Raw genomic sequence first — 67,016 nt, 5'->3', positions numbered from 1 at the left:
CTTCCTGGCTGATGTTTTGGTCACTTTTTGAATGCATGGCGGTGCTTTCACTCTAGTGGCAGCAAACGAGACGGAGTCTAACAACCCACAAAAGTGGGGCTTCAGTAGTGCAGCCCCATCCAGGATGGCACATCAATGCGAGCTGTGGGAAGAATTGCACCCAGCGTAGCGTCCAGAGCATGGAGGCGCTACCACAGGAGACAGGCCAGCACATCAGGAGACGTGGAGGAGGCCGGAGGAGGGCAACAACCCAGCAGCCGGGACCGCCCACCCCCCGTTGTGCAAGGAGGAGGCAGGACGAGCACTGCCGCAGAGCCCTGCAAAATGACCTCCAGCAGGCCGACAAAATGTGCATGTGTCTGCTCAAACGAGCCAGAAACAGACCCCATGAGGGTGGGTATGAGGTCCCGACGTCCACAGGTGGGGGTTGTGCTTACAGCCCAACACCGCGTGCAGGACGCTTTGGCATTTAAGCCAGAGAACACCAAGATTGGCAAATTGGCACTGGCGCTCTGTGCTCTTCACAGATGAAAGCAGGTTCACACTCGAGCACATGCGACAGACGTGACAGAGTCTGAGACGCCTGGGAGAACGTTCTGCTGCCTGCAACATCCTCCAGCATGACCCGGTTTGGCGGTGGGTCAGTCATGGTGTGGGTGGTGGCATTTCTTGGGGGGGCCGCACAGCCCTCCAATGTGCTCTGCCAGGAGGTAGCCTGACTGCCATTAGGCATCCCGAGATGAGATCCCAGACCCCTAGTGAGACCATATGCTGGGTGCGGCTGGCTCTGGGTTCCTCCTAATGCAAGACAGTGCTAGACCTCATGTGGCTGGAGTGTGTCAGCAGTTCCCACAAGAGGAAGGCATTGATGCTGAGGGACTGCTCCGCCTCAACCCCAGACCTGAATCCAATTGGAGCACATCTGGGACATCATGTCTGGTCTCCATCCACACCAACGCCACGTTTGCACCACAGACTGTCCAGGAGTTGGGCTGGGATGCTTTAGTCCAGGTCTGGGAGGAGATCCTCAGGAGACCATCCGCCACCTCATCAGGAGCATGCCCAGGCGCAATGTAGGAGGCTCACACAGGTCTAGGCCAGCACACACTACCGAGCCTCATTTTGACTTGTTTTAAGAGACATTACATCAAAAGTTGGATCAGTCCTGTAGTGTGGTTTTCTACTTTAATTTTGGAGTGTGACTCCAAATCCAGACCTCTCAAGTGGGTTGATAAGTTGGATTCCATTGATTATTTTTGTGTGATTGTGTTGTCAGCACATCAACTATGTAAAGAAAAATAAAGCTTTAAGAAGATTATTTATTCATTCAGATCTATGATGTGTTTTTTAGGCTTTATTTTTTTGAGCAGTATATATCCACATAATTTTCCTCCTCATAGATGCCATCTTTTTGTGAAGTGCACCAGTCCCTCCTGCAGCCAAAGCACCCCACAACACGATGCTACACACCCTGTGCTTCAACGGTTGGGATGGTGTTCTTCGGGCTAGTAAGCATCCTGCTTCTCTCCAAACATAACGATGGTCTATTATGGCCAAACAGTTCTATTTTTGTTTCAGACCAGAGACATTTCTCCGCAAAAGTACGATCTTTGTGCCCATGCAAAGGTCAAACTCAGTCTGGTCTTTTTATGGCTTGCTTTGGAGCAGAAGTTTTTCCTAATGAGCGTCTCTTTCAGGTTATGTCGTATATAGGACTCTGTTTTACTGTGGATATAGATATTTTTGCATTCTGTTTCCTCCAGCATCTTCACAAGGTCCTTTGCTGTTGTTCTGGGATTGATTTGCAATTTTTGGTACCTCAAAGTACGCTCATCTCAGGAGACAGAACGCCTTCCTGAGCGGTATGATTTGCCAAGTGTGGTTCCCATGTAGGTTATACTTGCTTTACTATTGTTTGTACAGATGAACGTGGTACCTTCAGGCATTTTGGAAATTGCTTCCCCAAGGATAAAACCAGACTTGTGGAGGTCTACAATTAATTTTTCTGAGGTCTTGGCTGACTTTCAGATTTTCCCGATGTTCAAACAACGAGGCAATTGAGTCCAGTTAGTTTTGAATACAAACACACAGGTACAATCCCAATTGACTCATATGAAGCCAATTAGCCTAACGCCAGCAATTGACATCATTTTTCGGAATTTTCCAGTGTACAAAACTTCGGACCCACTGGAATTATGTATACAGTGAATTATAAGTGAAATAATCTGTCTGTAAACAATTAAGGAAAACGAAGTCATGCACAAAGTAGATGTTCAAACCACTTACCAAATAAATAGTTTGTTAACAACAAATTTGTGAAGTGGTTAAAAAACAAGTTTTAATGACTCTAACCCAAGTGTATGCAAACATCCGACTCAACCGTACTCTCCACAATAACAAGTGTTTTACGCTTGTACTTTGGATAAAGGAACACCATCGCTTTAGGGATGTCTCCTGGTGAAAAACACATCCTTAGGTTACTACTTCCACCGCAGATCCGGAAGGCTGACATAAGCGGATACGGTGGATTCCATGCAAGAAAAGTGATACCTCTAGCTTCAACCTTTTGAAAGTGTATTGGTTTCAGCACCAACTGCATTTTGAGGCCTCGAAATTCACTATCATATATTTTTCATCATGAATAAAAATCCTATGCCGGGTACATCCATGATGATTAGTTCACTTACATTAGAGTCATTGACAACACCTCTGACTGATGTCTTGAAATGTCTATATAACAAGTCTAAGTTATAAAAATGTTTACACCAAAATAATACTGTTACCAGTCTCATCAAGCAAGATACCGCACAATAACATCCCATGCCGACAATAATCCATTATGTTTAGTTTATTTCTTCTTTTTGATAACTACTCAAAGTTAACTACATTTGAAGGGTACTTCATTACCTGTGGTGAGGTTTGTTCACACCAGTTGAGCTTTGCTTTCTATTTTTCAGCACTAGTGCAGACAGAGACAGAGTACTGAGTACCACATTGCAGGTCAGAGAGAGTGATGCTGGTGAAGATGTGGTAGTGATGAGTGGTTCTGTCCCTGGACAGTGGCAGGAGACTGTAATGATGTTGGGTTTGGTCGAATCCTGGTGGCTGGTTCCAGCTAACAGCAGCTGATGTGTTGTCTACGAGTTAACAGTCAGCTGGTCAGGAGCAGGGATTACTGAGAGAAAATACATTATTGTTAAGAGCCATTTTGATAACTAGTCAACTTCTGTCTGTAGCGTCCAAACAGTTTGGGGCACATACATGTCGTTTGTTTGTTTCTACGATTACCACAAGCTTCACAAGAATTGTCTGAAGGTATCCGGTACAGTAAAATATTTATTACATTTACATTTACATTTTAGTCATTTGGCAGACGCTCTATCCAGAGCGAAACTTACAAAATGGTGCATTCACCTATAATATCCAGTGGAACAACCACTTTACAATAGTGCATCTAAATCTTTTAAGGGGGTTAGAAGGATTACTTTATCCTATCCTAGGTATTTCCTTAAAGAGGTGGGGTTTCAGTGTGTCTCCGGAAGGTGGTGATTGACCCCGATGTCCTAAGGCTCGTGAGGGAGCTTGTTCCACCATTGGGGTGCCAGAGCAGCGAACAGTTTTGACTGGGCTGAGCGGGAACTGTGCTTCCTCAGAGGTAGGGGGCCAGCAGGCCAGTGGTGGATGAACGCAGTGCCCTTGTTTGGGTGTAGGGCCTGATCAGAGCCTGAAGGTGTGGAGGTGCTGTTTCCCTTCACAGCTCCGTGAGCAATCACCATGGTCTTGTAGCGGATGCGAGCTTCAACTGGAAGCCAGTGGAGAGAGCGGAAAGCGGGTGACGTGAGAGAACTTGGGGAAGGTTGAACACCAGATGGGCTGCGGCGTTCTGGATGAGTTGTGGGGTTTAATGGCACAGGCAGGGGAGCCCAGCCAACAGCGATTTGCAGTAATCCAGACTGGAGATGACAAGTGCCTGGATTAGGACCTGCGCCGCTTCCTGTGTGAGGCAGGGTCGTACTCTACGAATGTTGTAGAGCATGAACCTACAGGATTGGGTCACCGCTTGATGTTAGTGGAGAACGACAGGGTGTTGTCCAGGATCACGCCAAGGTTCTTAGCACTCTGGGAGGAGGACTTAAGGGAGTTGTCAACCGTGATGGCGAGATCATGGAACGGGCAGTCCTTCCCCGGGAGGAAGAGCAGCTCCGTCTTGCCGAGGTTCAGCTTGAGCTGGTGATCCGATCATCCACACTGATATGTCTGATAGACATGCAGAGATGCGATTCGCCGCCTGGTTATCAGAAGGGGGAAAGGAGAAGATTAATTGTGTGTCGTCTGCATAGCAATGATAGGAGAGACCAGAGGGTGGGTGGAGAGGAGGATCTGATGGTTCACAGTATCAAAGGCAGCAGATAGGTCTAGAAGGATGAGAGCAGAGGAGAGAGAGTTAGCTTTAGCAGTGCGGAGAGCCTCCGTGACACAGAGAAGAGCAGTCTCAGTTGAATGCCCAGTCTTGAAACCTGACTGATTAGGATCAAGAAGGTCATTCTGAGAGAGATAGCAGGAGAGCTGGCCAAGGACTGCACGTTCAAGAGTTTTGGAGAGAAAAGAAAGAAGGGATACTGGTCTGTAGTTGTTGACATCGGAGGGATCGAGTGTGGGTTTTTTCAGAAGGGGTGCAACTCTCGCTCTCTTGAAGACGGAAGGGACGTAGCCAGCGGTCAAGGATGAGTTGATGAGCGAGGTGAGGAAGGGGAGAAGGTCTCCGGAAATGGTCTGGAGAAGAGAGGAGGGGATAGGTCAATGGGCAGGTTGTTGGCGGCACGGCCGTCACAAGACGCGGATTTCATCTGGAGAGAGAGGGGAGAAAGAGGTCAAAGCACAGGGTAGGGCAGTGTGTGCAGGACCAGCGGTGTCGTTTGACTTAGCAACGAGGAGTCGGATATCGTCAACCTTCTTTTCAAAATGGTTGACGAAGTCATCCGTAGAGAGGAGGAGGGGGGGGGAGGAGGATTCAGGAGGGAGGAGAAGGTAGCAAAGAGCTTCCTAGGGTTAGAGGCAGATGCTTGAATTTAGAGTGGTAGAAAGTGGCTTTAGCAGCAGAGACAGAAGAGGAGAATGTAGAGAGGAGTGAGTGAAAGGGATGCCAGGTCCGCAGGGAGGCGAGTTTTCCTCCATTTCCGTCGGCTGCCCGGAGCCTTGTTCTGTGAGCTCGTAGTGAGTCGCCGAGCCACGGAGCAGGAGGGGAGGACCGAGCCGGCCTGGAGGATAGGGGACAGAGAAAATCAAAGGATGCAGAAAGGGAGGAGAGGAGGGTTGAGAGGCAGAATCAGGAGATAGGTTGGAGAAGGTTTGAGCAGAGGGAAGAGATGATAGGATGGAAGAGGAGAGAGAAGCGGAGAGAGAGAGCGAAGGTTGGGACGGCGCAACACCATCCAGGGGCAGAGTGAGAAGTGTTGGATGAGAGCAAGAGGAAAAAGGATACAAGGTAGTGGTCGGAGATTTGGAGGGGAGTTGCAATGAGATTAGTGGAAGAACAGCATCTAGTAAAGATGAGGTCAAGCGTATTGCCTGCCTTGTGAGTAGGGGGGAAGGTGAGAGGGTGAGGTCAAAAGAGGAGAGGAGTGGAAAGAAGGAGGCAGAGAGGAATGAGTCAAAGGTAGACGTGGGGAGGTTAAAGTCACCCAGAACTGTGAGAGGTGAGCCATCCTCAGGAAAGGAACTTATCAAGGCGTCAAGCTCATTGATGAACTCTCCAAGGGAACCTGGAGGGCGATAAATGATAAGGATGTTAGCTTGAAAGGGCTGGTAACTGTGACAGCATGGAATTCAAATGAGGAGATAGACAGATGGGTCAGGGGAGAAAGAGAGAATGTCCACTTGGGAGAGATGAGGATTCCAGTGCCACCACCCCGCTGGCTCATGCTCTAGGGGTATGCGAGAACACGTAGTCAGACGAGGAGAGAGCAGTTATTAATAGAAGTATGGAAGTAGTTTGATGGGGATTTTTTTGTAACCATTTTTTGTTCTTAACTGACTTACCTAGTTAAATAAAGATCAAAATAAAATAAAAAAAGTAAACAGAGTGTTGAACTCTACCAAATAAGAGGACATTTTTGCATAAAAACTGGTTGCCTGGTTACTAGGAGGATGACACTTCCTGCAAATGGATCTTCCACAAGACAAATGACCCCAAGCACACATCAAAATCTAAATGGTAATTGACCACAAAATTAACATTTGCCATAGCCATCTCTTTATCCGAACTTGAACCACATTGAAAACCTGTCGTTTGAATTGAAGAGGGCAGTCCATAATCGCAGAATGAATGATGTCAAGGACCTGGAAAAATCTACATGGAGGAATGGTCTAAGATCCCTCACAATGTGTTCTTCTATCTCATTAAACATTAATGAAAAAGGCTAAGTGCTGTTATCCTCGCAAGGGAGAATGTACACAAAGTATTGAAAACAGGCGTGCCGATAATTTTAGCACTTATCTTTTAAAAAAATCTAATAGTTGTTAAACAATCTGAACAATAGTATAAAATCATATAATTTTCCAATTTTATGATCATAAAATATAGCTCAGTATTTGGATTATATATTTTATAGTATTTTTTGATCATCTTTAACAAGGGTGCCACATGTTGGAGGTGAATGTATTTCTCATCAGGAAGATACTGTACCTTTACATCCCATGTTGACACATCCATTATGATTAGTTCATTTACATTTGAGTCATTTTGATAACTAGTCAAAGTTAGACAACAAACCTGATAATTTACTAGAGTACTTCCTTACTTGTTGTGGTGAGGGTTGTTAACACAAGTTGACTTTGCTCCCCATTTTCCAGCACAGTGCAGACAGTGACTGAGTATTCAGTAGACGGTTTCAGGTCAGAGAGAGTGATGCTGGGTGAAGACGCTGGTAGTGATGTGTGGTTCTGTCCCTGGACAGCGGTAGGAGATCTGGTAATGATGTTGGGTTTGATCCAATTCTGGTGGCTGGCTCCAGCTAACAGCAGCTGATGTGGTGTCCACTGAGTCAACAGTCAGCTGGTCTGGAGCAGGAAGTACTAAGGAAAAATACATTATTGTCAGGGCTACAGTCCATAAATATATTACAGGAGGAAAAAGTAGAATAGTAGATGAAAAATTAGAAAAGGCCGGTTTGCAATTCCTTTTGATATGGGAAGAAATAAGTTAAAAACAAATGTCACAACAAAAGTAGTATTTGTAATGTAACAAATATTAAGTGTTTCCTCTATATTCATTTAGCAACATCGCTTTGCCATTGCCTTCAATTGTTTCCACCACGCCTACAAAATATATCAATTAAATGTTTTTGGGGTTATAAATACTCCACAATAATAAGCGATTTACACTGTACTTTGGATAAAGTTAAAGCAAGCAGAGGCAGTTCAAATCCTTTAAATACTGTAATGCTGGACCACATTATGATTTAAAAAAAATGATTGCGACCTGACGTGATGTCTCTTATCTTACCACCACTAATGAGATGGGTGTGGCTTGATGCATGTCGCGTTGGAGATTCTCAAAGTCAGGGGCGCGGTTGACAGTGTGCACCTCATCTCTGCTGTAACATCCAACCTGGACGAATATTTGGTTTTAATGCAGAGGAGAGCACTGAATCCAGCTTCACACAGATACCATGAGTTTTAATGCTCGGAGGGAGAAGGCAGCGTATTCCGTTTGAGTCAGGAACCAAAATTCCTCCATAGTGACCCATGAATGCGTTGTCTGCAGCATTCGGTCACATGACAGCTCAATCAGCTGTTCGATTTCACTTACCGACATGTCAACCGAGCCAGGATCACAGTCCAACGGATTTCTCTTCAATAAGAAATCTTTCCTCTGAATCCACTGATTCAGTCACTCATCTGTAGAATGTTTATGTATTCCCCCTGCATGCTTGCGTTCAGTTCGTTCAGTGTCCCAAATATGTCTGTTACATTACAAGGATACACATTTCATTACAATGAAAGTAAACCAAAAGTTCCTCACAGAATTAGAAAAATCTTTCCAGCATGTCCCCTCGATAACCATCAAGCCTTGGTGTGAAATAGAAATCGTCACGCTCTGATGCCATATCTCCACATAGTTTTGTGAACAGGCGTGAACGCAGTGGATGTGGTTTGATGATGTAGTTTACAATGGAAGTTATCTGCTGCAGTATGGCTCAAAGTTCTGCACTCAGATCTTTTGCCGCCGGTTGCTCTCAATGTATCAGAGACCTGCCCGCTGTCCCGCTAGAGATGGAGCCCCATCTTTGCAAAAGCCCACCATTTGATCCCATGGTTTCTTTGTTGGCAATATAGCCACGCAGCATTCTGAACATCCCCTGTGCTATTTCATGCTTGGGAATCGTGTGTTACGCTCGTCGTTTGAATGAGGAGACCAAGGCGCAGCGTGGTAAGTGTACATCTTTCTTTATTCGATGAACACCAACAAAATACAAAACCGAACATAACGTTCTGCAGGGCTAGACAGCACAATGCAAAAACAAGATCCCACAATCTCAGGTGGGAAAAAGGGCTGCCTAAGTATATTCCCCAATCAGAGACAACGATAAACAGCTGCCTCGGATTGGGAACCATACTAGGCCAACAAAGAAATATAAACATAGATTTGCCCACCCAAGTCACACCCTGACCTAACCAAATAGAGAATAAAACAGACTCTCTAAGGTCAGGGCGTGACATTGTGAGACGGAACAATATGTCCTCGTGAATAGCATCCCCCAATACGTAGCGAACAAAAGTCAGAACTAACATCCATTTGGAGAGCATAAATTGGGGAGTTTTTGAGTCGTTCAGTCAGTTTCCTCATGATTGCTAGATATAGAAAATTAATGATTTGTTTCACAATGTTATCTGACAATGGTATTGATGTGAGTTTCTGTGCCTCTGCCTCCCCTCACCATACAGTGTGTTTTCACCATATCAATTGCGCGCCGGTAATATCAAAGTCTGAAGTAGTGTTTGGTGTCATAGCTTAGTGGGCCTAGCCATTCAACGTGGGAAAGATTCATGTGCAATGGTCAAGTGTTGCCTTTTCCCACAAAGGGCCCTCTCTGGTTGAATTTGATCTTTTAGATTTGAAACATTTTATTTCAATTTTTAAGCTTAACCACATTACAATGTTTGAGATACAAAAACGGCATTGTAAAATATATATATATATATAGTACCAGTCAAAAGATTGGAAAACCTACTCATTCATAGGATTTTCTATATTTGTACTACAGTATTTTCTACATTGTAGAATAATACTGAAGACATCAAAACTATGAGATAACACATATGGAATCATGTAGTAACCAGCGTAAAACAAATCAAAACACATTTTAAATTTGAGATTCTTCAAAGTAACCACTCTTTGCCTAGATGACAGCTTTGCACACTCTTGGCATTCTCTCAACTAGCTTCATGAGGTAGTCACCTGGAATGAATTTCAATTAACAGGTGTGCCTTGTTAAAAGTTAATTTGTGAAATTTCTTTCCTTCTTAATGTGTTTGAGCCAATCAGTTGTGTGGTGAGGTATGGGTGGTATACAGAAGATAGACCTATTTGGTAAAAGACCAAGTCCATATTATGGCAAGAACAGCTCAAATTAGCAAAAAGAAATGACAGCCCATCATTACTTTAAGACATGAAGGTCAGTCAATCCGGAAAATGTCAATAACTTAGAAAGTTTCTTAAAGTGCAGACGCAAAAACCATCAAGAACTATGATGAAACTGGCTCTCATGAGGACCGCCTCAGGAAAGAAAGACCCAGAGTTACCTCTGCTGCAGAGGATATGTTCATTAGAGTTAACTGCACCTCAGATTGCAGTCCAAGTAAATGCTTCACAGAGTTCAAGTAACTGACACATCACAACATCAACTGTTCAGAGAAGACTGCATGAATCAGGCCTTCATGGTCGAATTGCTGCAAAGAAACCACTACTAAAGGACACCAATAAGAAGAAGAGACTTGCTTGTGCTAAGAAACACAAGCAATGGACATTAGACCGGTGGAAATCTGATGAGTCCAAAATTGAGATTTTTGGTTCCGACCGCTGTGTCTTTGTGAGACGCAGAGTAGGTGAACGGATGATCTCCGCATGTGTGGTTCCCACCATGAAGCATGCATGTGGTGTCCACTTACCCAGCATGGCTACCACAGCATTCTGCAGCTATACGCCATCCAAATCTGGTTTATCATTAGTTTTTCAACAAGACAATGACCCAAAACACACCTCCAGGCTGTGTAAGGGCTATTTGACCTAGGAAGGTGATGGAGTGCTATATCAGATGACCTGGCCTCCACAATCACCCGACCTCAACCCAATTGAGATGGTTTGGGATGAGTTGGACTGCAGAGTGAAAAAAAAGCAGCCAAGTACTCAGCATATGTGGGAATTCCTTCAAGACTGTTTGAAAAGCATTCCTCATTAAGCTGGTTGAGAGAATGCCAAGAGTGTGCAAAGCTGTCATCAAGGCAAAGGGTGGCTACTTTTTTCTGAGTTCCCAGTTGTCTTGAAAGCATCATAAATCCAGACTTTGATGACAAAGTTTGATGACAAAATTTGCCCACAAGGACCGCCGCGCCACATTCCTTTTCATGTGAGCACAGCACAACAAGGTAAGTCCAAAAATGTCTTGTATACTGTTGTATAAATGATGTAATATGCCAGGGATATGTATACTTTAGCTAAGAAAGTAATACTAAGTGTATATTGTGTAGTAAGCTGTTAGTAGACCATGTGCCTAACCCTAATAATTTGGTCCCTTTCCCCCTCATAACTTAGCATACTGTTCTGACTTGGTGGTGCACATGTAGCCTGTAGCCTGTAGCCTGTTTTAGAGAAATGATCTTATCGATTAGTGTAAGAGCTTTCATTTTCTGCTTATATGCCCTCTTTATTTATCCTTCAGTTCTGACTTGGTGTACAGGGAGAATACTGTAAGAACAGCCCATGTTCTGAATTCTGTCACTGTACATTTCAAAAGTGCTGAACAAATAGTTATTATATTGACTACGTCTGTCTTAGCTCGCTCATTAATGTCTTAATCGAAATTATGGATTGCCTTTTATCCGCTCATCATTCCCTTATGCCATAGTTTGTACAACTCAAATGTCAGTAGAAATCACATTTGTTTAAGCAAGTCAGCCATATGAGCTATCTTTTTTAAAAAGGCAGTAAATGAGACTGAATGAACTGTTTCACTGCCAGACAAGCCTCCGCTGATAGCCAGTTGTAGCAGTGGTAAGGAGGGGCTTTATGGTTCTGGAAAAAATCTCTGCTGTTGGGACAGCTTTATGTAGGCCCTAGCAGTTTGTGGGCACTGTTTGTTATAGTGCAATTCATGTATTGTTTAGTGTTGAGTTGTGTAGTGGCTTTGCTGGCATGCATCTAAAAAAAATATTTTGATTACGCCCCACAAAGATTTGCATGCTAAAATCACCACTGTACAGGAGGAAAAGTAGAATAGTAATTTAAAAGTAGTAACACTGCTGCACTACTGCAAAATTGTTGCCGTTACGCTAAAAAAATATATATAAATTAAAAGAATGCTGTGATTATAAATACTCTCCACAATAACAAGTGTTTTACACTGTACTTTGGATGAAGTTAAAGCAAACAGAGGCAGGAATGGAATAAAGCATAAATTCAGATATTACAGTACGGTGCATTCGGAGAGTATTCAGACCCCTTGACTTTTTCCACATTTTGTTACATTTACATTTACATTTAAGTCATTTAGCAGACGCTCTTATCCAGAGCGACTTACAAATTGGTGCATTCACCTTATGATATCCAGTGGAACAACCACTTTACAATAGTGCATCTAAATATTTTAAGGGGGGGGGTTAGAAGGATTACTTTATCCTATCCCAGGTATTCCTTAAAGAGGTGGGGTTTCAGGTGTCTCCGGAAGGTGGTGATTGACTCCGCTGTCCTGGCGTCGTGAGGGAGCTTGTTCCACCATTGGGGTGCCAGAGCAGCGAACAGTTTTGACTGGGCTGAGCGGGAACTGTGCTTCCTCAGAGGTAGGGGGGCCAGCAGGCCAGAGGTGGATGAACGCAGTGCCCTTGTTTGGGTGTAGGGCCTGATCAGAGCCTGAAGGTATGGAGGTGCCGTTCCCTTCACAGCTCCGTAGGCAATCACCATGGTCTTGTAGCGGATGCGAGCTTCAACTGGAAGCCAGTGGAGAGAGCGGAGGAGCGGGGTGACGTGAGAGAACTTGGGAAGGTTGAACACCAGACGGGCTGCGGCGTTCTGGTTGTTACGTAACAGCCTTATTCTAAAATGGATTAAATTTATTTTTCCATTCATCAATATACACATAATACCCTATAACAACAAATTGAAAACAGTTTTTTTCAAATAAATTTGAATCTTTATTTACATAACTATTTAGACCGTAAAAGTCTGTTTTTGCTTTGTCATTATGGGGTATTGTGGGTAGATTGATGAGGGGAAAAAACGACTTAATACCTTTTAGAATAAGGAAAGGATGTAATGTAACGAAATGTGGAAAAAGTCAAGTGGTCTGAATACTTTCCGAATGTACTGTCTGTCCTGGGATTTCCAATGATCTTAAGTGTAGGTAGAAGAACCATTTCCCTTCTAACAACTATTGTGTAGCTTGTGAGCAACATAGAGCGAAACATTACATATGCGTGTTCATGAAAGTCATAGATGGCGTTTCATAGTTTGTAGCTCAAACCATTCGGACTTAAAATACATTTCTGTAAAAAGACAGGCCCCTTCATGATCCACCATTGTCTCACAAACATTGCTCTAACTCAGCCTTTGATAATCACACAGATACCAATGGATGCAGAAGAAATAGACAAATCCAATAGTACAACCCAGAAGTCTGTACACAATGGTTAAAAGGGTTTAAAAGTACAAAATCACGGTGGCGTGACGTAGGGTTACAGCAAGCAGAGGCACACCAAGTCATTAAACATAATGACTAACAGGAGTGGAAGAAACCATGAACTCAGATATGATCGGGGTTTTTTGCATTGTTTTTGCATTGTGAGAACTGGAGAATTTACCATCATATATTTCTCATCAGGGAAGATACTGTACCTTTACATCCCATACTGACACATCTACTATGATTCATTTATAGAGTCATTTTGATAACTAGTTAATAGATAGATTAATAACCTTTGACCCCAGAGATAATACTTAAGTAATGTAATCCCTTACTTGTGGTCAGAGTTGTTGTTGACAGTTGACTTTGCTTTCCATTTTCCAGCACAGTGCAGACAGTAACAGAGTACTGAGTACCACAATGCAGGTCAGAGAGAGTGATGCTGTGTGAAGATGTGGTAGTGATGTGTGGTTCTGTCCCTGGACAGCGGTAGGAGATCTGGTAATGATGTTGGGTTTGGTCCAATCCTGGTGGCTGGTTCCAGCTAACAACAGCTGATGTGGTCTCCACTGGGTCCACATTCAGCCCTACCGGGACAGGGATAACTAGGGGAGGGGTTTAATATAGTTAATAATAGCTGATCATTTGTAGCCCTGTTGACTTCCATTCTACTGTTACTATTCCTTTATAGGATAATATCCCACTACTACTTAGTCACTACTCACTACTACACTAGCCTACATGTTATAACACTAGGCTCCTATCAATTACAATTATAAACACTACTTCTATTACACTAGCCTACATGTTATAACACTAGGCTCCTATCAATTACAATTATAAACACTACTTCTATCACACTAGCCTACATGTTATAACACTAGGCTCCTATCAATTACAATTATAAACCATACTTTATCACACTAGCCTACATGTTATAACACTAGGCTCTATCAATTACAATTATAAACACTACTTCTATTACACTAGCCTACATGTTATGACACTAGGCTCTATCAATTACAATTATAAACACTACTTCTATCACACTAGCCTACATGTTATAACACTAGGCTCCTATCAATTACAATTATAAACACTACTTCTATCACACTAGCCTACATGTTATAACACTAGGCTCCTATCAATTACAATTATAAACACTACTTCTATTACACTAGCCTACATGTTATGACACTAGGCTCTATCAATTACAATTATAAACACTACTTCTATTACACTAGCCTATATGTTATAACACTAGGCTCTATCAAATACAATTATAAACACTACTTCTATTACACTAGCCTACATGTTATAACACTAGGGTCTACCAATTACAATTATAAACACTACTTCTATCACACTAGCCTACATGTTATAACACTAGGCTCTATCAGTTACAATTATAAACACTACTACTATCACACTAGCCTACATGTTATAACACTAGGCTCTATCAATTACAATTATAAACACTACTACTATCACACTAGCCTACATGTTATAACACTAGGGTCTACCAATTACAATTATAAACACTACTTCTACAACACTAGGCTCTATCAGTTACAATTATAAACACTACTTCTACAACACTAGGCTCTATCAGTTACAATTATAAACACTACTTCTATTACACTAGGCTACATGTTATAACACTAGGCTCTATCAGTTACAATTATAAACACTACTTCTATTACACTAGCCTACATGTTATAACACTAGGCTCTAACAATTACAATTATAAACACTACTACTATTACACTAGCCTACATGTTATAACACTAGGGTCTAATAATTACAATTATAAACACTACTTCTATTACACTAGCCTACATGTTATAACACTAGGCTCTATCAATTACAATTATAAACACTACTACTATTACACTAGCCTACATGTTATAACACTAGGGTCTAATAATTACAATTATAAACACTACTTCTATTACACTAGCCTACATGTTATAACACTAGGCTCTATCAGTTACAATTATAAACTTCTTAGACTATCGTAAAAATACTTTTAGACAGCTGAAACAAGCACACAATTTCTCTTCAGGAAAAAGGTTCAGTCTAGTTCAGATTTGTCCAATTCCACCCCAGAAGTGAAGTGAGTCGTTGTACAGTACTTACTTGTACAGACGGTTGTAGAGAGAGGTTTGCTCTGTTTCCCATTGTTCAACACAGTTGAGACACTGATGGTGTACTGAGTACCAGGTAGCAGGCCAGAGAGAGTTCTGTAGGAGTCCTCAGTATTGGCTGAGCGGGTCTCTGATCCCGGGTTGCAGTAGGATATGAGAAAGCGTTGTGGGACTTTCTCCAATTCTTCAGCCTTGGACCAACTGAAAGTGAAGGAGGTCGCTCCCTGACTGGTTTATTTGTAAGTCCCTGGGTGCTGGGACCACTAGGAAGAAATATAATATGTTTGATGAAACAAAATATAGGATAGGCCTATAGCTAATGTCTTGTTTGGACATCACATGAAAAAACAACATCCTTAGAAGCAAATAACCAAAGACAAACTCAAGTTACTGTACCAGTTAATACAGATGCTGAGACCCATCTTCTTTGTCTGCCATCTTCTCCCTCTGTAGCCACACTGAACTGGTACTTTTTACCAGGCTGGAGTCCATCTATTTCAACATTATACCCATCTTCCACCCTCAGGCTCCCCTGTTCCCCGTCACATCCCCAGGTCACTCTGAACTTCTGTGCTCCTGTCAGTCCCTCAGGAAAACCCCAGCTCAGAGACACAGAGTCTGACGTCACTGACCAGAACTGGATCTCACCAGGAAGGGGGAGCACTTATAAAGAAATAATGGAAGATCAAAAATAATTACTTTAATTGCACTAACATACACTAAAAAGAAAACTACATATTAATCATACAATCATTATGGAATAAGCATCTTTAATCTAAACAAATTCATCTTCCTCTTTTAATGGTCTTAAAATTGTTTGTATGTTGTTGAATACAATGTAAAGGTCTCAAAATATATTGTTTGGGTAATGCATTTCTTGATTGTACACCTACCGTCAACTGAGGCCAGCTTTAGTAAGAATATTTTGATGAAACACTTGTTGTTTTCCAGAACATATGATGAAGAAGCTTGTATGACTATGAACATCATCATTATCAAATGTAATATCTTCTTTATATAGCATCTACCTACCTGTCTTCCAGCTTGTTTTATCTCATCATAGACTATATCATGTCCTTCATGTTCTGTTACTACACACAGACTGCAGATCAGCTTCTGGTCTGTCCTGCAGAACACCTCCAGAGCTCTGTGGTGTTCCTGACAGAGTCTCTCCTCCAGGTCTCCAGTCACCTCCACCAGGGTGTGTCTCTGTAGTTTAGGTACTGTGTAGTGCTTCTTAACGTGGGTCCCACAGTAGGACTGAGTGCAGGTCAGACAGAACTTCACAGCTTTGACCTCACAGACCATCTCTTCTGGCCTGATGATGCTAAGTCAATTACACACATTAAAACTTAAACATTAAAACATAGCAAAATACATGACCTTATTAGATTTACCAAGCAACTTTAAATTTCACAAGAAAAATGTACTTTATATACCTGTCAAACATGTACACTGTATATACAAAAGTATATGGACACCCCTTCAAATGAGTGGATTTAGCTATTTCAGCCACACCAGTTGCTGACAGGTAAATAAAATCGAGCACACAGCAATGCAATCTCCATAGACAAACATTGGCATTAGAATGGCCTTACTGAAGAGCTCAGTGACTTTCAACATGGCACCGTCATAGGATGCCACCTTTCCAAAAAGTCAGTTAGTTAAATTTCTGCCCTGCTAGAGGTGCCCCGGTCAACTGTAGGTGCTGTTATTGTGAAGTGGAAACATCTAAGAGCAACAAGAGCTAATACGCAAAGTGGTCGGCCACACAAGCTCACAGAACGGGAATGCCAAGTGCTGAAGCGCGTAGCGTGTAAAAACATCTGTCCTCGGTTGCAACACTCACTACCGAGTTCTAAACTGCCTCTGGAAGTGTCACGGTTGTCATAGTGATGAGACCAAAATGCAGCAGGTATGTTTATGTTCATCTTGACGTTTAATAAATTCAAAATGAACACCAAAATAACGAACGATCAACAAAACAGTCTGGCAAGGCACAAGGCTAAACACAGAACAATCTCCCACAAATGACAAACAAACACACCTAATATATGGGACTCTCAATCAAAGGCAAATAGACAACACCTGCCTTCAACTGAGAGTCCCAACCCCAATTAACCAAACATAGAAACAGACACACTAGACTAAACATAGAATACATGAAAATCAAACAGTGCCCAAAAACCCCGGAATACTTAAATCAAATGCCCTTCTAGAAAAACACCACCCCGAACCACATAAAACAAATACCCTCTGCCACGTCCTGACCAAACTACAATGACAATTAACCCTTATACTGGCCAGGACGTGACAGGAAGCAACGTCAGCACAAGAACAGTTCGTCAGAAGCTTCATGAAATGGGTTTCCATGACCGAGCAGCCGCACAAAACCTGATCACCATGCACAATGCCAAGCATAATGCTGGAGGGCTGTGAAGCTTGCCGCCATTGGACTCTGGAGCATAGGAAATGTGTTCTCTGGAGTGATGAATCACCCTTCACGATCTGGCAGTCCGACGGACGAATCTGGGTTTGGCGGATGCCAGGAGAATGCTACTTGCCTCAATGCATAGTGCCAATTGTAAAGTTTGGTTGAGGAGGAATAATGGTTTAGGGCTGTTTTTCATGGTTCTGAATAGGCCGCTTAGTTCCAGTAGAGGAAAATCTTAATGTTACAGCATACAATGACATTCTAGACCAGGGGTGGGCAAACTTTTTGGCTCAAGGGCCACATTCAGCTTTTGAAACCAAGTGAAGGGCCACATACTATATGCGTGACAAAACATATGAAGCCTTTGTTCACATTGACACACAACTAGTAGTGTACTGTAGGTGTACATATGCTGCTAAGATTGCAGAACAATTCTGTCACTGTACTACCCACAATCAGACTCACAGACACAAAAAGTAAGTGAAAACTTTTGAAATATGAAAAAACATGTTTATATGACTGGAAACAACACAACAAAATTTGGATTCATGTTGATATATAGATGGTCTATAACTCTTTATATTAAAACAGATTACTGAATAGTTCTCAAATCATCTCAGCCCAAATAAAGTACAATCTGAGCCGTTGTAGTAAGGATTCAATATCAAATGAATGGGGTAATGGCCAGTATCCAAGTGCATTACTGGATAATTCTCACTGCAATAACCATCACCATAAGAATTTTAAAAAGACTGTTGAAAACAGGGAAAGAAAACATACGCCAGGCCTACACCACTCTTGGTGATTTCAGTCATAATGTGAGCAATGGTCACCTCTCTTGTAAAGGGCATCAAAGTCTGGTGTTACTTCTGAAGTAGAGATCCTCAGAACAGCTGACAAGTGGTTTGTTAAATTTGACCTGTGATGGGATTTGTTGTAGTTCATGACTGAGAAAGTCTGTTCACACACATATGTGGATCTGAATAAAACCAGCATCCTCTGGGCGTGATTTTTCATGTTTGGAAACAGTGTTTCATTCAGTGAGCCATTAAACTGGTATTTTGTGGCTGTGTTGTACTTCTCCTTCAAAGCACTGTCACACTGGATGTCAATGAGCTCCAGTTGTGTCTGGTGGTGCTTTCTCACTGTTGAAAGACAGGGGGCATGATACAACCTCCAGCTCAGTCTCAATCTTGCCAAAGTCTACTGTATGTCAGTGCGGCACTGCTGTGTGGGGGCGTATTCAGTGCGGCCAGTGACGGAAAATGAGCGAGAGACCGCGGCTCATTTGTCTGGAGAACATACCTATCTCCACTCTCAGTTCCCACACACGGCGAAATACTTTTCCCAGGCTTAGCCAGCGCACATTTGAATGGTACAACAAGTCCTGGTGCTCTGCCTCTGTCTCATTGAGCAGCTGAATGAACTGATGATGGTAAAGCCCCCTTACCTGTATAAAGTTGACAAGTTGTACAACCACTTTGACAACATTTTCCAGCTTTAAAACACTTTCACACAGGGCTTCCTGATTAATAATACAGTGAAGAAATATACATTCCTCAGAGTTAGTGCTTGCTTCTTTTATATTGTCTTGTAATCTTTTTATCAGGCCAATGTTTTTACCGGTTAGTTTTGGTGATCCATCTGTTGTGACGTTTGCTCCACGGTACATTCATTTTTTCCAAGCATGCAGACATGCTGTTAGTATGCTTGCTTGAAAAATGACAATTGAGATTATATTCCTTAAAAACGTCAACACTTTCTTGGCATATCATACCGCCTTATGTCCAATATTATTAAAAAGTATTTTGCTGTCCATTCTTCTTTAAACATGACATTCAGAGTCCACTTTTCTCAATTTCGCAGCACTCATTTTTCACGTCAAAAGTCGTCAAGCAATGAAGTGGCTATGATTGGGCTGGACACATGACATTTTTAACAACGCTTTTTTCGGATAAAAACTAGTTCATTGCATCCGCATTGGAGCCCAGTTTAATAATATTACCATCTGTCCCAACTGCTTGCCTTGGGTTCAAGTAATCGCGAAAAACGGGCCTTTTTTAGGGCATTTTTCACCCTGCCAACTCCTATTAGTTCTATTGAGCACCGTTGAGTACTCTCTGGCAAATGATTACACGGGCTGCTTTATATAATTAACATTTATTTATTTATTTAATCCATATTTTCCTCATTGTTTCTGTGATCGAAAAAAATACAATTAACATTTCAATGAAATTCTTTAAGAGTGCTGTGTAGTATTTTAAGCATTAAAAACTTTGTGGCTGGAACCTTCGAGTGGGGCAGTGGTTTAAGACATTGCATCGCAGTGCAAACTGCGTTTCTATAGACGCTGGTTCAAGACCCGTGCCGACCGCGACCGGGAGACCCGAGGCGACGCACAATTGGCCCATTGTCGTCCGAGTTAGGGGAGGGTTTGGCCGGCTGGGAAGTCCTTGTCCTATTACGCTGTAGCAACTCCTGTGGCGGGCTAGAAGCTGACAAGGTCACCAGGTGTATGGTGTTTCCTCTGACACAAATAGTTTTTTTGTGGATGGGTATAATTTGTATGTATAAAATGTATAATAGTGGCACGCCCTGACCTTAGAGAGTCTGTTTTATTCTCTATTTGGTTAGGTCAGGGTGTGACTTGGGTGGGCAAATCTATGTTTCTATTTCTTTGTTGGCCTAGTATGGTTCCCAATCAGAGGCAGCTGTTTGTCGTTGTCTCTGATTGGGGATCATACTTAGGCAGCCCTTTTCCCACCTTAGATTGTGGGATCTTGTTTGTGTGTAGTTGCTTTCTGCACTGCATATAGCTTTACGTTCATTTTTGGATTTTGTTGTTTTTTCCGGTGTCATTTTTAGTAAAAGTCAAATGTACGCCTACCACGCTGCACCTTGGTCTCATTCCAACAACGAGCGTAACAAATTGTCATATTTAAAATGACTAAATCGGGTAATTTTGTATACCTTTATTTAAATTTGCATCGGGCTGCTTCTGGTAAGATGCTGGCAAAGTCGACTGAATTCCGGTAGACGGAAACGACCCAATGTATTTGGGCCGATTCTGGGCAGTCATTCATTTTGATTCCGGGCTGAATACAACACCCGATTCCGGGCCGATTCCTCATTGCTAGCTGGGATCACTCCAGTCAGACGAGGCTCTGCAAAGGTTAGTTTCAATTAATTTGCTATGCCCTCACGCTAGCGTTCCAGCTCAGCCTACATTATTTTGACGTTTTTCAGCCTTGGGTGAATTTTGACTTGTTCTATTGTCCAGCCTACTATGATGACTGAGTACATTCTAAATCTGACTGGAGGCCCAAATACTGAGCGTGCTGCCAGGCTACAGAGCCATCTATTGGAGTTTTTTTGTATATCATGGAATGAGTACTTTTAGGCCAAAAATCGTAGCTCAAATATAATAATATTTAATACATTTAAAAAATGTCTCGCGTGGAGGTTTGAAGTGCACGGCGGGCCGGATGCGGGCCGTACTTTGCCCCCCCCCCCCCTTGTTCTAGACGATTCTGTGCTTCGGAGAAGGCCCTTTCCTGTTTCAGCATGACAATGCCCCCATGCACAAAGCGAGGTCCATACAGAAATGGTTTGTCGAGATTGGTGTGGAAGAACTTGACTGGCCTGCACAGAGCCCTGATCTCAACCCCATCGAACACCTTTGGGATGAATTGGAGCTCTGACTGCGAGCCAGGCCTAATCGCCCAACATCAGCGCCCGACCTCACTAATGCTCTTGTGGCTGAATGGAAGCAAGTCCCCACCGCAATGTTCAAACATCTAGTAGAAAGCCTTCCCAGAAGAGTGGAGGCTGTTATAGCAGCAAAGGGGGACCAACTCCATATTAATGCCCAAGATTTTGGATTGAGATGTTCGACAAGCAGGTGTCCATGTACTTTTGGTGATGTAGTGTATGCCATACAACTCCATGTAGTAATGCATGTGTTGTTGATTTACCTTCCATCCCTGGTTTGGTCTCCATCATCACTTGGGTATTTGCTTGAATTCACTGACTGGTCACAATGACTAGCTGCACGTAGCTGGAGATGCTTCAAATTGTTCCTGTAAACAAAGAAAGATGCAATGAAAGTTTTCACAGTTGATCTGGCTGCTGTTGATTCCTACTATCTCCTACTGTTGTGCCCTTGCTCAAGCACAACTTCTCCGTGGTCACTGCACAGCGGCTTGACCCTGTGCTCCTCTCAGTGTGTGTGTGTGTGTGTGTGTGTGTGATGCAGTGGCATGTATTTATGGATGTTTCCCCCAAAAATGTACCAAAAATAAATTTCAATATATCAAATAATGTATCTTTCGTCTCTCTGTGATTCATAATTTTCCTTTAATTTGCAAGAGGCTGAATGTATCTTACAGGAGAAAGCATCTGAGTGAGCGAAACAGCGCCCCTCTGTCTCTATGTGTAGCCAATCTATCTGACTCTGTCTGGTCAAAAAGAGTGACATTGTTGCCACCCGTAGCCAGCAAGCATTTGGCCTCCCTTGATATATATTTTTTTACAATAATAGACCATCAGTGTTGAGCTAAACTGAGTGAGCTCAGCTGTGAATGGTCCTGGCGCACCCAAAAAACAGTGAAGGGAAACCAGTTTGGATTTGGCTTTACACCAATCACATCACATTAACCCAAACGTAATTTGACAGAAATTTTTGGGGAATTGTTGCATCTCGTTCTGTTGTCCACCGGTGGCTTGCTAGCTAACATTGCCATTGAAAAGAAGTTAGGCTTAGAGAGCAAGTATTTTAGCCAGGTAGCCTAGGACAACAAAAACTGAAAGTGTGTACTGTATGACATACTCAGAGAGGAGGATGGCATTTGGTTTTTCTCTATAAGTAGGATTAGACATATTTTTTTCTACTTACGCACGCAAACAGACAGAAATCAGTACTATGGACAGCCACGTGATATTTAGTTTACGTTGATTGACTAAATCGTTTTTTTAATCTTTTAGTTGTCACTGTAGTAAACTAAGCATAGGTGATTTGATGTTGAAATGGTGCTGGAGTAGTGTAGGCAGCTCCTGTTTTCTTTGCGACTTAAAGTAACTTAATATATTTTAAGGCTGTAACATAACAAAATGTGGAAAAAGTCAAGGGGTTTGAATACTTTCCGAATGCACTCTATCATGGTGGCAAGGCATATGAACAAACAGGAAATAGAGCAAACCATGCAATTATTACATCACACAGATTGTAATTGTAACTTATCTTTTTTTTCCTGGCTCGTTTTCCCCTAGTGTTTTTACCCACACCGCTACTGCTCGAACAGTTCAAGAATTGCCTTCAAGCAGTTCAAGCAGAAGTCACATTTTCTTGTCTTATGTGGAGTGGGGAACAAATATGGACTACTTAAAACCTGTTGGGGCTACAGGTTAGCAATGAACCCCGAGCCGGGATTGCTAACAAGGCTGGAAATTCAAAACATCAAAAATCTAATAATTTCAATTTCTCAAACAATCAACTATTTTACACAATTTAAATGATAAACATCTCCTTAATCTAACCACATTGTTCGATTTTCAAAGAGGCTTTACGGCAAAAGCATAAAGTTAGATTATGTTAGGACAGTACATAGCCACAAAAGTACAAACATCCATTTTCAATTCAAGGTCAGGCGTCACCAAAAGCAGAAACCAGCTTGAATTATGCACTAACTTTTGTCAATCTCCATCAGATGACACTCCTAGGACATTATGTTATACAATACATGCATTTTTTGTTCCATCAAGTTCATATTTATATCCAAAAACAGCATTTTACAGTAGCGTCAAATTCAGATTTTTTTCTTCTCTGAAATGCTTCCGGTGAACATAACAAAATTACTATTCGAAAACATTGGTAAATTATAATATTGTCATTCAAAGAATAATATATTATCATCTCGTAATTGCTACCGAATGGCCAGATCTCAAAATAACTTTACTGGGAAATCACATTTTGCAATAAACGGGGTGCTATGCTAAGAACAACAGGCTATGCTATACAGTTAGCATCATCTAAAATCGATAATAACATTGTAAATACCCCCTTACCTTTGATTATCTCCATCAGAAGGCAGGATCCCAGGTCGGGAAGGCATTCCAGGTCCGGAACAAATGTGGTTTCTTTTGACAAAGTTCATAATTTATGTCCAAATAACACCAAGTACGTTCATTATGCTCCCACAAAACGTGGTGTGGGGCTGGTAAAATCACGCCGAAAAGCTAAAAAAAACTAGTAAATAATCTATTTATGTTCGTTCAAACATGTCAAATGTTGTTTAGCATTAATCTTTTGCTCCATTTTTAACGTTAAACATCAGTAATAATTTCACACAACCTATCCTATGTCTAGATAAAAAATGATGACAAACTCACGTTTCTCAGATTTATGCGCAGGCGCAAAAAAATGAAGTGATGACATGTCAACTTCCTTGGATTCTAATTTGCTCTCTGTTTATCATAGACGCTTCAAACAACTTTATAAAGATCGTTGACATCTAGTGGAAGCCGTAGGTGTTGCGAAATGAATCCTTTCTCACTATGGTATCTATAAAACAATGACACTAAATAGTACAGTCACAAAATTCACATTTCTTTGGATCTATTTTTCACAGGTTTTTGCCTGCAATATGAGTTTTGTTATACTTACAGACACCATTCAAACTGTTTTAGAAAATTCAGAGTGTTTTCTATCCGAATGTGTTAATAATATGCATATTCTAGCTTCTGAGTTGGTGTAGGAGGCAGTTAAAAATGGGCACATATTTTTTCAAAATGTCTCAATACTGCCCCTGAGCCCCAACAGGTTAAAGCTACAATATGTAACTTTTTGGGTGACCCGACCAAAATTCACATAGAAATGTGAGTTAGCTATTTTATTCCCGTTGAAAGCAAATCTAAGAAGCGGTAGATCTGTTCTATGTGTGACATTTCTACGCGTTCTGAAGTTTTGTATATTTTACTTTCAGTTTTGTACACCAGCTTCAAACAGCTGAATATACAATATTTTTGGTTATGGGAAAGTTATTTCACAGCGGTTCAGATGGTACAATGATTCTCTACACAATGAGTGCTTGTTTTGTCACAAACTGAAATCAGGCAATTTTAGAATTTTAGCAACCAGGAAATGGCGGCGCGATTTCTGCATAGTTCATCTTTAATGTGGTGATGCCATTTTGCACCCCGTGCGTTGTTACTTTATTAAGAGACACTTGCTGATCAATTGACAATTTTCTCAACCAATGAGTAGGAAGGAATGATTTTTAAATGGACCACCCTTGGCCGGAAATTCGTCACTCGTTCATCCCGCGATGATTGTATTTTCATCCACCGGTAGCTTGTGGGTGCTTTATATGCGCTACAGTCAATTATGAGTGCATGTCTACTTATATTAAATATATAAGAATTAATATACACCTACTGTATGATAGCTAGCAAATTAATTAGCTAACTAACGTTAGTCTGCCTAGCTGGAACTTCTGAAGAAGGAAAATGTTTTATTTCTACAATTTCCAAAATATAACCAAACAAACATTCACTTTACGTAGTAGCAAAATGTCTAACTTATTTGCATTCGTTTTTACTTACACTTGTATGTTGACTTCTCCATTGTTTTATTTCTTTCATCACATTCCCAGTGGGTCAGAAGTGTACATACACTCAACTAGTATGTGGTAGCATTGCCTTTAAATTGTTTAACTTGGGTCAAACGTTTCGGGTAGCCTTCCACAAGCTTCCCACAATAAGTTGGGTGAATTTTGTCCCATTCCTCCTGACAGAGCTGGTGTAACTGAGTCAGGTTTGTAGGCCTCCTTGCTCGCTCATACTTTTTCATTTCTGCCCACACATTTTCTATAGGATTGAGGTCAGGGCTTTGTGATGGCCACTCCAATACATTGACTTTGTTGTCCTTAAGCCATTTTGCCACAACTTTGGAAGTATGCTTGGGGTCAGTGTCCATTTGGAAGACCCATTTGTGACCAAGCTTTAACTTCCTGATTGATGTCCTGATGTTGCTTCAATATATACACATAATTTTCCTTCCTTGTGATGCCATCTATTTTGTGAAGTGCACCAGTCCCTCCTGCAGCAAAGCAACCCCACAATATGATGGTGCCACCCATGTTTCATGGTTGGGATGGTGTTCTTCGGCTTGCAAGCCTCTCCCTTTAGTTCCTACAAACATAACAATGTTTGTAGGAAACTGGCCAAACAGTTCTATTTTTGTTTCATCAGACCAGAGGAAATTTCTCCAAAAAGTACGATCTTTGTCCCCATGTGCAGTTGCAAACCGTAGTCTGGCTTTTTTATGGCGGTTTTGGAGCAGTGGCTTCTTCCTTGCTGAGTGGCTTTTCAGGTTATGTCAATATAGGACTCGTTTTACTGTGGATATGGGTATTGTTGTACCTGTTTCCTCCAGCATCTTCACAAGGTCCTTTGCTGTTGTTCTGGGATTGATTTGCACTTTTCGCACCAAAGTACATTAATCTCTAGGAGACAGAATGAGTCTTCCTGAGCGGTATGACGGCTGCGTGGTCCCATGGTGTTTAAACTTGCGTACTATTGTTTGTACAGATGAACGTGGTACCTTCAGGCATTTGGAAACAATTGTTGGAAAAATGACTTGTGTCATGCACAAAGTAGATGTCCTAACTGACTTGCCAAAACTATAGTTTGTTAACACATTTGTGGAGTGGTTGAAACACTTAGGTTGGAGTCATTAAAACTCGTTTATGTAAACTTCCGACTTCAACTGTATATTTTTTACCAAGCTAGCTTCATACTTTTTTGACATGCCGAAAATGCAGCCTTGTTGATTACATTTGACACTTCACGGCCACCAGAGTTTTACATGTGACGACAGTTTGCATTAAATTGTGGGTCATATCAACCCCGCAAGTGACCAAAGTTGTTCACTCGCTCCCTTGAGCTAAATTGAGGGTTGAGGGGGCAACATTAGTGAATTGGACCTCCACTTAAGATGGCAATCAAACTGCATCCGGTTTTGACAGGGATTCCCCTGGGGGAAAGTGGATAGCGCAATGGCTGTGGGGGTACAAATAACATGTTTGGACTGCAGCCACAGTCCAATTCAAAGTGAATGATGGCAGGCCTGTGTGAAAGGCTTATTTGCATAAAGGCCTACTGTAAAGCTCTGATTGGCTATGGCACACCGGTCTGGGTCTCAACCCTGCCCTGTGCAACTGGGTCCTGGACTTCCTGATGGGCCGCCCCAGGTGGTGAGGGTAGGAAACAACATCTCCACCCCGCTGATCCTCAACACTGGGGCCCCACAAGGGTGCGTTCTCAACCCTCTCCTGTACTCCCTGTTCACCCATGACTGCGTGGCCATGCACGCCTCCAACTCAATCATCAAGTTTGCAGACGACACTACAGTGGTAGGCTTGATTACCAACAACGACGAGACGGCCTACAGGGAGGAGGTGAGGGCCCTCGGAGTGTGGTGTCAGGAAAATAACCTCACACTCAATGTCAACAAAACAAAGGAGATGATCGTGGACTTCAGGAAACAGCCCCCCCATCGACGGGACTGTAGTGGAGAAGGTGGAACGTTTTTTTAAGTTCCTCGGCGTACACATCACGGACAAACTGAAATGGTCCACCCACGGCTCATCACCAAAAACACTCCAACTTTTACAGATGCACAATCGAGAGCATCCTGTCGGGCTGTATCACCGCCTGGTACGGCAACTGCTCCGCCCACTACCGTAAGGCTCTCCAGAGGGTAGTGAGGTCTGCACAACGCATCACCGGGGGCAAATTACCTACCCTCCAGGACACATACACCACCCGATGTCACAGGAAGGCCAAAAAGATCATCAAGGACAACAACCACCCGAGCCACTGCCTGTTCACCCCGCTATCATCCAGAAGGTTAGGATTAGGCCTTAGAGATCGAAATTGGTTAAGTTTAGGATCAAGGTTAGGTTTTTTAAGGAGGAGTGATGGAGCGCTGCATCAGATGACTTGGCCTCCACAATCCCCCGACCTCAAACCAATTGAGATGGTTTGGAATGAGTTGCACCACAGAGTGAAGGAAAATCAGCCAAACAAGTGCTCAGCATATGTGGGAACTCCTTCAAGACTGTTGGAAAAGCATTCCAGGTGACTACCTCATGAAGCTGGTTGAGAGAATGCCAAGAGTGTGCAGAGCTGTCATCAAGGCAAAGGGTAGCTCCTTTGAAGAACCTCAAATATAAAATATATTTAGATTTGTTTAACACTTTTTTGGTTACTACATTATTCCATATGGGTTATTTCATAGTTTTGATGTCTTCACTATTATTCTACAATGTAGAAAATAGTAAAAATAAAGAAAAACCTTTGAATGAGTATGTGTGTCCAAACTTTTGACTGGTACTGTATATATAAAAAAAATGTATGCGTATTTTAATTTACATAATTAACAAATAATATATGTAATAATGTAGGCAGTTCATGAGAAGGAACGTTACCTATGTCCAGGATTGCCATTACAAAAATCTCATTTTTGGCAAGCATTGTTTTAGCAAACAATTATTTGGATTCGTCCTATATTGTCCCTAACTCATTACCCCATTGCAACAGATGTGGGATACATACTATAGGTCGACCGATTAATCAGAAATGGCCGATTAATTATGGCTGATTTCCAGTTTTCATAACAATCGGTAATCGGTATTTTTGGATACCGATTTGCCGATTTTGTTTTTTGGGGGGGCAAGTCAGTTAAAACCTGTTGGGTCTAGGGGGCAGCATTTGCACGTCTGGATAAAAAAATGTACCCGATTTACTCTGGTTACTAATCCTACCCAGTAACTAGAATATGCATATACTTATTATATATGGATAGAAAACACTCTAAAGTTTCTAAAACTGTTTGAATGGTGTCTGTGAGTATAACAGAACTCATTTGGCAGGCAAAACCCTGAGACATTTTCTGACAGGAAGTGGATACCTGATGTGTTGTATTGACTTTAAACCTATCCCATTGAAAAACACAGGGGCTTAGGAATATTTTGGCACTTCTTATTGCTTCCACTAGATGTCACCAGCCTTTACAAAGTGTTTTGAGTCTTCTGGAGGGAGATCTGACCGAACAAGAGCCATGGAACGATGATGTCCCATTAGACACCTGGCGCGCGAGTTCATGTTGGGTACCCTCGTACCAATACGTTATAAAAGAGTATGCATTCGTCCACCTTGAATATTATTCATGTTCTGGTTAAAAAAGGCCCTAATGATTTATGCTATACAACGTTTGACATGTTTGAACGAACGGAAATATATTTTTTCCCCTCGTTCATGACGAAGTCCGGCTGGCTTACATCATGTGCTAACGAGACGGAGATTTTTGGACATAAATGATGAGCTTTTTTGAACAAAACTACATTCGTTATGGACCTGTGATACCTGGAAGTGACATCTGATGAAGAGAATCAAAGGTAATGGATTATTTACATAGTATTTTCGATTTTAGATCTCCCCAACATGACGTCTAGTCTGTATCGCAACGCGTATTTTTCTGGGCGCAGTGCTCAGATTATTGCAAAGTGTGATTTCCCAGTAAGGTTATTTTTAAATCTGGCAAGTTGATTGCGTTCAAGAGATGTAAATCTATAATTCTTTAAATGACAATATAATATTTTACCAATGTTTTCTAATTTTAATTATTTAATTAGTGACGCTGACTTGACTGCCGGTTATTGGAGGGAAACGATTTCCTCAACATCAATGCCATAGTAAAACGCTGTTTTTGGATATAAATATGAACTTGATAGAACTAAAAATGCATGCATTGTCTAACATAATGTCCTAGGAGTGTCATCTGATGGAGTTTGTAAAAGGTTAGTGCATCATTTTAGCTGGTTTTATGGTTTTGGTGACCCTGTCTTTGACTTGACAAAACATTACACACAACTCTTGTAAATGTACTGTCCTAACATACTCTAAATTTATGCTTTCGCCGTAAAACCTTTTTGAAATCGTAAAACGTGGTTAGATTAAGGAGATGTTTATCTTTCAAATGGTGTAAAATAGTTGTATTTTTGAAAAATTTGAATTTTGACATTTATTTGGATTCAAATTTGCCGCTCTTGAAATGCACCTGCTGTTGATGGAGTGCACCACGGGTGGCACGCTTAGCGTCCCACCTAGCCCCAAGAGGTTTTAAGAACACTAGGCAAGTCAGTTTAACTAGGCAAGTCAGTTAAGAACACATTCTTATTTTCAATGACGGCCTAGGAACGTTGAGTTAACTGCCTTGTTCAGGGGCAGAACGACAGTATTTTACCTTGTCAGCTTGGGGATTCAATCTTGCAACCTTACGGTTAACTAGTCCAACGCTCTAACCACCTGCTTTACATTGCACTCCACGAGGAGCCTGCCTGTTACGCGAATGCAGTAAGAAGCCAAGGTAAGTTGCTAGCTAGAATTAAACTTATCTTATAAAAAACAATCAATCAATCATAATCACTAGTTAACTACACATGGTTGATGATATTACTAATTTATCTAGCCTGTCCTGCGTTGCATATTATCGATGCGGTGCACATTCACGAAAAAGGACTGTCGTTGCTCCAACGTGTACCTAACCATAAACATCAATGTCTTTCTTAAAATCAATACACAAGTATATATTTTTAAACCTGCATATTTTGTTAATATTGCCTGCTAACATGAATTTCTTTTAACTAGGGAAAATGTGTCACCTCTGCAACAGAGTCAGGGTATATGCAGCAGTTTGGGCCGCCTGGCTCGTTGCGAACTGTGTGAAGACTATTTCTTCCTAACAAAAACAGCCAACTTTGCCAAACAGGGGATGATTTAACAAAAGCGCATTTGCGAAAAAAAGCACAATCGTTGCATGACTGTACCTAACCATAAACATCAATGCCTTTCTTAAAATCAATACACAGAAGTATATATTTTTAAACCTGCATATTTAGCTAAAAGAAATCCAGGTTAGCAGGCAACATTAACCAGGTGAAATTGTGTCACTTCTCTTGCGTTAATTGCACGCAGAGTCAGGGTATATGCAACAGTTTGGGCCGCCTGGCTCGTTGCGAACTAATTTGCCAGAATTTTACGTAATTATGACATAACATTGAAGGTTGTGCAATGTAACAGGAATATTTAGACTTAGGGATGCCATCCGTTAGTTAAAATACGGAACGGTTCCGTATTTCACTGAAAGAATAAACGTTTTGTTTTCGAGATGATAGTTTCCCGATTCGACCATATTAATGACCTAAGGCTCGTATTTCTGTGTGTTTATTATATCATAATTAAGTCTATGATTTGATATAGCAATCTGACTGAGCGGTGGTAGGCACCAGCAGGCTCGTAAGCATTCATTCAAACAGCCCTTTCGTGTGTTTTGCCAGCAGCTCTTCGCAATGCTTCAAGCATTGCGCTGTTTATGACTTCAAGCCTATCAACTCCCAAGATTAGGCTGGTGTAACCAATGTGAAATGGCTAGCTAGTTAGTGGGGTGCGCGCTAATAGCGTTTCAAAAGTCACTCGCTCTGAGACTTGGAGTAGTTGTTCCCCTTGCTCTGCATGGGTAACGCTGCTTCGAGGGTGGCTGTTGTCGATGTGTTCCTGGTTCGAGCCCAGGTAGGAGCGAGGAGAGGGACGGAAGCTATACTGTTACACTGGCAATACTAAAGTGCCTATAAGAACATCCAATAGTCAAAGGTATATGAAATACAAATCGTATAGAGAGAAATAGTCCTATAATTCCTATAATAACTACAACCTAAAACTTCTTACCTGGGAATATTGAAGACTCATGTTAAAAGGAACCACCAGCTTCCATATGTTCTCATGTTCTGAGCAAGGAACTTGAAAAAACGTTAGCTTTCTTACATGGCACATATTGCACTTTTACTTTCTTCTCCAACACTTTGTTTTTGCATTATTTAAACCAAATTGAACATGTTTCATTGTTTATTTGAGGCTAAATTGATTTTATTGATGTATTATATTAAGTTAAAATAAGTGTTCATTCAGTATTGTTATAATTGTCATTACTACAAATAAAAAATTAAAAAATTGGCCGATTAATCGGTATCGGCTTTTTGGTCCTCCAATAATCGGTATCGGTATCGGCGTTGAAAAATCATAATCGGTCGACCTCTAATACATACACACACACATAAGCATACACACTCAACCTTTTCCCCCACAAACAACCACAAGCTCAGATGTTCAACAGTTGTTCCATCCCTGAGCGCAACTCAAGAAAGGACTTGATGTGCGAATGTATATACAGTTGCGTCTGTTTGAGAAGGCATGCAAAATGTTGAAAAACTGGCAAAAATATAAAGATTTCATTAACCAATGTCAAGTCCTAGCTCATGGACATCAGATCCACTCCCCTTCTCCTGAATCTCACATACTCTGGTCGCCCGTTGTAACCATTTTCCCAAGCATCTCTGTGCAGTCAGACCTTTGATTATTTTGTGCCAACAGGGCCACAATAATTTCCCCCCTCTCTAACTGTCAGTGTGAACCCCTCCCCATGGGTTACTGCAGCTAGTGTTGCCAACACTGCCACTACCTGGGTGGGGGCACCCCACCAGAATCCCCACCGGCTAGGTACAAAGTCGTCAAGGTTCTGTCGCAGCTTTGAGAAATTTCTTGTATATTATGCTCACCCATCAGGGGGCTTTGGCTTTGTAGGACCAACCCTGCCAGGCAGGCTCAGAGTCTTGTGGGGGCAGTGCTACTTTAGTGGGTCTATGACCACATTCATCTTTCTGTTTTGGCTGCGTATAGGCTACTTACAGTTAGCCCATAAAACAGATAAGGACGTCTCCTTAGTGTAAGGGTTGGTCAGGTGGGTGTCTAGGGTATATGGTTGGGGACCACTCAATCATGATAGGACAAAAATAAATAAACGAGATTTATAATTTAATGTTAAAATGTATACCCCATATCGACACAAAATTGAAAGCTCTCTCTCACAACCCCTGCTCGCAGACACACATTCAATTGTTTCCATACAGAGCTGGCGAGTCCGTTGCTAGGTAACTAGATAATGTTAGCCAATTGTTTGCTAGCTGGTTAAAGCTAATGTAGGGATTGAATGCTAGGTAAATAAAATTGTCATTAAAATTAGTACTTCACATAAACACTCAGAACATTGAACTATTCATTTTAGGTTGCTTACCTTGAAATAAAGCTTAAAATTGTGTTAGTTGGGAGTTTTGTTATTCTGTCTTCATAGCTAAAGTTTGCTTGCTATTCTCAACCTCTTGTAAGATTGCGCTAGAGATTTCAGAAGAAACAACCTACAGTCCTTCCAGGATTTAGTGATTCTGCGTTCACAATTTTTCGTTGCAAAATCAAAAATGTTCTGCATATTATGCGAGGGCTTGCAAATTTAAACAATCACGCAGTATTACCACATAAAACAGTCAAATCGCTGCAATATTACCGCATATAACTGTATCACAAATTTAACCAATAACCACTCTTTGACTGCACAAAATAGTTAAATCAAGCATCACGTCAACAAACGTTTTCCCTTGTCAGCTAATTTTTGTGACAAATAGCACAATATCATTGTAAATGGCCATGCAAAATGTAATTATTGCCGAAGCAGAATCAAACATTTTGGCCAGCAACTATGACAAAAAAAAACTGAAATCCTGGGGGGACTGTCATAAAAAGGCAAATGGGGACGTCTTGTGGAGGACACACAATGAACAAAACCCTTTTCTATAGACCTGAATAGGATAATAACAATATAATTGGTAACGCTGCTATATTCTACTGCACATAACCAATTATCGTCTACTACAAGCAAAAGTTAATTAATTAGTGACATCAGATTAGATAAAATGCCATAAATAAAATGTATTATCTCACCCCTCTTTCTGAGTCAAGTCTTCCTCCTTGAATACAGGAGGGTTACGCATTGATTTGTCACTTTTCATTGATAGATCACTGGGGGTTGGTGACACTGGTCTCTCCAGATGGACCCTGAAAGCAACAAAAGACCGTCCCACAATTCAATTGAAGATACAATAAACATATACATTACATGATACACATGTCATACAGCTATACTACTCTGCATGAGTTGTACTGGTTTACCTTTGTGAAAATAGAAAGATGTTCAAAATGTATTTATTGTTATTTCAATGCAACTGTTTTATAAAACATTGAACTGTGATTCAACTGTGTATTGTGAGGTAATCAAGAAAAATAAAAGATCACATAAACAACAAATAATAATTAGAAGCACCTTAGTTCTCCTTCACTCTCGAGTGTTCTAGTGGACTCACAGCTGGGTGTAGGAAAGTCTATTTTTTGCACATGGACACTGTGAACAGAGAAGATTTTTACTTTTTACTGCAGGTTTAGCGTTTGAGAATTTTCTGATTAGTGAACCAGGGGTTGGAACGTTTTAGGGAACAGAAACGAAAACCATAAAGGAACAAAATAATTTTTGAGGAACGTAAACAAAACTGGGAACGAAAGTGATTTCTACTGTTCCGGAACAGAACCATTATTTTAAAAGCATGGGAACCGGTTAATAACGTTCTTTTAAATTTTGGGGGAAAATGCCATCAAACCAATGAAAAGCACTTACTCAGTCACACAGAAACTTCTCCTTGCCTGCCTGCCAGCTTGTTTTCTAGGCTAGTTAAGGATACTTTAGTTATCACGTTTCACGTTGGATTTAACAGAAAGTTAAGACTTATTTTGAATTCTGGTGCCGCTGCACACACAAGCTTGTTAGCTAGCTCTGGTCCACGACGTTGAGCTAGCCTCAGCGTTGAGCCAACTCTTGGGACATTCAAAGTTCCTCCATATTATTCGCTCCTCCGTAGCTAGGTACAGTACCTTCAAAAAGTATTCACACCCCTTACCTATTTTTTTGTTGTGTTATAGCCTGCATTTAAAATGTCAAAGTGGAATTTGTTTTTAAACATTTTTACAAATTAATTGAAAATGAAAAGCTGAAATGTCTTCAGTCAATAAGTGTTCAACCCCTTTGTTATGGCAAGCCTAAATAAGTTCAGGAGTACACATTTGCTTAACAAGTCACATAATAAGTTCCATGGACTCGCTCTGTGTACAATAATAGTGTTTAACATCATTTTTTATGACTACCTCCTCTCTGTACCCCACAAATATACTGCTCAAAAAAATAAAGGGAACACTTAAACAACACAATGTAACTCCAAGTCAATCACACTTCTGTGAAATCAAACTGTCCACTTAGAAAGCAACACTGATTGACAATAAATTTCACATGCTGTTGTGCAAATGGAATAGACAACAGGTGGAAATTATAGGCAATAAGCAAGACACCCCCAATAAAGGAGTGGTTCTGCAGGTGGTGACCATAGACCACTTCTCAGTTCCTATGCTTCCTGGCTGATGTTTTGGTCACTTTTGAATGCTGGCGGTGCTTTCACTCTAGTGGTAGCATGAGACGGAGTCTACAACCCATACAAGTGGCTCAGGTAGTGCAGCTCATCCAGGATGGCACATCAATGCGAGCTGTGGCAAGAAGGTTTGCTGTGTCTGTCAGCGTAGTGTCCAGAGCATGGAGGCGCTACCAGGAGACAGGCCAGTACATCAGGACACGTGGAGGAGGCCGTAGGAGGGCAACAACCCAGCAGCAGGACCGCTACCTCCGCCTTTGTGCAAGGAGGAGCAGGAGGAGCACTGCCAGAGCCCTGCAAAATGACCTCCAGCAGGCCACAAATGTGCATGTGTCTGCTCAAACGGTCAGAAACAGACTCCATGAGGGTGGTATGAGGGCCCGACGTCCACAGGTGGGGGTTGTGCTTACAGCCCAACACCGTGAAGAACGTTTGGCATTTGCCAGAGAACACCAAGATTGGCAAATTCGCCACTGGCGCCCTGTGCTCTTCACAGATGAAAGCAGGTTCACACTGAGCACGTGACAGACGTGACAGAGTCTGGAGACGCCGTGGAGAACGTTCTGCCTGCAACATCCTCCAGCATGACTGGTTTGGCGGTGGGTCAGTTATGGTGTGGGGTGGCATTTCCTTGGGGGGCCGTACAGCCCTCCATGTGCTCGCCAGAGGTAGCCTGACTGCCATTAGGTACCGAGATGAGATCCTCAGACCCCTTGTGAGACCATATGCTGGTGCGGTTGGCCCTGGGTTCCTCCTAATGCAAGACAATGCTAGACCTCATGTGGCTGGAGTGTGTCAGCAGTTCCTGCAAGAGGAAGGCATTGATGCTATGGACTGGCCCGCCTGTTCCCCAGACCTGAATCCAATTGAGCACATCTGGGACATCATGTCTCGCTCCATCCACCAACGCTACGTTGCACCACAGACTGTCCAGGAGTTGGTGGATGCTTTAGTCCAGGTCTGGGAGGAGATCCCTCAGGAGACCATCCGCCACCTCATCAGGAGCATGCCCAGGCGTTGTAGGGAGGTCATACAGGCACGTGGAGGCCACACACACTACTGAGCCTCATTTTGACTTGTTTTAAGGACATTACATCAAAGTTAGATCAGCCTGTAGTGTGGTTTTCCACTTTAATTTTGAGTGTGACTCCAAATCCAGACCTCCATGGGTTGATAAATTGGATTTCCATTGATTATTTTTGTGTGATTTTGTTGTCAGCACATTCAACTATGTAAAGAAAAAAGTATTTAATAAGATTATTTCTTTCATTCAGATCTAGGATGTGTTGTTTAAGTGTTCCCTTTATTTTTTTGAGCAGTGTATAATTATCTGTAAGGTCCTGCAGTCGAGCAGTGAATTTCACAGACACAAAGGAGGTTTTCCAATGCCTCGCAAAGAAGGGCACCTATTGGTAGGTGGATAAAAATAAACAGACATTGAATATCCCTATGAGAATGGTGAAGTTATTAATTACACTTTGGATGGTGTATCAATACACCCAGTCACTACAAATATACAGGTATCTTTTCAAACTCTATCGCCAGAGAGGAAGGAAACCGCTCAGGGATTTCACCATGAGGCCAATGGTGACTTTAAAACAGTTACAGAGTTCAATGTCTGTGATAGGAGAAAACTGATGATGCATCAGCATTGTAGTTACTCCACAATACTAACCTAATTGACAGAGTGAAAAGAAGGAAGCCTGTACAAAATAAAAAATATTTCAAAACATGCATTCTGCTTGTAACAAGGCACTAAATACTGCCAAAAAATGTGGCAAAGCAATTCACTTTTGGTCCTGAATACAAAGTCTTATGTTTGGGGCATAAATATGCCACTCTCCATGTTTGGTGGCTGCATCATGCATAGTAGTGGCTGCATCATGTTATGGGTATGCTTGCAATCATTAAGGACTGGGGAGTTTTTCAGGATAAAAAATAAACCTGGTTCGAACTGCTTTCCACCAGACACTGGGAGATTAATTCACCTTTCAGCCGGACAATAACCTAAAACACAAGGCCAAATCTACACTGGAGTTGCTTACCAATAAGACAGTGAATGTTCCTGAGTGGCCAAGTTACAGTTTTGACTTAAATCTATGGCAAGGCTTGAAAATGGTCTAACGATGATCAACAACCAATTTGACAGAGCTTGAAGAATTTTGAAAAGGATAATTGGAAATGTTGCACAATCCATGTGTGGAAAGCTCTAGAGACTTACAAAGACTCACAGTTGTAATCGGTGCCAAAGGTGCCTCTACAAAGTATTGACTTAAGGGTGTGAATACTTATGTACAGTGCATTGGGAAGGTTTTCAGACCCCTTGAATTGATTAAATACTTTTTTCTCATCAATCAATCTACATAATGACAAAGTGAAAACAGGTTTTTTAGAAATGTTTGCAAATTTATAACAAATAAAAAACAGAAATATCTTGTTTACATAAGTATTCAGACCCTTTGCTATGAGACTCGAAATTGAGCTCAGGTGCATCCTTGAGATGTTTCTACAACTTGATTGGAGTCCACCTGTGGTAAATGCAATTGATTGGACATGATTTGGAAAGGCACACACCAGTCTATAAGGTCCCACAGTTGACAGTGCATGTCAGTGCCAAAACCAAGTCATGAGGTCAAAGGAATTGTCCGTAGAGCTCCGAGACAGGATTGTGTCGAGGCACAGATCTGGGGAAGGATACCAAAACATTTCTGCAGCATTGAAGGTCCCAAAGAACACAGTGGCCTCCATCATTCTTAAATGGAAGAAGTTTGGAATCACCAAGACTCTTCCTAGAGCTGGCCACCGGGCCAAACTGAGCAAATCATGGAAGAATGGCCTTGGTCAGGGAGGTGACCAAGAACCCGAAGGTCACTCTGACAGAGCACCAGAGTTCCTCTGTGGAGAGGAGAACCTTCCAGAAGGACAACCATCTCTGCAGCACTCCACCAATCAGGCCTTTACGGTAGAGTGGCCAGACGGAAGCCACTCCTCCATAAAGGGCACATGACAGCCCACTTGGAGTTTGCCAAAATGACTCTCAGACCATGAGAAACAAGATTCTCTGGTCTGATGAAACCAAGATTGAACTCTTTGGCCTGAATGCCAAGCGTCACGTCTGGAGGAAACCTGGCACAATCTATACGGTGAAGCATGGTGGTGGGAGCATTGTGCTGTGGGGATGTTTTCAGCGGCAGGGACTGAGAGACTGGTCTGGTTCAAGTGAAAGATGAACGGACCTCAGACTAGGGTGAAGATTCACCTTCCAACAGGACAACGACCCTAAACACACAGCCAAGACAATGCAGGAGTGGCTTCGGGACAAGTCTCTGAATGTCCGTGAGCGGCCCAGGAAGAGCCCGGACTTGAACACAATCGAACATCTCTGGAGAGACCTGAAAATAGCTATGCAGCGACACTCCCAAGAAGACTCGAGGCTGTAATCACTGCCAAACGTGCTTCACGTAAATGGTCTGAATACTAATGTAAATGTGATTTTTCAGGGGGTTTTTGCAACAACAACAAAAAATTCTAAAAACCTGTTTTTGCTTCATCATTGTGGGGTATTGTGTTAGATTGATGAGGGGGGGGCAATGTAATCCATTTTAGAAAAAGGCTGTAACATAACAATGTGGAAAAAGTGAAGGGGTCTGAATACTTCCCGAATGCACCGTAAATTAGTTATTTCTACATTTACTAAAAAAATTATGTTTTAAATCACTTTGTCATTATGCGTATTATGTGCAGATGCGTGAGAACAAAAATAAATGTAATCAATTTTGAATTCAGGCTGTAACAACAAAATGGGGTATAAGTCAAAGGATATGAATACTTTCTGAAGGCTCTGTATCTAGCTTGCATAGAATTATGTAATTCAGTGAAGTAATGATAGGCCAACTACTAATATCCTAAACACATTATAATGCATGTCATACCATGACGCCGAGCACTTCAAGGCAGCACCCCTCTCTCTCCCCATCCCGCAAAATGTAAGTCACACTTGTCTGTCATTCAAGGATTAAACTAGCTTGCCCGGTCCATACAAAGCTGCTTTCTCAGCACTGATTGGTGGAGTAATTTAATGAGCTAAATGTAAAAATGATGTCGACTTCACAAGTTAACAAAGGAACAGAGAGGAACGATATAAACGGGTACTTTTCTCTCAGTGAAACCTGTTCAGAACTTTATTATGCTGGTCAGAACAGTGGAAAAATGGTGGTTCTACTCAGAAAGAAACAATTGGAAAATAATTTTGTATCCAACCCCTGTGGTGAACACAAATAGAGTACTAGTTTGATAGAAATGAAAGACTGCACTACATACTGCAGGGGTTAAGTTAGGGGAAACTGAGTTCCACCATTATCTGACTGGAAACGGCATAAAGTTGAAATGTAATTTTCATTTTCCCATCGCATTTTCCAATTTAATCTATTATTATACCTTGCAATGTCAGTAAATACTACAATAAACAGTTATCCTGATAATTACTATAATATACAGTTATCCTGATAATTACTATAATACACAGTTGTCCTGATAATTACTATATAAACAGTTGTCCTGATAATTACTATAATAAACAGTTATCCTGATAATTACTATAATAAACAGTTATCCTGATAATTACTATAATAAACAGTTATCCTGATAACTACATCAGATTGCATCATTAGAAGTGAAATGTGATCCAATGGACGGACACACACACACACACACACACACACACACACCCCTACCTCATATCAGGGTCCATGGTCTCATCAAGAATCTTGTTAGGTGACCCATCCTTCTGTCTTTCTTTATGGATGGCTCCACCCTCAGCCCCTGATGATAACTCATTCTAACTCTCAGAGAGGAGACCTCACAATCCTGAAGAGGACTGGTCTAGTCCCATATCAATCTGTAAATCAGAAGAGTTATTACCATTATATTAAAACATTTAAACACAAAAGCAGAGTAGGCCTACTTTTGGCTGCAGTGCTGGGGATTTAAATTGACATTATAATGACATTCTGTAAAGCATTTTGTACTGAATACAATTGTGAAAAGCACTAAAGGCTGAATGTAAAAAAAAATTTTATTATACAAATTTTTATAAAAAGATTTAACCTAGCAATGTAACATCATTTTAGTCAAGATGTAATCAGGTTATTTAGTTGTCTTTTTCGTGTCAGTCCTCTTTTAGGAAATGGTGTTATGCCTAGATGGTAGACAGTTAATTTTTTGCATTTTAGTTAAACGTAACCCTTTCTTTAACTTTAACCTAATTTTCCCAACCTACTACGTTAATTATACTAACCTGTGGAGTCATTTCTCCTAACCTGCTAGGAAAAGTCAATCCAGGTCAATTCTGACATAAACCTTCTTGCCAAAACGTCTCAACCTGCCTCGACCATAGAGAATAGAGGCCTCTAGTGGCCAAAAGCCTGCATTACCATGGGCAGCGCCATTGAGGGCTTCCACCATTTTAACGTAGTGAACTGGGTGGGGCTTCTAACTTCATTTGCTTACCCTTCCTGGTGACCCAGTTGGAGTCATGTCCAGCCAGGTCATTAGAAGGGATCAGACAGTCCTAAAGTAGAAAATGTACTACTTTAAAAGTAGACAGCATCAATGGTGCTGCCCCAGCTGTGTAGCTTTATGGCCCAACGCAAAACCACGTTTTTATGATTCCATTTTGTCAAGGTTTGCTGGGAGTCATAGGCGTATCCGAAATCTGTATTGCCTACTACTTACTATAACGACATAATGTGTACTACTAATCGTATTATATAATATTTAGAAACGTACTGTTTACAACAAATGTATGCCGTAAGCAACAAATATGAACATAAATTACTAGACTCACCGTTAATTTGGGTACAGTGCGTCATTCCTCAAAAGTGTGCAGTGAATTATAGCCGAAATGAGTATAACATCCAGGAATTTAACGCACACTCGATTTTCCAAAATTCACATATAAAACTATATTTTCACATACCTAAAATGCCTATTATTTAGAATGCAAGTATGGGTATTCGGATACGCGCACTGTACAAATGTAACGGGACTCAATTAGGCCTATGACCGCCTATCAAAGTTTGGTAGAAATACACTGTATGTATACAATACACACAATTGTCTATTATTTCTTTCCTCATAAGCATCTCTTATTTTCGGATAAATATATGAATATATCTGCTAAATCGCAGTCAGCGTCTGGTAGCTGTGTAAAAGAGAACACTTTTCGTGGTCTTCCTTGTGCGCACTAACCATTATGCTGGTGGGCCTAGTGGGGTACTACATTTTTCTACTTGCCGTTCATTAGAAATAAGTTGAAAAATCGGGTCTTTATTTAAAGCAAGTTTCTTTGAGTTAAATAATAATTGACTCCCAAAGAATCTTACACCTGACTTTCATAATAAAAACATTAACCTACCATTTCTGCTGCTGTCTTGCAAGTCGAAAAACCTTGGTGAAGCCACAGAAAGAAAAAAGTTGTCGAATTTACTTTCAGTTTTTCACAGGAAAGAACTTCGACAAACAACTCCCGCTTAGAAAACGTAGACCAGTTTTTTTTAATTGGCAGAATATGTAGTTCTAATATTTGAAATGTTTGTGGTGTCATATTGATCAGAAAACATTATACAGTATTCTTATCAGGTTTTTGGCGTTCCTGTGATAGTTGTAATTACTCCTTTGTTCCACGGAGGACTTTGTAGAACTGATGGGTCCTGAGCGTTATAGCAGACTGCAGAATGAAAGGAGTGAAGGGACGCTTTCAGAGGTAGAGACCATAGCCACGGGAAGTAGTTTGTGGGTGGGGGTGCTGCGATGTTTCCCGTTGGGTGGGGGAGGGGTTTACAGGAATAGACACAAATAAACTGAACAAAATATGGCATTTAGTTATTTAAGAACCATCATTCATCATATATTAATTTTCTATTGTTGTCACAAGGGTCATATTGAGTGGACCGGTAAAGTGCTCATCTTCTTTCTTTATTAAAGAAAAACACTTAAACAAAATAAACAACGAAAACAGTCCAGTAAGGTGCACAGACTATACTGGAAACAACCACCCACAAAACACAAGTGAAACGAACACAACTAAATATGGCCTCCAATTAGAGACAACAACAACCAGCTGCCACTAATTGGAGGCCATTGCAAAAACCCACATAGAACTAGAAAAACTAGATATAAACATAGAAATAGAAAACATAGATCCTAACCAAAAACCCCAACACACACAAAACAAACACCCCCTGCCACACCCTGACCATACTATAATGACAAATAACCCCTTTACTGGTCAGGACATGACAATAGTTGAGGTTGGTTTATACTTCCTCTAATGTGTGTCAACCATTAGATTGTGTCCACAGATAGTTCTTAGACGAACTGTAAATCAACCACCCAACCAGTCAAAACAATGACAGCTGGTAATGTTACAGACACTCATTATACACAGCATTCCCCTTGTTTTACTACTTCCCTCTCTCAGGCTCTTGAAACATCTCATTGGTGTAGTGGCTTGTTCTACATCATTATACTTGTATTTATTTTATTTAACTAGCATTAAACAGGAACAGGCAAAGCAGAGACACTAGCCAAAGTGTCAAAGCATAACACCCTGCATCCCACTGCTGGCTTGCTTCTGAAGCTAAGCAGGGTTGGTCCTGGTCAGTCCCTGGATGGGAGACCAGATGCTGCTGGAAGTGGTATTGGAGGGCCAGTAGAAGGCACTCCTTCCTCTGGTCTAAAATATATCCCAATTCCCCAGGGCAGTGATTGGGGACACTGCCCTGTGTACGGCGCTGTCTTTCGGATGGGACGTTAAACGGGTGTCCTGACTCTCTGATGTCATTAAAGATTGCATGGCACTTATTGTAGGGGTGTTAATCCTGGTGTCCTGGCTAAATTCCCAAGCTGTGCCTCATACCATCATGGTTACCTACTCATCCCCAGCTTACAATTGGCTCATTCATCCCTCTCCCTGTAACTATTCCCCAGGTTGTTGCTGTAAATGAGAATGTGTTCTCTGTCAACTTACCTGGTGAAAGTCAGAATATTGACTGATATACACAGTGTGCAAAACATTAAGGACACCTTCCTAATATTGAGTTGCCCCCCCAGCCTCAATTTGTTGGGGCATGGTGTTGAAAATGTTCCACAGGGAAGCTGGCCCATGTTGATGCCACTGCTTCCCACAGTTCTGTCAAGTTGGCTGGATGTCCTTTGGGTAGTGGACCATTCTTGATACACATGGGAAACTGTTGAGTGTAAATAACTTGACACAAACTGGTGCACCTGGCACATACTACCATACCCTGTTCAAAGGCACTTAAATGTGGTGTCTTGCCCATTCACTCTCTGAATGGCACACATACACAATCCATGTCTCAATTGTCTCAAGCCTAAACCTGTCTCCTCCCCTTCATCTACACTGCTTGAAGTAGATTTAAGAAGTGACATAAACAAGGGATCATAGCTTTCACCTGGATTGACCTGGTCAGTCTATGTCATGGAAAGAGCAGGTGTCATTAATGTTTTGTACACTCAGTGTATATAGTCTATAGATATCCAGGAAAGAAGACAAACAACTTGTAGAATGTACAGCACTGTTAACTATGGACTCTAATTGAGTCCTGCATCTATTTACTGCAGCTTCCACTGTAGTTCCCTCTACTGCCATTACAACTGTACTTTCAACACCAAATCTATCCCTTGGATGCTCTCTTTCAAACGTTTCCTCCCTCTCTCTCTCAGGATCCTCTCTTCCTCTTCTTCATTCTCTCTCAGGATCCCTTCTTCCTCTTCTTCATTCTCTCTCAGGATCCTCTCTTCCTCTTCTTCATTCTCTCTCAGGATCCCTTCTTCCTCTTCTTCATTCTCTCTCAGGATCCCTTCTTCCTCTTCTTCATTCTCTCTCAGGATCCCTTCTTCCTCTTCTTCATTCTCTCTCAGGATCCCTTCTTCCTCTTCTTCATTCTCTCTCAGGATCCTCTCTTCCTCTTCTTCATTCTCTCTCAGGATCCCTTCTTCCTCTTCTTCATTCTCTCTCAGGATCCCTCTCTTCCTCTTCTTCATTCTCTCTCAGGATCCCTTCTTCCTCTTCTTCATTCTCTCTCAGGATCCCTTCTTCCTCTTCTTCATTCTCTCTCAGGATCCCTTCTTCCTCTTCTTCATTCTCTCTCAGGATCCCTTCTTCCTCTTCTTCATTCTCTCTCAGGATCCTCTCTTCCTCTTCTTCATTCTCTCTCAGGATCCCTTCTTCCTCTTCTTCATTCTCTCTCAGGATCCTCTCTTCCTCTTCTTCATTCTCTCTCAGTATCCCTTCTTCCTCTTCTTCATTCTCTCTCAGGATCCCTTCTTCCTCTTCTTCATTCTCTCTCAGGATCCCTTCTTCCTCTTCTTCATTCTCTCTCAGGATCCTCTCTTCCTCTTCTTCATTCTCTCTCAGGATCCCTTCTTCCTCTTCTTCATTCTCTCTCAGGATCCTCTTCCTCTTCTTCATTCTCTCTCAGGATCCTCTCTTCCTCTTCTTCATTCTCTCTCAGGATCCTCTCTTCCTCTTTCAGGATCCTCTCTTCCTCTTCTTCATTCTCTCTCAGGATCCTCTCTTCCTCTTCTTCATTCTCTCTCAGGATCCTCTCTTCCTCTTCATTCTCTCTCAGGATCCTCTCTTCCTCTTCTTCATTCTCTCTCTCAGGATCATCTCTTCCTCTTCTTCATTCTCTCAGATCCTCTCTTCCTCCCTTCTTCAATCTCTCTCTCAGCCTTCTGGAACATCGCATTGGTATAGTATCTTCCTTCATTCATCATGACTATGTTGTTTATCTTCTCAAGCAGCTCAGTGACCTGAGAGGGATTCTGATCTCTGTTGTTGACGACATGACATCGCCCTTTACATTTCTGAGTAAAATGCTGAAGAGCTGAATGACAATTATCCAGAATGTATAAACGCAACATGTAAAGTGTTGGTCCTATGTTTCATGAGCTCAAATAAAATGAGCATATCAAGAAGATGATTAAACAGCATGATCATAACACAGGTGCACTTTGTGATGGGGACAATAAAATGTGCAGTTTTGTCACCGAAAAGAGGTGTGGGGGGCTGCCATAATCGACATCCACGTCTTCAGCCGGGGAACAGTGGGCCTTGCTCAGGGGGAAAATGACAAAGTTTTACCTTGGGGACTCAATCCAGCAACCTTTCGGTTACTGGCCCAATGCTCTAACCACTAGGCTACCTGCCACCCCTGGGAGCAAGCAACTGGCATGCTGACTGCAGGAATTTTGCCAGATAATTTAATGTTAATTTCTCTACCATAAGCCATCTCTAATGTTGTTTTAGAGAATTTGGCAGTGCTCCCAACCGGCATCACAACCACAGACTACATGTAACCACGCCAGCACAGGACCTCCACATCTGGCTTCTTCATCTATATGGATTGTCAAAGACCAGCCACCCGGGCAGCTGATGAGACTGAGGAGTATTTCTGTCTGTAATAAAGCCCTTTGTGGGGGAAAACTCACTCTGATTGGCTGGGCCGAGCTTCCCAGTGGATGGGCCTGCCTCCCAAGTGGGAGGTCCTATGCCCTCCCAGGCCCACCCATTGCTGCTCCCCTGCCCAGTCATGTGAAATCCATAGATTAGGGCTTAATGAATTTATTTCAATTGACTGATTTCCTTATATGAACTGTAACTCAGTAAAATTGTTGAAATTGTTGCATGTTGCGTTTATATTGTTGTTCAGTATATAACAGCTAAACTTTGCCCATCCACCTCTCCTTTGGCCTTTTCACAGCCTGATGTAACACATTATGTAAAACTGCCTTTGATTCAAATGCTTTCCTCCCCAGAATGGTGTTTCCTGCTAAACTCTTTCCAACTCCAGTCTTCCCCACCAGAACAATCCGGACCTCATGTTCTGTTGGAAGAGTATAACCTTGATGTTCTTCTTGTTAGCACATTTACAAACAGCATTTTTCAGTAAAATAGTTTTCCCTACAAAAAGTGAGTGGAATAAGAGATGGTATCAGTTCAGTGTGAACAGTCAAGAGAATGTGTTTCAGTTAAATAGTTTCAGTAAAAAAATTTTAAGTAAAATCGTTTTCCCTCCAGAAAATAAAATAAATAATGTGACATCACCACATGAGAACTGTGAGGACTCAAGGTCTGCTACTGAACTGATTAAGATGATGCAGATGACTAGTGCAGACAGTAGAATGAGGGCCATGTTTTAACACTGGTAGAAAAACAGAACCGCTTGATCAGTTCAGGGTCAGATAGCGCTTTAATGCTATGGAACGCCGATTGGGTCTTAAAGCACGTGGTCAAAACGTGATCTTTTTAATGCTACACGTGTAAAGTAAGGTGGTTCATATAACACAGTGTTATATGATTAGAGTTAATGTTACACAAATTCTTATTTACAATGACAGCCTAGGAACAATGGGTTAACTGCCTTGTTCAGGGGCAGAACAACAGATTTTTACCTTGTCAGCTCGGGGATTTGATCTAGCAACCTTTCAGTTACTAGTCCAACGCTCTAACAACTAGGCTATCTGCCTCTCCATTATAGGCTCAGGGTTACACAGTGTTATAGGATTAGGGTTACACAGTGTTATAGGATTAGGGTTACACAGTGTTATAGGATTAGGGTTACACAGTGTTATAGGATTAGGGTTACACAGTGTTATAGGATTAGGGTTACACATAGGGTAATACAGTTAGGCTACCAATACAGTCAATAGCCACCAATCAGCATGTGTTAAATTCCCATGTCCAAATCATCCCAAAATGTCGCAAACTGATTATGTAGCTCAATCAAGTAACTTTAAAATGACTTATTAAAACATGCTAATTTGGGGGATATTGACTTAGGCCTAGGTATGTTTTGTTCCAGAGTGAAGATCCAAGACACATCAAAAAGACTACCTTGGAATGATATTATCTGACGCAATCATCTTTTAGAGATTTTTTAGGTAAAGATGCATTGGAACTCATAGCCTAGACTTTAATTTTAGTGTAATTTCTACCTGTTGCTTTTACCTGGTGGTGATGTTCTCATTGGGTCTCAGAACAGCTCATATGCACCAGGTGATGACCTGAGGGATACTGACTAATCAGCTGTTATTCATAGATACAGCCAGGTGATGACCTGAGGAATACTCTGCTTTACACCTCTGAAGCCCCCATATTCATTATGGATCCCCATTAGCTCTTGCCAAAGAAGCAGCTAATCTTCCTGGGGTCCTGATAAAATGAAGGCATTGAATACAATTTATAACATTAAAATACATTTGACAACACACCAAATGTGTGCTCTCAGGCCACCACTTTACCACAGCACAAAATCCATATGTACGTGTGTGTATAGTGTGTGTTATCATGTGTATGTGTGTATGCTTGTTTGTACCAGTGTGTGTGTCTCTTCACGGTCCCCACTGTTCCATAAGGTGTATTTTTATCTGGTTTTAAAATCAGGTTTTTACTGCTTGCATCAGTTACCTGATGTGGAAAAGAGTTTCATGTAGCCATGTAGTGCTCTGTGTCTCCCATAGTCTGTTCTGGACTTGGGGATTGTGAAGAGACCTCTGGTGGCATGTCTTGTGGGGTATTCATGGGTGTCTGAGCTGTGTGCTAGTAGTTTAAACAGACAGCTTGGTGCATTCAGCATGTTAATAACCTCTCCAGCGTCTCATCCCATTTGCGGGATCAAAATCCAGCGAAAAATCATATCGCCAATTAGCATTAAAAAAAATCATAATTAAAAAAATACACCTCTCCTGAATCGACCCACGTCGTCCGATTTCAAAAAGGTTTTACAGGAAAAGCAAATCATTAGATTATGTTAGATGAGTCCATCGTAAAAAGCAGCAAAATAGCCATTTTCCGACCAACCACTTGCATCACATATAACCAAAAAACAGCTAAATGCAGCACTAACCTTTTACAAACTTCATCAGATGACACACCTAAGACATCATGTTACACGATGCATGCATTCTTTTGTTCAATAAAGGTCATATTTATATATAAAAACAGCATTTTACATCGGCGTCTGACGTTGACTAACGAATTTCCCCTCAAATGCGTCCCGGGAAACAATGCTACAATTCCCTAAATTACTATCCTATAACGATTTTTTAAATTTATATTGTCAATCTAACATTTATAGATGAATATCTCTTGAGAACACCTGTCATAGCAGATTTTAAATTAACTTTACTGGGTAATCACACTTTGCGATAAAAGGAGATGCGATACTCAGAAAATGAGCTAATATACAGAGCTCGGCGCCATCTTGGAACAATCGCATGTCACATCTCATCTTGTATAATATTGTCAATAATCGCCTACCTTTAGTTGTCTTCATCATTAAGAATCCCAGGTCCACAACAGATGTATTTTCGGTCGAAAAAGTCCATACTTCACGTTCCATTAGCCTGCTGTTGGTAGCGCGTCCTTGGGCTCTCTCCAAATTCTCCGATGTGCGCAGGGCTGAAGTTTCGGATAAAATGATTCTCCCGCCTGTAGGTTCGTTCAAACATCTCAAACGTTGTAAAACATTAATCTTCAGGGCCTGTAACACCAAGAGAGCCAATAAGATTCGAGGGGGATGATTTAATTGTCTTTCAGACCGTTTCCAAAGGTGGGGGTAGACATGGCTGCCGGCGTCATAATGGTGATGGCCCATCCCCTGTGACCAATTTCCAATGAGTCTCATTCACTGAGTTTCGACTGTATAAGGCTCAAACCACTGTGAAAAGACTGGCGACATCTAGTGGAAGCAATAGGAAGTGCTCACTGAACCATGGTTAACGGTGTGATTTATAGGGAAAGATGAGAAGTCGAGTCCACAATTCTGAATTCCACTTCCTGTTTCAATCGGTCTCGGGGTTTTGACTGCCATTTGAGTTATGTTATACTCACAGACACCATTCAAACAGTTTTAGAAACTTTAGGGTGTTTTCTATCCATATATAATAAGTATATGCATGCCCTAGCTTCTGAGTTTGATTAGTAGGCCGTTGAAAATGGGAACGATTTTTTTTCAAAATGCGCTGTGGCGCCCCCTATCCTAGGGTATTTAATACCTCTTACAAAAAGAAGTATTGATGAAGTCAATCTCTCCTCCACTTTGAGCCAAGAGAGATTGACAGGCATATTATCAATGTTGGCTCTCTGTGTACATTTAAGGGCCAGCTGTGCTGCCCTGTTCTGAACCAGTTGTAATTGTACATGGCTAAATAACAGTTGTCAAGTTACATTGTAAGCCCATCATCTCAAAGTATATATTTTTAAAGCCCAATGCTTTACACCTCTGAAGCCCTCCTGTGTCATGGTATATTTTCATAGAACTGTATGTGCAGAGGAGGCTGGTGGGAGGAGCTATAGGAGGATGGGCTCATTGTAATGGCTAGAATGGAATCGATGGAACGGAGTCAAACATGTGTTTTATACCGTTCCATTTATTCCATTCCAGTCCATCCTCCTATAGCGCCTCCCACCAGCCTCCTCTGGTACCGTGTCATTGAATATCCTTTACTGAATCAAAGTGTATCGATGTGAACAATCCCTCTGTAAATATTGATGTACATATTTACTTTCTGCATTTCTTTTTATCCTTTATGTTGATATTTTTACTGGGAAAAGGTAGATATTCATAACTATATAGCCTCTATAGCTCATGAAGCATTGTGGGGATACATAGATACATTGTTGTTCACTAATTCTGTACCCAACTAGTGCATAAATAAAACATGTAATGGAATTCTGAGTGTATCAGTTATCAATATAATGAAACCATGGACTGGACTACTAGTAATGTTCACGAGTAGGATACACTACAGTAGTTATCAGTATAATGAAAACATGGACTGGACTTCTAGTAATGTTCACGAGTAGGATACACTACAGTAGTTATCAGTATAATGAAAACATGGACTGGACTAAAATGAATGTTCACTAGTAGGCTACACTACAGTAGTTATCAGTATAATGAAAACATGGACTGGACTATCAGTAATGTTCACTAGTAGGATACACTACAGTAGTTATCAGTATAATGAAAACATGGACTGGACTACCAGTAATGATCACTGTAGAGTACAGTACACACATAAACAAGAGTGTCTTAACAAATGAAGGTATCTGTCCAGCACTGCCTCAATACTCTGATAATATAATGCTGATGGCTGCTGTATTATCTTAGTATGTGGACTGGGATATGTTCCGGGTAGCTTCCGAGAATAATATCAGCAAATATACTGAGACGGTGACTGCGTTTATAAGGAAGTGTATAGGAGATGTTGTACCCACTGTGACTATTAAAACCTACCCTAACCAGAACCGTGGATAGATGGCAGCATTCGAGCGAAACTGAAAGCGCGACCCACCGCATTTAACCATGGCAAAGTGACTGGGAATATGGCAGAACAGAATGATAAATCAGTTGATTTAAGACAGACTACTTACAAAGGTACACCATCAGCATGTGATTTAGTTGATCATTTTCTTGTCAATAATTTTTTATGAAATTATAGTAAACAATTGTAGAGTTGAGTTCGTTTCAGACAGTCTATAGACTGTAGTATACACCGCTCCACCATTTTAGGGCATATTTATCTGACAGTGATTCAGTACGGAGAAAAAAAGAAAAAAAAATATGAATTGAAATGAAATGTATGCATTCACTACTGTAAGTCGCTCTGGATAAAAGCGTCTGCTAAATGACTAAAATGTAAATGTCTATGTAAATTCATTAACCTCACAAGTAGCCTAGTAATTCATTAACACTTGACCCATTTAATTAAGAACAAGTGGCGTTTCAGATCATCTCATTTTTTGCAGTTACGCTACGAACTTATCAGATCTCACAACGCCTGGAGAAGTATTTATCACGTCAGGAAACCCATTCATGTAACATAGCAATCTTGGTAAAGCTTCATTTTAAGGGGTTCATATTATAGTATAAATATATATGTAAAATTATTGTAATTAATTGTAATAATTCATAGTTACACTGTAATAACAACATGCAACTGGTTATAATTGCAGTCTGTAAGTACAGGGATGTAACAATGAACAATTATGGTGACCATATTACAGCCACACTGGCGGTCACGAGTCATGATGGTAGTCAGAGTCCATGTGACCGTTTAGTCACGGTAATTAGGCTTCTCCAAGTTCTGATGCTGCTGATGGTCATTAGTTGCCTACCAAACCTGCTAACTGCCTGGTACTCTGCACTCTATTGTCCCTCTAATCACTCTGACATTAATGCAAATGTTATCGAAAATCTAACAAAAAACCACTTGATGAGGCCATGAGCTCATGTTGCTCAACATTTCTATAGGCTATGAAATTGCGTGAGAAAACAGTGATGTTAAAAAGAGGAGGATCCCATCAGTTTTCTATAGGCCAGGCTTACTATATTTATTTCTCAACTTGCCTAATATTAAGCACATTGCTTCTCTTTACAACAGGAGTATAGCCTACGTGGCTGGCAGGAAAATGAACCGTTGGGAAAAGCGTTCCCCCATTCGCTATTTCAGTGCATAGATGACATGTATTTTCCCCCCTGCCCCTGTCTGAGACAGGTGCATGATAATGGTCCATTCTAATTCAAAACTAATTTCACACATATATTTGTTGGTATATGTATCAACAATCTTCAATCAAAAATAGTCTGATGGGTGACAATGTTAGCCTACAACTTGTGAATTCTATATTATTACTTGTATATCTCTATATATACACAACCGTTCAAAAGTTTGGGGTCACTTAGAAATGTCCTTGTTTTTGAAAGAAAAGCACCTTTTTTGTCCATTAAATAACATCAAATTGATCAGAAATACAGTGTAGACATTGTTAATGTTGTAAATGCTATAGTAGCTGGAAACGGCTGATTTTGAATGGAATATCTACATAGGCGTACAGAGGCCCATTATCAGCAACCATCACTCCATCACTCCTAACACAATGGCATGTTGTGTTAGCTAATCCAAAATTAGCATTTTAAAAGGCTAATTGATCATTAGAAAACCCTTTTGCAATTATGTTAGCACAGCTGAAAACTGTTGTTTTGATTAAAGAAGCAACAAAAGTGAAGTGAAGAGGCGACTCCGGGATGCTGGCCTTCTAGGCAGAGTTCCAAAGAAAAAGGCATATCTCTGTCCAGTGTCTGTGTTCTTTTGCCCATCTTAATCTGTTCTTTTTATTGGCCAGTCTGAGATATGGCTTTTTCTTTGCTGCATCCCGGAGTCGCCTCTTCACCGTTGACGTTGAGACTGGTGTTTTGCGGGTACTATTTAATGAAGCTGCCAGTTGAGGACTTGTGAGGTGTCTGTTTCTCAAACTAGACACTCTAGTGTACTTGTCCTCTTGCTCAGTTGTGCACCGGGGCCTCCCACTCCTCTTTCTATTCTGGTTAGAGCCAGTTTGCGCTGTTCTGTGAAGGGAGTAGTACACAGCGTTGTACGAGATCTTCAGTTTCTTGGCAATTTCTCGCATGGAATAGCCTTCATTTCTCAGAACAAGAATAGATCTACGAGTTTCAGAAGAACGTTCTTTGTTTCTGGCCATTTTGAGCCTGTAATTGAACCCACAAATGCTGATGCTCCAGATACTCAACTAGTCTAAAGAAGGCCAGTTTTATTTCTTCTTTAATCAGAACAACAGTTTTCAGCTGTGCTAACATAATTGCAAAAAGGTTTTCTAATGATCAATTAGCCTTTTAAAATTATAAACTTGGATTAGTTAACACAACGTGCCATTGGAACACAGGAGTGATGGTTGCTGATAATGGGACTCTGGACGCCTATGTAGATATTCCATTAAACATCAGCCGTTTCCAGCTATAATAGTCATTTACAACATTAACAATGTCTACACTGTATTTCTGATCAATCTGATGTTATTTTAATGCACAAAAAGGTGCTTTTCTTTCAAAATCAAAAAAATGTCTGAGTGACCCCAAACTTTTGAACGGTAGTATATATATATACATTGATATATTCATTGCATTCGGAAAGTATTCAGACACCTTTTAATTTTTCCACATTTTCTTATGTTACAGTCTTATTCTAAAATGGATTGAATCTTGTTTTTTTCTCATCAATCTACACACAATACCCATAATGCTTTTGGTGTATATTCTTATGTATAGTCATGCGCTAAAAACAGATATGCTACATTATCATCGGTCAATAAGTCACGGACAAAACCACAACCACTGGCCAGAGCATATGGATTAAATTCCTGCTTTCCTTTGGAAGCCAATAAAGAATGCATGTTCAGTTTGATTTAGCATCCTTAATCTAGAGTGTGAAAAACATACCTGACTATCAAAACATGGTAGGCTGTGTAAGTGCGAACACCACCCACACGCTCCTGCAGCGCAATTTAAAGGGATAGTTCATCCAAATTACAAACTGACACATTGGTTTCCTTACCTTGTAAGGTATTTATGGACAAGGTATGACAGCCATCTATGCTTTGCTTTAGTTTACCTGGCAGTGGCTGGCACTGTGTCAGAATGCTAACGTTTTAGTATTTGGTACTAAAAGTCATGGTACCAATAGTATTTGGTACCATTCAAGTCATGGTACCAATATTAGCATTTTTCGCGCATCATGTTCAAATCCTCTACAAGTGACTTTGTTGAGTTTGAAGGGGAGAGAAAAGGAGTAGGGGTTTGAAGGGAAGAGAAAGGGAGTAGGGATTTGAAGGGGAGCGAAAGGGAGTAGGGATTTGAAGGGGAGCGAAAGGGAGTAGGGGTTTGAAGGGGAGAGAAAAGGAGTAGGGGTTTGAAGGGAAGAGAAAGGGAGTAGGGGTTTGAAGGGGAGCGAAAGGGAGTAGGGGTTTGAAGGGGAGAGAAAAGGAGTAGGGGTTTGAAGGGAAGAGAAAGGGAGTAGGGGTTTGAAGGGAAGAGAAAGGGAGTAGGGGTTTGAAGGGGAGCGAAAGGGAGTAGGGGTTTGAAGGGGAGAGAAAAGGAGTAGGGGTTTGAAGGGAAGAGAAAGGGAGTAGGGGTTTGAAGGGGAGTGAAAGGGAGTAGGGGTTTGAAGGGGAGTGAAAGGGAGTAGGGGTTTGAAAGGGAGAGAAAGGGAGTAGGGGTTTGAAGGGGAGAGAGAGGTCTATGGAGGCAGAGATGAGGCAGAAAAGGAAGTTTGAGGAGAGCAACATAGTTTCTAACGCTAGCGGCAGTTCGGAGGTAGAAAGTGCCAAGGAAGGGAAAATAAGACATGAGGGGAGCATGGAGGTGAGGAGGAGCATAAAGTGATTCTGAAGATAAGGGAGGAAGGGGGAGTAGGGGCGATGAGTCTGATAAGGTTGACGGCTGTGATAAAATAGTTACTTGGGGAAGTTGTCAATGCTAAAGTGTTAAGAGATGGGAGTTTGTTGGTGTTCTGTAAGGACATGGTGCAGAGGGAAAAAGCTCTCAAAGTGAAGCAAGTTGGGAAGTGTAAGGTGGTGTCGAGCAGCCGGAATGACCAAGCAGGGAAACAGTGGATTAAAGGGGTGATAACAGGAGTGCCTGTGAGTGTTGGTAATAAAGAGGTAAGCGACAACTTGAGAGGAGGTGTTCTAGCAACAAGGGGTGGAGTTAGGGTAGATAGCCCATCTAGTCTGTTACACTTCAAGGACCAGGTTCTGCCAAATATAGTAACCATAGGGTATATGAGTTATTATGTGAGGGCATATGTACCGAAGCCTTTGAGATGTTATAACTGCCAAAGGTTTAGGCATGTGGCAACAGCCTGTAAAGAGGAAAAGAGATGTGCCAGGTGTGGAGGGGAACATGAGTATGGGAAATGTGGGGATGGTGTAAACCCAAAGTGCTGCAGCTGTGGGGGTGCTCATAGGGTGGCTTATAGTGGGTGTGAGGCTATGAAGAAGGCAGTGGAGGTACAACAAGTGAGAGTGGAGAGAAGGGTGTCATATGCGGAGGCAGTGGAGGATGGTCCAGGTCCAGAGAGATAAAGGTTCAAGAGAGAGATGGGTAGGAGCATCTAGACCAGGGATTATGGGGCAGGTGGGTGGCGATATGGTATACATAGATAAGAGAAACCTGGTGACGTTCATAGCAGGAGTTATCAATAGCACTGCTGAAGTAGAGTCTAAAACGGAGAAGATTAAGCTCATAGTGGATGCTGCTGGGAGACATCTGAGTATGACAGGGTTGACATGGGAAGAGGTTCAAGATGACCTCAATCAGCCGAGGGTGGAGTCATGTATTACTGGATCTTAGTTATGGTGGTAATACTACAATGGTATGCTCCAAGCCTGTTGGCTAATGGGCAGGAGTTCAAGCAGTTCATTGTGGATATTCCAGCTAAGCCTGATGTGATTTGTGTGCAGGAAACATGGCTCAAACCGAATGTGGAGTTTATAATACATGGATATGTAGCGAATACAGGGATATGAGCGAAGACAGAACACAAGCTTTGGGTGGGTGGGTAATATCCAGGCTAAAGAGATGGGAATGTATAAATAAAGGTTCAATTAAAATATAAAATAATAAGAAGAATTATGGAAGGGAGTTTAGTCCAACGGTAGCTATTACTGTAAATCCACCAAGGCTACTCCCACCTCCAGTAGTTCATCTAGAAGTGTTGGAGAGACTACAGAAAGACAGGGAGGGTGTTGATCCATCTGATTTGTTTAAGAGACGTCTTGATACATGCTACAAACCCATGGCAGGAGTAAACAAATGGGTAAACAGATCATATTTATATGGGTCCCAGCTCATGTGGGAGTAGAGGGGAACGAGGCAGTTGATGTACTGGCTAAACAAGCACTAAGTCATGGGTATGTTGATGTTGTAGTTTCAATGAGCAAGGCAGAGGCAAAAAGCCTGATACGGACAGTGATGGTGGAGAAATGGCAGGATCAGTGGAATAGAGATACTACGGGCAGGCATTTATTTCAAGTACAGAGGAAAGTTGGGGAAGGGAGAACTGCAGGAAGGGACAGAAGAGAGGAGGCTATATTTACAAGATTAAGGGTGGGACACAGTCAGTTGAATAAGACCTTACATGTGATAGGAAAGCTTCCAACAGGAAAATGTGAGTATTGCCAGGAAACAGAGACTGTGGAGCATGTATTGATACAGTGTGGACATTATTGGAGGGAAAGAGAGAGAGGATGAGATCTAGTATGAGGGAGAAGGGGATACAGGAAATTAGTTTAAAGAGTATATTGAGTAGAACGTCATTAGATAGTCTCAAATATTTTATATATTTTTTAAGAGCAACGGGGTTAGCAGGTAGGATTTAGTTGCTCCCTGTCTCTGGTCCACACTCCAGTACAATAGGTGGTTGTAATGCACCATAACGTTGGATGCCAACCGCCGATAAACCGCACCGAAGAAGAAGTTAAACTGGTGCCTAGCCAAACTCGGCTAGTTGAACCGAACGAGTGCACTCGTATAGTCTTTTAAAAAAGACCTTCGCTTGAAAACCGAGAAGAAAGCGGCAATAGTAATGTTTGTCCATTTTGAGACGCCGTAACCTGTACGTCCTCAAAATAGTCAGAAACGAATCTAACATAACTCAAGAAATCTGTCATTCATTTTGATGTTTTTACATCTAACTAAGATGTATAGTGCAGTATTTTTCAATGAAAAAAAGTGTATGAAAACGAGTCGTCTCTCGTTGGACGACAACAAAGACCTTATTGTAGAGTCCTACTGTTGACCAATCACCGAGGAAGGGGTGTACATAGACTTCGGCTCTGAACTTCACCTTGCTACCAGAAAATGTTTTGTGCGCCCGAACATCCGAAAAACCATCGCCGACGTCCAAAACGTCAGAAAATGTCGCCATAATATAAGCACGAACTCTTCCGAACGGTTTCGGCTGGGAAGCGTGCGGACTCCTTGGTTATTATTATTATAGGCTATGGTCAGCCGTGAAAATGGGTGTTGTCTCTAAACCTGAAGTCAAAGCCGCAGTTTGGGTGCATTTTGGTTTTAAGCCAAACGGCAAAGGAGAGCCTCATACTCTTGATGAGGCCGTTTGCAGGTTATGTCGGATTGTTTGTGTCAAACGTGGAAACACGAGTAATCTAAAACATCCCACTGTTTTTCTGAGTTTATATTGGGAATGGATACTACTACTCTGATCCATCATGTGAGTCTGCTCTGCTGTAAGTCATTTGCACTGGCATAGGAATTCAAACTTTGAATGTAGATTTCAAACGTTTTAGAATTGTAGGCTTCGATGTGTTTTTCCCCATGACTAAATTACCCAGTGTCGATTTCTCTCTCAATTTCACTCACTTCCATGCTGTGCATTTCGCATAGGCCAGTGGTATAACACGACAATCTCTGTAGAGTTGTCTTCCTACATTTCCATGCAGCCCATCCATAGTACTCGATATTTACATACTTGTATAAAAAAAATTCTCCGTTTTTTTTTTAAATAACTGTACATTTGGTGACCGTTGCAAAATTGAGCCCGGTATATCGAGTGCACGCATGCCACGCCGGGGTAGGTTACTGGGCGGTCAGTAGAACGAGCGCACCCAGATTGAAGGACCAGCCCTCAACGGAGTGAAGGCTACTGCTACACGTAGATTATAATGGTCGGTCGTGAGAATGGATCTTGTCTCTAAACCCAAAGTCAAATCCGCAATTTGGGTGCATTTTGGTTTTAAGCCAAACGAGAAAGGAGAGCCTCAGAATATTGATGAGGCGGTTTGCCGGTTATGCCGGAGGATTGTTTTTGTCAAAGGAGGAAACACGAGCAATCTAAGACATCACCTGCGACTACGACACCCTGATATATTTTCTGAGTTTATATCGGCAACGTCTGGGCATGGGTACTATTTTGAGCCATCAGGTGAGTCTACATTGAAACGTTTTTAGAATTGTAGCCTATGCTTTTTTGGGGACATATTATTGTCGATTTTTTTCTCTCTCTTTCACTCGCTGTCATGCATGATGTGCATTATATACAACTCAATACTTGAAGATGATTTGCTAACGCACCAAAACGCCTGAATATGATTGGTCATCCAGCGATGTCAGTCAAACTCTATCCTCGATGCGAAAGAAGTATCGGATATCGCCATTAAGGGTCACTGATATCGTACACATTAACTTGTTGTTCGTCGGATATGTTGCTGAATTTGTTGGCAATTAAGTAAAATATACAGACGCGGTATATTCTGTAAACATTCTAAATTGGTAACGATTGTGTGTAAATCGATAACCGTTTATGATTTCATCATCGGTAGGCCTAATCTTTAGGCTATATCGAGGTATCCAGGTAAACCTATTTCACTGTGCTAACTGGCACATTTTAGTCATTGAACGATGGATCTTGTCTCAAAGAAAAGAGCTACATCCACAGTCTGGGTTCATTTTGGTGTAAAACCAAATGATAAAGGGGAGCCTGAAAATAAGGACGAGGCCATTTGTCGGTTGTGCCGAAGGATAGTTCCGTGCAAAACTGGGAGCCCGACCAACCTGAGATCACATTTAAGGGTTCACCACCCTGATGTGTTTTATCAACTCGTGTATGGTGGTGTTGGAGCCTCCATGCGTCAATCAGAGACATCAGGTGTGTAATAAGCAAGTTATTTGCGCCGTGTGTGTTGGGAATTGACAGGGACCTCACCATACGATATTATCACGATACATAGGTGCCAATATGATATGTATTGCGATTCCATATGTATTGCGATTTGATATTGTGATTCAATGTCCAAACATATTGCTCACTGTCTGCTGCAAAGGGGCAAGAGAGCGCCATGAACAGGAGTTTTGATCAGTCATGGAAAGTCCTGAATTAAATAAGCGCTGATGTTTTGCTCATCATTTTTTTTAAACATGGTGAACAAGCTATGAAGAAAAAATACTGGAGTTTTGGTGCAGGTACAACTGACTAGCTCAAAAAAATATTGCGCTATTGTAAAAAAAGAAAAGAAATTGCGATATATCGTCAAATAATATCTCTATATTTAACTGTACATATTTCCCCCCCCCTTAGTGTGTGTAAGAGAGGGAAAGAGACTGCAGTCTGCTTACTCATATTCTATTTATTTTAAATGTATACTTGAGATTTGGTGGAAGAGAACAGAGGTGTCCTACTGCCAGCCTAATTCCGGTGTGCATTTTCCTCCATCCACAGTCCAGGCAGATTCTCCTAATTCCCTCTCCACCTCTACCCAGGTTCAGAACAGAGTCAACACTACAACAACGACAACGGTTCCCAAGGCAACTTCGGCAGTGGCCATGGTAACTTCGGCAGTGGCCATGGTAACTTCGGCGTTGGCCACGGTAATGACAGACTGCTTCACTTCATCCCAGACACGGTGGTCTGCGGTGAGCCATGGTTGGAGGGCGGTGACCCCCGTGCGGTGGGTTCCATCCCCCCGTGCCTCAGCCTGCGGAGATGGGGCAGTGGGCCTGTGTCTGGGGGGTCAGCGGAGGAGGAAGAGGCGGGGGTGTTTGCCAAGACCCTGTCACTGCATCAGGGGTGGACGTTTGGACCCTTCGTGGGAGAGTTGACCCGCGGCCCTCTGAGTTGCCTCAAATACGCCTGGGCTGTGAGTATGGACAGATGGATATTAGCCTGGGCTGTGAGTATGGACAGATGGATATTAGCCTGGGCTGTGAGTATGGACAGATGGATATTAGCCTGGGCTGTGAGTATGGACAGATGGATATTAGCCTGGGCTGTGAGTATGGACAGATGGATATTAGCCTGGGCTGTCAGTATGGACAGATGGATATTAGCCTGGGCTGTCAGTATGGACAGATGGATATTAGCCTGGGCTGTGAGTATGGACAGATGGATATTAGCCTGGGCTGTGAGTATGGACAGATGGATATTAGCCTGGGCTGTGAGTATGGACAGATGGATATTAGCCTGGGCTGTCAGTATGGACAGATGGATATTAGCCTGGGCTGTCAGTATGGACAGATGGATATTAGCCTGGGCTGTCAGTATGGACAGATGGATATTAGCCTGGGCTGTCAGTATGGACAGATGGATATTAGCCTGGGCTGTGAGTATGGACAGATGGATATTAGCCTGGGCTGTGAGTATGGACAGATGGATATTAGCCTGGGCTGTCAGTATGGACAGATGGATATTAGCCTGGGCTGTGAGTATGGACAGATGGATATTAGCCTGGGCTGTGAGTATGGACAGATGGATATTAGCCTGGGCTGTGAGTGTGGACAGATGGATATTAGCCTGGGCTGTCAGTATGGACAGATGGATATTAGCCTGGGCTGTCAGTATGGACAGATGGATATTAGCCTGGGCTGTCAGTATGGACAGATGGATATTAGCCTGGGCTGTGAGTATGGACAGATATATATTAGCCTGGGCTGTGAGTATGGACAGATGGATATTAGCCTGGGCTGTCAGTATGGACAGATACATATTAGCCTGGGCTGTGAGTGTGGACAGATGGATATTAGCCTGGGCTGTCAGTATGGACAGATGGATATTAGCCTGGGCTGTCAGTATGGACAGATGGATATTAGCCTGGGCTGTCAGTATGGACAGATGGATATTAGCCTGGGCTGTCAGTATGGACAGATGGATATTAGCCTGGGCTGTCAGTATGGACAGATGGATATTAGCCTGGGCTGTCAGTATGGACAGATGGATATTAGCCTGGGCTGTCAGTATGGACAGATGGATATTAGCCTGGGCTGTGAGTATGGACAGATATATATTAGCCTGGGCTGTGAGTATGGACAGATGGATATTAGCCTGGGCTGTCAGTATGGACAGATGGATATTAGCCTGGGCTGTGAGTGTGGACAGATGGATATTAGCCTGGGCTGTCAGTATGGACAGATGGATATTAGCCTGGGCTGTCAGTATGGACAGATGGATATTAGCCTGGGCTGTCAGTATGGACAGATGGATATTAGCCTGGGCTGTCAGTATGGACAGATGGATATTAGCCTGGGCTGTCAGTATGGACAGATGGATATTAGCCTGGGCTGTCAGTATGGACAGATGGATATTAGCCTGGGCTGTCAGTATGGACAGATGGATATTAGCCTGGGCTGTGAATATGGACAGATGGATATTAGCCTGGGCTGTGAGTATGGACAGATGGATATTAGCCTGGGCTGTGAGTATGGACAGATGGATATTAGCCTGGGCTGTCAGTATGGACCGATGGATATTAGCCTGATCCACCATCCTGACTAAATCACTGTGTAGAATAGGTAAGCGGTGTAACTGAATATTGAAGCGAACCTGGTTTATAAGCGCGATATCTACTCTGCCGCTTCAGCATGCTTTTGTGGCACAGTCGATGGCACGCTGGGCTTCTGGCCAGAAGGTTGAGGGTTCGAGCCACACTCCCTGCCGGTTTTATTACAATATGGAAGCTGTGTAACAGAATATGTTCAGGGCCTTCAGAAAGTATTCATACCCCTAGATTTAGTCGACATTTTGTTGTTATAGCTTGAAATCAAATAATACCCCATAATGACAAAGTGAAAACATGTTTTTAGACATTTTATCAATGTATTGAAAATGAAATACAGAAATATTCACACCCCTGAGTAGAAGAGAATTTGGCAGTGATTACAGCAGAGTCTTTCTGGGTAAGTCTCTAAAAGCTTTCCACACATGAATTGTGCAACATTTGCCCATACTTTTTTTCAAAATTCTTCAAGCTCTGTGAAATTGTTTGTTGATCATTGCTAGACAACTATTTTCAGGCCTTGCCATAGATTTTGCAGTTTGGGGGACGTTAAAATGTTTTGCTCACGTGTGTGGGGGGTGTATGAACGTGGGTACACAGACCCACAAGCCACTGCAGCCCCTCAGGATGAATTCCCTGCTATAAAATATGGAGAATGGTACTCAGTAATGTGTTGTATTGAATTTGCCCCAACATAACATGTTGTGTTCAGGACTAAAAGTTAATTACTTTGCCACATTTTATGAAGTATTACTTTAGTGCCTTGTTGCAAACAGGATGCATGTTTTGGAATATTTTTATTCTGTACATGCGTCATTCTTTTTACTCTGTCAATTAGGTTAGTATTGTGGAGTAACTACAATGTTGTTGCCTATATCTTTGTAGTGACTGGGTGTATTGATACACCATCCAAAGTGTAATTAATAACTTCACCATGCTCAAAGGGATATTCAATGTCTGCTTTTATTTTAACCTATTTACCAATAGTTGCCCGTCGCGAGGCATTGGAAAATCTTCCTGGTCTTTGTGGTTGAATTGGTGGTTGAAATTCACTGTTCGAATGAGGGACCTTACATATATTTATGTGTGGGGTACAGAGATGAGGTAGTCATTTAAAAATCATGTTGAACACTTATTGCACACAGTGAGTCCATTCAGCTTATTATGTGACTTATTAAGCACATTTTTCTCCTGAATTGTAGGCTTGCCATAAGGTTGAATATTTATTGACTCAAGACAGTTCAGCTCTAATTTGATATTAATTTGTAAAAATGTCTAAACATAATTCCACTTTGACATTATGGGGTATTGTGTGTAGGCCAGTGACAAAACATCTCCATTTAATCCATTTTAAATTCATTTTAGAAAATGTCAACGGGTGTGAATACTTTCTGAAAGTGTTGTAAACTGTGTAACAGAATACGGAAGCTGTGTAACAGAATAGTATATATATATTTTTTTACAATTATTTAACTAGGCAAGTCAGTCACGAACAAATTCTTATTTACAATGACGGCCTACCGGGGAACAGTGGGTTAACTGCCTTGTTCAGGGGCAGAATGACAGATTTTTACCTTGTCAGCTTGGGGATTCGATCCAGCAACCAAATGACGTTGGCGGCGCCTTATTGTAGAGAAATTAACATTCAATTATCTGGCAACAGCTCTGCTGGACATTCCAGCAGTCAGCATGCCAATTGCACGCTCCATCACCTTGAGACATCTGATAACGATTGTCCCCAGCACAAGCTGCACCTGTATAGTGATCATGCTGTTTAATTAGCATATTGATATGCCAGACCTGTCAGCTGGATGGATTATGTTGAAAAAGGAGAAATGCTTGCTAACAGGGATGTAAACACATTTTTTAGAAATAACCTTTTTGTGAGTATTGAACATTTCTGGGATCTTTTATTTCAGCTCAAGAAACATGGGACCAACACATGTTGCGTTTACATTTCGTTCAGTATGGTCTTGATAGATAAACACTGTAAACTAGATGCAAATGTGGTCAGTTTGGTCTACAAATCAGCTAATAGTTGATTCTCTTCTCTTGTTCCCAGATCAAAGAAAATGATTCCTACTACTTCGTAGATGCCTCGGATGAAAACAAATCAAACTGGATGAGGTGAGAAGTTATGTTTGAAACAATGTCTGCATTTAGTCTTTCAGGTTGTTAGCGATCTGTTTAACCTTTTTCAATTCCAACATGTATTCCTTTAGTGATCTTATTAGTTAACCCAATGAATATAACAATGTCATTTATTTAGTAATTTATGTTTCTCATGTCCAAACAGACATCCCTACTTCATATTTATCTCATATCTATTTGAATATCATCTTTAGTCAAGATATACATTTAGGGCTTGTTTCCAGGACACAGATTAAGCCTAGTCCTGGACTAAAAAGCAAGATCAATGGAGATTCTCCATTGAGAATACTTTTTAGTCCAGGATTAGACTTAATCTGTGTCTGGGGAAACCGCTCCATTGGCTATGCAATGTTAATTTCACTGCATTGTCATGCCTCTCATCCCTGTTCAGGTATGTAGCGTGTGCTGCCTGCGAGGAAGAACACAACCTGACGGTGTTCCAGTACCGCGGTCAGATCTTCTACAGGGTCTCCCAGCCCATCCCTGAGGGGACAGAACTCAAGGTCTGGATTGGCCAGGAGTACGCTGCCATGCTGGGTCTAGGGATAGGTACGTTTTGTGATTGGGAGTTCTAGCGCAACAGAATGAATGTTATTAGGTGCTATGAACTGGTATAATATTATTTATTACTTGATAACAATTGGAGCTTCCTAGTATTCATCCCATGTGACGGAGAAGTATGTTTTTGGGTAATAATTATGGAATTACGTTATCTTGTAGTAAAAGGTAGCTGATCAGGGAGCTGCAAAATAAAGCATTACCTATATTTTGACTCACACAAACACTGTTATTAAACACAATATTCTCTCTCTTACTGTCACTCTCACAGGTGAGAACATCAAGTGTGAATTCGGGGACAAGGAAATCCTACTGCGAATCTTCCGTGACATCCAGGTCGTGCCAGTAGGCGGAACTAGCAGTCTCCCAGACACCAATGGCTCCTACAGCTGGTCAGACAACAGCCAATCAGGGAGCCCCCTGCCAGTCATCAGTGATGTCAGTAGCGGGTTACAGACTGATACCACTGACCCCACCCCTGTCCTCAACCCACCTCAAAACACCAATCAGACGGGACTGGCAACAACCGTGAAGTACGACTTTGTAAAGGGTGCTGAGATACTGTTGAGCCCCTCTCAGCCCAACAGCCCCGTATGGGAGTTCTTTGGGTTTGAGCCGGACCCCAACGGCCAGCCGTTGGACAAGGACAAAGTCATGTGCAAGCTGTGTGGTCAACACGTGGACTACAGTGCTACTGTCACCCACCTGGAGAACCACCTGGTCCAGATGCACCATATGAAGCGCCGGGACGTCATCAAGGACGGCAACAAGCCCTGGGTTTCGTCCTCACGCTTCAGGCCTTACCACAGTACGGGTGGCAGAGCACCTCATTCTAGCAGCCCCTCAACCCACAGAACCACCAACAACTACAGTAATGAGGACTGGACTTGGAGTGGGAACGGCAGTTCAGCAGTGACCGATACTGTAACACCGAGTTCGACCGCTACACCGGGACAGAAAACGCTCTCTAACTTCCTGACCAATCAAACCACCACAGCCATCACTAACTTCCTCATTAAAGACTTGTTGCCCCCAGATACAGTGGAGGGGGAGGGCTTCAAGCAGCTGATCCAGAACCTGCTGCCATCCTGCCAGGAGATTCCTTCAGCTTCTCTACTGGAGGAGGTGCTGAGGGATGTACACACCAAGGGAAGAAAGAACTGGGCCAAGCTGCTGACCAACAGCACTGGGTATAATGAGGATGACACTTCCAAGCCAAATATTCCAGTTCAATTCAAACCCAGCTCCTCAACAAGAAAAGCTGCCCGTTTCTGCTCACAGACCCAGAACCAAGTATCTCACCACGTAGCTGTTAGTGCTGACGTGTGGTGTCATGACTGGCAGGGAGACCAGGAGAGATACGCCACCCTTTGGGCCCATTTCATCAACGCTGACTTCACTTCCCATAACCTGGCTTTGGCCACGCAGCATCTGGGTGAGACAGGAACTGGGGATATGGATCTGAGCATGGTCGAGGCTACAGTGAGGTCCATGGCTCAGGAGTGGGACATCTCTCAGCCCAGTTTCATCCTGCTTGGGGGCGACGAGATGGAAAAAGACGAAGGTAGGTCCGAAGAAGAGAGAGAGAACTGGAGAAGGGGTTGGCGGAGGTGCCCGTCCCCACCACCCGAACTCCACCACATTCCTGGAGATGGAGGACTCCATATCCTCTGATGATCTCTCAGGTCTGGAACGAGCGATCGAACGAGCCAACTCCACCAGCGAGGAGTCCCACTCTCCACCCATACCTTGTTTCTTCACAGCCGTTCAGAGCTGCATAGAGGAAGTCATGGGTCATTCCATCATCTCAAAGACCCTCAGTGTATTCCAACACCTTCTCTACAGCCTCTTCTCCCTCCATGATAAAGACATGGTAACTCTTCACCCAGCCAGGAAACTGATCTCAGTCCTACAGAAGCAGGAGACGGCTGAGCTGAAGGCTTGGGCCTATGGGAAACCAGGCTGGAATGGGCTTTACAGTGTGGTTAAGACGCTCCTCCGCTATCAAAACATGATCTCTGAGACACTAAAACAAATAGACAGTGAGATCCAAACTGGACAAGACACAGGAAGTCCCACTGACTTGGATTCAGGGGCGACTGCCGCTTTGAAAACCGCTGACAAACATGGCACAAACTCCACTTCCGCTGCCTGTGCTAACTCTGACACCACCGACAGCTCCAACTCATCGGTACCCGTCCCTCCCAAGCGATCTGACTGGAAGGTGTTGGAGGATCTCTCCTCCATGCTGAAACCCCTTGACGTGGCGTGCCGTACCCTGGCCAAGGAACTGTTCCCCAGGCTCTCGCTGGTCAAGCCCATCCTCACCGGCCTGCTCGACCGACATTTCGCCCCCCACCCCCGCCATCGCAACGACTCCACCATCTTGAAGGAACTCAAAAAGAAGATAAGGTGGGGCCTTTCCTGCCGGTACAACGACCCCCAGATCAACCAGGTGTTGTGTGTAGCGTGCGCCCTCGACCCCCAGTTTCACGGCCTGGGCTTCATGGACGTCAGGGAGCAGGCGACCACCTTCGCCTGTCTGAAGAAAGAAGCGGTCCGGATCGTAGAGGAGGACCGGAGGAGGGCCGATGCAGCATCTCCAGGGGGCAAGAAGAGGAAGAAGAGGGGATCCTCCTCAACCACCTCATCATCAGGAGATATGGAGGGAGACGTCCTGAGAAGAAGCAAAAGGCTGAAGGAGATCACCCCGGTCAGTTTCAAAGAGGGAACCGAGAGTGATTCAGACGAGGAAGCCACCGGTAGCTCTGTGAACGACGACAGTGAGACTGATAACATGGAGCTGAAACTGGAGCCCGCCTCCCAGCAGACCGGCATGGAGTTCCTTCTAGGGGACCTATTCGGCTCCCAGTCCCAGAACAAGCAGCCCTCAGTGGAAGAGACAGTGGACATTGAGCTGTCTGTCTTCAGAGCAGAGAAGGGGGCCACCCTGGGCGTGGAGCCTTTACAGTGGTGGAAGGCTAGATCAGGACAGCTCCCCTGCTGGCCAAAGTGGCACGAGCCTACCTGGCTGCCCCGGCTGTCGCAGGCAGTGCCGTCCAGATGTTCCTGCAGGATGGAGGAGGGGTGATACAGAGGAAGAGAACCAATATTCCTCCAGAGGGCCTTGACCAGATGCTGTTTCTGCACCATAACGGTCTGACCACGACCACACAGGGTTACACAACGGTCTGAAAGGATCAACACAACTTGCTGACTGTCACTCAATACATAGATTTA

General features: G+C 42.2%; 1 protein-coding gene and 1 non-coding gene across 2 annotated transcripts; one reads left to right on the top strand and one right to left on the bottom strand.

Moving 5' to 3' along the window:
• Positions 1-6,930: 6,930 nt before the first annotated feature.
• LOC106610493 (uncharacterized) lies at positions 6,931-41,630 on the bottom strand. The gene is made up of 10 exons (XR_006769532.1): positions 41,310-41,630; positions 39,628-39,791; positions 33,745-33,822; positions 33,366-33,479; positions 21,452-21,556; positions 16,076-16,370; positions 15,440-15,706; positions 15,036-15,306; positions 13,232-13,501; positions 6,931-7,074 (listed from the first exon to the last, which is right to left on the bottom strand). It is a non-coding gene; the product is annotated as an uncharacterized protein (transcript).
• Positions 41,631-56,628: 14,998 nt separating this feature from the next.
• Positions 56,629-66,867, top strand: LOC123742549 (uncharacterized). The gene is made up of 6 exons (XM_045717611.1): positions 56,629-57,724; positions 59,059-59,468; positions 63,130-63,194; positions 63,610-63,767; positions 64,048-65,340; positions 65,462-66,867. Exons 1-6 carry the CDS (start codon positions 57,481-57,483, stop codon positions 66,865-66,867), a joined length of 3,576 nt encoding a protein of 1,191 aa, XP_045573567.1. The 5' UTR covers positions 56,629-57,480.
• The last annotated feature ends 149 nt before the right edge of the window (positions 66,868-67,016 follow it).

The sequence above is a fragment of the Salmo salar genome, chromosome ssa04 (assembly GCF_905237065.1).
Source record: "Salmo salar chromosome ssa04, Ssal_v3.1, whole genome shotgun sequence".
NCBI classification, from domain to species: Eukaryota; Metazoa; Chordata; class Actinopteri; order Salmoniformes; family Salmonidae; genus Salmo; species Salmo salar.
Note: the sequence above shows the minus strand (reverse complement) of the source record. Positions and strands in the feature narration are given on the sequence as shown.

Excerpts from the sequence above, each read along its gene's own strand:
- LOC123742549 (XM_045717611.1), top strand. The coding sequence starts at position 57,481 with ATGGATCTTGTCTCTAAACCCAAAGTCAAATCCGCAATTTGGGTGCAT. Across the intron at positions 63,195-63,609 it reads AACAAATCAAACTGGATGAG|GTATGTAGCGTGTGCTGCCT; the intron begins GTGAGAAGTTAT and ends ATCCCTGTTCAG. Across the intron at positions 63,768-64,047 it reads CATGCTGGGTCTAGGGATAG|GTGAGAACATCAAGTGTGAA; the intron begins GTACGTTTTGTG and ends TCACTCTCACAG.